This window comes from Melanotaenia boesemani, chromosome 15, assembly GCF_017639745.1.
Source record: "Melanotaenia boesemani isolate fMelBoe1 chromosome 15, fMelBoe1.pri, whole genome shotgun sequence".
Lineage (NCBI taxonomy): Eukaryota > Metazoa > Chordata > Actinopteri > Atheriniformes > Melanotaeniidae > Melanotaenia > Melanotaenia boesemani.
Genome location: NC_055696.1, coordinates 12,614,071 through 12,686,159, shown reverse-complemented (window position 1 = coordinate 12,686,159; position 72,089 = coordinate 12,614,071). Strand labels below are relative to the sequence as shown.

The window sequence follows — 72,089 nt, the reverse complement described above, 5'->3', positions numbered from 1 at the left end:
ACACTGGGAATCCTTCTGAGAGCCAGAACACTAACATCCAGTGCAGATCCCGCCGAAAGTCTCTCAGTTTTGGGTCGGTTGTGACTTCTGATCCATCAACATCACTGGTAAAAAAAAAAAAAAAAAAAAGAAAACCTGACCATTGAGACAATGAGTGGGTTTCACTTTGCAACTGTTCATGCTACTCCTATGGATGGTAATCGATTTGGAATCAGGTATGGACAATGCAGCCATGTTGTTTTCATTGTTAGGAAGTAGCTAACCGGAAGTGAAGGTGGGGCTTAATCACCTAAGACTGTGGCTGGCTCCTCACAGAGGAGCATGGGAAATGTAATGCTAATGGTTTTTCGAGGGCAAAATCTTTCTTTTTTCATCTTTTGTACATTTGATCACTTTATTGTAGACAGCTATTTTTTTTGACCAGTGCATATTTACTTATTTATAGTGAACACTTAACTTTTTTTTCCTTTTTAATGCATAGGTGTTATACTTCAATTAACAAAGTAAAATATTTCTTTTAGAGCTCCGACTTCTTTTAATAAAAGAATTATCATTTCAAGGGTATTCCATAACCTGGTTACATGAGTCTCACCTCATGCCCTTTGTCAAGTCACATTGGACAGACCTGATCCTGTCTCTGTCCTGTTTTCATGGCCTCTTTCTCCTGGTGACACATTTGACCACCCCATCAATGTTGTTGTCAGACCTGTGAGTGTCCAGAAATATGTTACAGTCAGTGGACTGCAAGCAGTCCATCAGATCTTCGCTGGTCTCTGTAGTCTACTTCTTGTGAAAGCTGATGGGGGAAGGTAGTGTCACTACACAAGGTCTGTAGGATGTCTTGAGGTGGGTTAAGTTGTGGTCTGACTTGCCAAGTGGGGACAGGGCCAGTACATTGTACCGATGGTGGATATCTTGTTTTCAATTCCCCAGTCATTTGCCACCTTGAGAAACTGTTCGGTGCTTTTATCAGCAAAGTGCCTGGTTTCTGTTTTCATGACGATAAGCGCAAATGAGTTGAGGTTCCACTCACCATCAATAAGTGTCCGGTTTCCCCCCTAAATAGCTGTGGTTGCCAGCTGACGTCTATGGAGGAGGTAAAGTGACACAATGAATTAATTAAATATATCATTCAATAATTACTTAAATGTGTCATTAATAATTAAAATGAAAATTAAATACATTCATGTGTTATTAAAAGTATCATTAATTCATTAAAATACAAATGAATATATGTAAAAACATATATAATTATTTCACTATTTAATTAATTATTTTACAATTTAATTTATTATTTTGCTATTTAATTAATTATTTCACTATTTAATGAATTATTTCATGGTCCTGTGTTGCATGGTCTTGTGTTGCAGTATTAAAAAAAAAAAAAAAAAAACTCACATACAGTAACAGCAAAAATAGAGACCAAAAATAGATTAACACGATTAAAAAACATAACGAGCTAAATACGACTGTAATTAATTAATTGCAATTAACACGATAATTTGACACCCCTATTTAAAAGTAGTAACAGTAACAGGCAGAAGTTTAAAGTGGCTGTTAAGTGGTGAGGTAAAGAAGGACAGAAAGAAAGAAAGAAAGAAAGAAAGAAAGAAAGAAAGAAAGAAAGAAAGAAAGAAAGAAAGAAAGCTATTAGTTATACATAATTCATATCATAAACATTATTAAATCATGAAATTTTATAGTACCGAATATAATAATTGAAATGGATGAATAAATTAATTGTAAACAAATAATTAAATTGGAAAATAGATAGAAAACTATAGATGAATCAGGACAAAGACCAGAAGTAGACGCTCTGCCACTGTTGAGGTGGCATTTCTGTGCACGTCATAGCAGAACAGATAAGAATCTATTTTCTTAATGATGTCAAGGAAATCTAGAAGGCCTTAGGCATTTCTTGGCTATTCGAACAGCAGTGGAAAACTTTATTGTGGAACAAAAAGTAAATGTGAAGACTCCAGCGTGACTCGAAGAAGTTTGACTTCTTCATCAGTGCAAACAAATGGTTCTCTTTTGCCTCGAAGTGAATCGTTACCCATTTTCTCTTCTCTTCTTCCAATGTGAACTTCCTGCAACACGCAGTTCGACTTGAACGAGAGGCACCCAACTGCAGTTAAGATGGGGGACAACAGCACCGCCATACCTCAACTCTATTCCGGAATGCAAGGAGACCTCAACACCGGAAAGGTTTCTTCTTTGTGGGGCAGCAACACGCGCTTGCGTCCAGAACCCGACAAAGTTCTTCTTCTACTGGCAGTAAGACGTGACGGAGAAAGAACGTACGTAAAAGAGTTTTTAATTATCATCTGTCTAACAAGTGATATCGTCTCTAGTATGTATTTTTTTGCTATCTATAAATACAATATAAAACATTTTTAGAGGTCATTAGCTGCTGTTTCTCCACCAAGTGCGCCTTTGAGATATATGCAACAATGCGGGCAAACATTAGCTTTGCTAAAGCGATTGTGCAATTTCCGATTCGGTGGACCGGGCTAACGTTAGCTTTGCTAAGAAGCTGTCCTTTTAATCAAAAGCTTGGCAACGTTGTATGGGAATTTAATTTGCCTTTTGGTGGGTTGTGGTATAAAACATATTTGTGCCCAGTCACTTCCAGTACCTGACCTTAATCGGTGTAAACAAATAGTCACTGCTAATGGCAGTTTTAATAATTTTGTGGATACACAGAGTTGTAATTCCTCCTCCATTTGCTTTCTATATTGGTAAAGGATTCTCAACCTGTCAGCTTGTATTACAAGCTGTTTACTAATATGTCTTCTGTTGACCTTCTCTTGTCTAGATGACCCCCTCTGGAGCGAAAACTTTTGCTGGGTTTGGGTGTCCTCTCTGCCCTATTTTCAAGACTTCAATTGATGGGGTGATCAAGAGGCACTTAAGGAACCACACTGCAACTGCAGTACATTACCAGGGTATGTTGATAAGAAATATCTGTTTCTGGTCTTTTACATTTTACATGTATCCGTTATGTTGAATTGGTATATTTGTTATTGCTTGTTGTTGCTGTCATATTTTAACTGTTGTTATATAGATGCCTTTTTCTATTTCTAAATATCTGTAATGCCTTTGCTTTATATAAAGCACTTTGAATTGTCCTGTACATGAAATGTGCTATACAAATAAACTGCCTTGCCTTGCCTTGCCTTGCTTTGAGTTCAGAGCTTGGCATGCTATTCTAATCACCCCAGATTAAAAACAAACCAGGTGTCCTCATTTAGTCCTACTCATACGACAGGCAAACTGTAATCAGTCCTGAAAGTTGTTGACTTGCTTGGAGGTGAGTTTATAAAAGCCCTAAGGAGTGATATGCTGTCAACTTGAATTTAACTGGATTACAGGAATAAAATGCTAATAATATGAAAATGCAATGGTTACCTGGATACCATGTCTCGTATATATGCATATATACATACTATTCACTACTAAGTTAGGAATATTCAACTTTCTGGTGAAATTGACACAAAATGTCTGTAGTTCACAAAACAATGATATATCATGAATGTAAGACATTTAAGTGCAACCCGAAATGGTAATTCCTTCAAAACAATTTATAGATAGAACAGTTAACAGTGGTGGGTATATGCAACATAAACAGTGTCATGGGTTGGGTGTCACCTGGTCTGATGGTGTCTAAATAGAACTGTTTACATATAACCTGTCCTTGACCCAGAATATTTTCTGGTCCATTCATGGTTCAGACACTTCTTTTGGTTTATTTGTGGTTAATAATCTTAATGAAGAGCTGTTGTGCAATAAATACATAAGTTTATTAATAAAGGTTATAGTGTAACACAGACACATTCTGACATCAAAAGCCAAATATCCTTAATTTGTAAGTTTATTTGTTCTATTAATGTTGTGTAAATATTGGAATGTTTTAATATTTGAATGAGCACATTGGTGATCAATAAAGATACACGTGCTCATTAAATGTCAGTTTTGAAGCATTTCAAGAGTATTAGAGTAATGGCAGTCAACTCTAACCGTTTCATGTTTGATTCCAGATGAATTACATTCTCTTATGGGTGCGATGGTGTATGAAAAGTGTTTTGCTGCTTAATTTAAGCAGGCCTTTTAAATCTGAGAAATATGATTATTATGTTAAAAATAGGCTGAATAGTAACTATCTTTAGTATTAAACGGACAACCACATCTACTTTTATATAGACATTGATACAAAGAATTTATAATCCTACATCTGGTTTCTAAATAACATCACGATTACTTTAGCTTCTTGTGGCAATTAACTCTTTAGGCGCCAGGATCGTCCAAGGAAGTTGTTGAGTTTTTATATCAAGAATTCAAAATGCTGTCGCTTGGAAGTGTTTAAGGATAAAGGTATATGGTAAATAAGAAAAATGTTGAAAATGAACCTGAGTTTATGGTGGGAGTAAATTTACACATCTCTTTTGCATATTAAACAAGAATTGGCAAATAGCTGAGAAAGTATGTCAACAGTGAAAAGTGAAAAAGCATGTGCTTTCTCTGTAATCTGCTCCATATCTGTGACAATAAGCATAACCTCATCATGCCAGGAGAGTGTATTTTAAATTTAATTTTCCTGATTAACTTTGAATAGTGCACTGTCCTTTCAAAATTTGCTTTATTTATTTATTTTAACAAATGCCCAGAAAAAAAATGTTTTCATACAGTCAATGTTAACATTAAGTGCTGTCGCATTTACAAATCAAAATGGCATAAAGTGAAGATGCAGTGTGACAACTCATTTTAACCTGCAGCATCAGGTGTTAAGCATGACACAAAAGCTGCTAAAACACATACGTTTTTTAACTGGAGTTTGAGACTAGTTAATAATCTGTTGGATGCTCATTTCTGCTCAAACTACTGTGATAAAATGGACTGCCACAACTTAAGAGCAGTTCAGATATTAAAAGCATCAACTCTGAAAATGTGGGATCTTCAGATAAAGCATAACAAATACCAACATGACAGATGATTACTCTAGAGAAAATATATGTAATTCCGCTGATCTCATTTTACCAGAATTTTGGATTGCCTCCTAAATTTTAATAGTCTCTTCATTGATTCTTTGATTTCATGTGTCTGCAGAACATAAATAATTGGATTTAACATAGGAGGTAAGACTGAGGTCAAAGACAAATTTATAATCCTGGCATTTGGATCTATTCCTGCAGCCATGGCAAATGTGGTTATTATTGGAATAAAATAGATTGCCACCAAGGAAAGATGGGCTGAACAAGTTTTAAGGGCCTTCACTCTTTCTTGAACTGTGGCTACTTTAGCTAAAGCTTTGCCAATGCAAATGTAACTACACATGATAATTATAAAGGGAAGATAAAGAATAAGAATGGGCAACAATCTGCCAATGACATCATTAGGAGTATAATCATTGCATGCAAGTCTGTATATCTGGCCATTATCACAGAAGTAGCTGTTAATAACCACAGATTTACAAAAGGAAAGTCTTGTGAGAAGACCAACTGCAGCAAGTGTAGCGATTATCCCAATAATCCAGAAAGTAGCAATCAAAGAGAACATAAATCTGTGGGTCATTTTCACATGATAGTGCAGAGGATAGATGATAGCTACCAGTCGATCGTAGGAGAGAGCAAGCAGATTAAGAGACTGCATTGAAAGGCAGGTGTAACAGAAAAACAGGAACGTCAAACAGTCATTGTACGAGATGTTGTAATGATTAAACAGAAAGATATCTATCACCTTTGGAACTAGAGCAGAGCTACCTAACAAGTCCACAAATGCAAGGTTAAAGACAGCAATATATTTAGGAGTTTTAAGGTTACGATCCAGACAAATTAAAGCCATTACAGTCGTGTTTCCAAGTACTGAAATTACATAAAGAAAAAAGAGAAAGACATAGTAATACTTCATGTTGGGTATACCAATAAATCCACTTATAATAAAATATTCAGGACGCACAAAGGTGATATTTCTTCCAGAAGCAGAGTTGAAAAAGTCCATTGTGCATTGATGGTCAAGCCGATGCTGTCCATGCACTGCTGGTACAAATAGCAATATTGCACATCAGATCTGAAATATATATGTTGTCAGCGTTTATCTCTGTCAGTCTCTCTCAAATAATGAAGCTCTGATAGGCTTCAGCATGATTTTATGCCTTAGTCATTGTAATGCGTCAGATCCCTTGAGTGTACTGTATTGGAAACAGATTATCTCTAACAGTTACACAAAGTTGTCCTTGCAATGGAAAAGTATTTTAAAACTCTGTTAATAAGCAGAACATTTCGATTTTCACATAAAAATTCTTTTAGAATTCAGATTACTGATTCAGATTACTGAGTTTGAATGTTTTCCCCATGGGTTCACCCATGAAACCAAAAACAACCTATGGCCTCTGTAAGAAAACATCAGACAATCATCAGGAACACCTGCAAGAAGACAAATTGTGAAAAATCATGAACAACATAAAACAAGTTTGTTTTTTTTCCTTACACACACAACCAGCTGCTACACCTGTATGTTTTTTTTTCTTGTTTGTTTGGTTTTTTTTTTTGTTTCTACTTCTAAGATTGAACAGCTGATGCTGTTTTTATATATCTGGTGTATCCTTGTCTCTTTTTTCTCTTCTCTTCACTCTTTTTTTTGTCTTTCGTTTACTTTCTTCTGATTACTTTCTCCTTTTCACGCAACCAACCATCCATGCCAAGTCAAGCCTCTGACCTCCTCTAGCCCCGGGTGGCACTACCCACAACCCAAATTCAGTTAATAGCCAATATACGCACCAGGTAGTCAATGGCAGATTCCTTAAGGCCTCTAAGTTGATTTTGGCTATTTCTGCTCATTTTTATTTGTGTTTTAGATATATATATATGAATGAATAAAAGCTAAACTAAAAAAATAAGTTGAGAGGTGGGTCATCCATGGATTTCACTTGTTTGTCCAGCACATCCCAAAGAAGCTTAATTAGAAGGAGATCTGGAGAATTTTGAGGTGAAGTGAACCCTGAAGTATGTTGTTATCCAAAAATCATTACCATGACTAATTTTTAAGTTGGTTGTATAACACTGAGTTTAAAGAATACTGGTTTCTTCAAGAAGTGGACTGATGATAGTCAAGTAGCTGACATGTGTTAATGTGCAAAGTGTTACACAAATCTTCACTGACTCAACCAACTTCTTCTCTTTTTTTTTTTTTTTTTTTTATGATGCGTCCTGTTGCTATGTCCTCCATGTGTAAGTAACGCACACGAAACGACTTGATTTAAAATAATTTTAAAAGAAAATACCATTTATCGAACTTGACCAGCTTGCATTCCTCTGTGACCCATTTCAGATGGTCACCTGTGCAATGTGAATAATTTTTGGCATTAAAAACATCAGCATGGACACTCTAATCAATCTGTAGTTTTGCAGCTTCAAAATTAGGCTGATATGTTCTCTGATCATGTCATTCTATTTGTACAAGTTTTGTTTTTTGCTTTTTGGTGTGTTCATCTGAAGGGTTACAAAGTTAGTGTGGATTTCAGACAAAATGTTCAACATTACATCTGACCAAATGTAAAAAAAAAAAAAAAAAACTCTTGCTTTAACGTTATTGCAACAGAAAGGACAGTTGCCTTTGTTGCCATTAAAATGAAGTACTTTCAAACTGACTCTTCTCAGTTTTTATTCAGTTATTGCTTTTGACAGTTTTGTCATTGTTTACATTGAGCTTGCTGTGCAAGCATAACAATTGTATTGTGTATGTGTGTTTAATTTCAAAATCATAAATTATTCTTTCTTTTTATGTGGTTAGACTGCTGTACCCAGATGTAGAGTCTCTGGAGTGACTGCAGTGCCAAACCTGCAAGGGCTGGCTGCACAAAGCAGGAAAATGCCACGAACTACAAAAAAAATTAGCCACTCAGCTGTGGATGCGCAGATTCCAGTGACAGGACAAGGCACAACACCATTTTCTTGTTAATGTCTTTGGTGTCACATAAGAATAACAGAAACAAAAAGCAGCAAAAGATCAACATTTTGCTGGCGTACTACACTTTAAGAAAATCTGAATAAATGTTGATTTAAACATAGTAAAATGCCAGCTTAGAAGCATTACTAATTCTAAATCCTTGTCATCTTTACAATAAAAAAGTATCTTTCAGTTGTCTAAAACCATGACTTTTCAAGACAGTCATTTAACATGAAATAATTTGGAGGTATTGTAAATCTGACATGAGCATTAGTTAATTTTCTAAACATATAAACCAATATTATCTGTTAGTACTATAAAATTACATTTCAAAAAATGATTGGCCATGTAGTTTATAAAGTCACTACAGTCATGTAATCTTTTATTTTTGCACGTGCTGCTTGAAATTCTTATATATATATATATATATATATATGTATATATATATATATATATATATATATACGGTATATATATTATCGTTGCCAGCAGGATTGTGGATACAGTTGAGAGAGGAGGGGTTCTGGCAGTGTTTTCCAAAGATCACATAAAGGTAATTATTAACATATTTTGCTGTTAATATTGTTATGTTATCAGTCAGGTGTATGTATGTGTGTTCCCATTTATAACGTATTTAAAGATGGATTTTTGTTTTGCACTTTTTTCCAACAGATCTTTGAGCTTCTGAGGGTGATTGAGGAGGTCACGGGTCTAGGAGCCAGAATAAGGAAAGGGGAGATCAAGCTTCTAGACTTTGTGTTTGATGTCATGCTCCCAGAGGTAATATGGTCAGTTTTGCTGGCTTGGGAAATGAGAGTAAATTATTGGTTGTGTATGGTCAATATTTGTGAATTCTTTAGAGCACCACAAGGTACGATTGGATCATTTAACTGTTTTTCAGATCCTGATAAGCATCCTGGACGATGAAGGACTGACCCAGCTACAAACTGGGTTCATAATGGCCAGTGGCAGACTTCTTTAGGTGTAAACCTCCATTTTGTTTATTCATTGTTCATTTTGACTCCTAATTTTGGAATATTCAGTTTTATTTGCTCATCATTTCTGTTCAAGATTTTGCCTTTTTTTCTTTGTTCTTAAAAGATTTACTGATGGAAAATAAAGTTAATTTCAAATATCAGAACTCCTAGGCAAAGACAAGGCAAGGCAAATTTATTTGTATAGCACATTCCATGTACAAGACAATTGAAAGTGCTTTACATAAAACATTTCAGCAGGGTGCAGAAAGCAATAATAAAGAAAAAAATTTAAAAAGATTAAAAGAAATGCAATTAATAAAAAAAAAACAGATAAAATGCAAGAAATAAAATTTCAGTGTGGGGAAAGACAATATTAAAACATGATTCCAACTTAAAAGAACTAGATGTAGATTTTGGCTTCTAAATAAAAACTAGTTCCATGCAGCAGAGAACAGGTGAGTCTTTAACCTGGATTTAAATAAACTTAGGGTTTCAGCTGATCTGAGGCTTTCTGGGAGTTTGTTCCAGACATGTGGAGCATAGAAGCTGAATGCCGCTTCTCCATGTCTGGTTCTGACTCTGGGAACTGATAAGAAACTGGAACCAGATGACCTGAGGGTTCTAGTAGATTCATACTGGGTCAAGAGGTCACTGATGTATGTTGGTCCTAGACCATTCAGAGCTTTATAGACCAGCAGCAGAACTTTAAAATCTATTCTCTGACGAACAGGCAGCCAGTGTAAAGACCTCAGAGCTGGACTGATGTGGTCCACTCTCTTGGTCTTAGTGAGGACTCGAGCAGCAGAGTTCTGAATAAGCTGCAGGTGTCTAATTGATTTTTTAGGTAGACCTGTAAAAACACTGTTACAATAATCAAGCCGACTTAAGATGAAAGCATGGACTAGTTTTTCCAGGTCCTGCTGAGACATCAGATCTTTTACTCTTGATATCTTCTTAAGGTGATAGTAGGCTGACTTTGTAATTCCCTCAATGTGTTTTTCAAAGTTAAGGTCTGAGTCCATCAGTACACCCAGATTTCTGGCCTGGTGTGTGGTTTTTAGGTGTATAGACTGAAGCTCTGTGGTGACCTTTAATCGTTTCTCTTTCGCACCAAAAATCATCACCTCAGTTTTGTTTTTGTTTAACTAAAGAAAGTTTAGACACATACAGTCATTAATCTCCTCAATGCATTTACCAAGACCCTTACCAAGAGCCTGTACGGGGCCTCCATCTCCTGGTAACATTGTAATATATATCTGTGTGTCATCTGCATAGCTATGGTAACTAATGTTGTCTTTCTTTATGACCTGTGCCAGTGGGAGCATGTAGATGTTAAACAGAAGAGGCCCCAGGATGGAACCTTGGGGCACTCCACATGTAATTCTTGTCTGCTCAGATGTAAAATTACCTATTGACACAAAGTACTTTCTGTTCTCTAAATAAGATTTAAACCAGTGTAGTGCAGTACCAGAGAGGCCCACCCAGTTCTCCAGTCATTTAAGTAATATATCGTGGTCAACTGTATCAAATGCAGCACTGAGGTCCAGTAAGACTAAGATTGACATTTTTCCATCGTCTGTGTTCAAACATATGTCATTAATGACTTTGGTCAGAGCAGTCTAAGTGCTGTGGTGCTGTCTAAAACCTGACTGGAAGACATCATAGCAGTTGTTTTGTGTTAAAAAGTCGTTTAGTTGATGAAAAACGGCTTTTTCGATTATCTTACTTAGAAAAGGAAGATTTGAGATCGGCCTGTAGTTGCTCATTTGTGTCTTGTCTAGATTGTCCCTTTTTAGGAGAGGTTTGATTACAGCTGTTTTTAGAAGTTCTGGGAAGACTTCTGGGAAGGATTAAAGACAAGTTCACAATCAGTAACAGATCTGGTTCAAGAGTCTTTGAGACCTTTTTGAAGAAACCTGTGGGCAGGATGTCCAAGCAGCAAGAGGAGGAGTTCAGCTGACATAAGATGTCGCCCAGATCTTTGCTGTTAATGGGATTAAACTGTGTCATGGTGCTTAAACTGGTTTTCAATGGACACAGTATGTCTGTTGAACCTGCTGTTGATGAACAAATGGCTTGTCTGATATTCTTGATTTTTTCAGTGAAAACTTTGGCAAACTCATTGCAGGCCTCGGTGGAATAAAGTTCAGGTGCTACTGACAGAGGAGGGTTTGTTAACCTGTCAACAATAGCAAATAAGACCCGAGCATTATAATAGTTTTTGCTAATAATGTCAGAGAAATATGACTTTCTTGCATTCCTTAGTTGTAAATTGTAAGAGTGAAGTTTCTCTTTAAACATGTCATAATGAACCTGTAGATTTGTTTTTCTCCATCTACGCTCGGCTTTCCGACACTCTCTTTTTCCATGCTTCACCAGTGTGGAATTTCTCCATGGAGACTTTTTCTTTACAGAGACAACCTTCACCTTAATAGGAGCAATAGCATCCATAATATTTAACATGGATTTTAGCTTAGTTTTAGCATTAAAACTAGTAACAAGATCATTGGCTGAACCGCCTGACAGCAGTTCAGTAAAATCCTGCTTCAGCACCTCAGATTGTTATTTCATAACATCATTCGATTCTACATGCAGGATGAGGTTTTCCACAGTTGGGCGCGCCGCCACAATTTGCATAATTTTGCCTCTCACATCTGATACCATATCCTTGGGAAAGCACAGTACTTTAGTACATTTTCCACACACATTTCTCATGTCTTTCACACCGAAGTCACCAACAATCAGGTTCTGAGGCCCAGCCGTTTGCTTTTCTTGTCGCCTTTTACTTTCTGATTTCTTTTTTGGTCTAACCTCGGTGTGTAGGGAGATTTCATTCCGATCATCAGATGTAGATCCAGAATCGTGCAGCAGTGGAGCAAACCTGTTCTGTAGTTGCATGTCTGGTTGTTGTGGAGAGGATTTGTTAGTTTTCCTTCTGATAACTGGCCATGACTGTGTCTTGCTAATGAGAGGGGTTGAGGATGTGCTTGGTCTGGATGGTAGAGCAGGCCAGCCGGTTGCATCGCTAATCTCAGCAGACTGGGCTCTGCCTGTTACTCGTCCTCCCATTTCCGGGGCGGCATGGCTCAGCAAGGTAGAGCGGTCGTCTCGTAACCCGAGGGTTGCCGGTTTGATCCTCGGCCAAGTCAGGTTCATGTCGAGGTGTCCTTGGGCAAGACACCGAACCCCTAATTGCTCCTAATGGGTCGTGGTCGAGCGCCTTGCATGGCAGCTTCCGCCATCAGTGTGTGAATGGGTGAATGTGATGTATAATGTAGAGCGCTTTGGGTATCATCCCAGGTACAGTAAAGCGCTATATAAATACGGACCATTTACCATTCCCTGTGAGATGATTTACTCTTTGGCTTTGCACCAAGAGCAGTCCAGGGTGGACTATCAGAGAAAGAGTTATTAGCTCGTACACTATCCTCCTTTTTCTTTCCAGCTAAGTTTGTGCTAATTAGCTGTGTGTTAGCACAATCTTGTCCGCTGTTTTTTTTATTAAAGGCAAGGTTGTTTCATTTCCACACAATCCATTTACTTCCACATTCACCTCGAGCTGTTGAATCTTTGTTTCCAGCATGTTGATCCTCTGTAGACGTTTGTGATAGTCATCTGTAGAGAAGGGAGGCATCTTGCAGCTAATTAGCTTTAGCTCCTGAGTAACTGTAAATAAGGCTTCTGCTATTTGTAGGCCATGCTGACGTGACAATGACAAGATTGTAAGAGTCTTAAAAAATAGTAGTATCCAACCAAATCTACCACAAAATACAGTCCCGGTGATTAATAAGTATCCAGAAGCCGTTGCTCATAAGTTTCTTGATTAGAAAAATAGGAATATTGACAGAAAAATGCAAGCAGAGGAGGAGAGCAAAGCAGCAAGCGTCAGCAGGAGACAGAAGCAGGAAGTAGCTTATTGACTATTGACCTAAGTCAATTTCTTAATGTTACCAGTGTGATGGTGTCAACAAAATACTTGATTAATTTCAAAAAGTCATTTCAATGTTGTGACAGGGTGTTTGTTTTGTTAAGGAAACAATTATGATGATGATTAATTACTTAATCCAGAGTACGATGGCTACTGACTGTAATGATCTTTTATACTTTTCTGCATTCAAGCAAACCCAAAGAAGATTGAACATACTGTTTCCTCAGTGTTGTGTAGAGGGTGTGCAGTTGTCCTTTATGTCCAGCAGCTTATGCAGTATTTTCCTCTGGACAGTCACATCTCCCTTAGCCCCAGAACTAATCGGGTTGATCACTTTCTTTAGGGCTCAGGTTCTGGTTCTGCTGCCCCAGCAGATGCTGAAAAGCAGATTGCACTTTCTACGACAGACTTACAGAAGACATAAAACAATCAGACATCGAATGATTTTAGCTTCCTTCAGACGTACGCTCAGTCCTTTCCTCTAGACTACTCTACTGTAGGCTACTTAATTTGGGCCCAGAAGTGACACAGCCTTGCAGGTTTTCAGTGTCTCCATAATTGAGTCAGCTGTTTTGGAGCAGGGAATCCAGGGCGGTGTCTTCCTGGAATATATGGAGCTTCTCACAACAGAGCAGCTGAATTTTATCAAAAGTGCTTTAGGAATTGAAGAACATGATCCTCAAAGTGCTGTCTGATTGGTCCAGGTGAGAGTGGGCTCTGAAGCAGGTAGATGGCGTCGTCAACACCAAGAACAGTACGACAGGCAAACTGTAATCAGTCCTGAACGTTGTTGACTTGCTTGGAGGTGAGTTTATAAAAGCCCTAAAGAGTGATATGCTGTCAAGTTGAATTTAACTGGATTACAGGAACGACATGCTAACAATATGAAAATGCAATGGTTACCTGGATACCATGTCTCGTATATACTGTATGCATATATACATACTATTCACTACTAAGTTAGGCATATTCAACTTTCTGGTGAAATTGACACAAAATGTCTGTAGTTCACAAAACAATGATATATCATGAATGTAAGACATTGAAATGCAACCCGAAATGGTAATTCCTTCAAAACAATTTATAGATAGAAAAGTTAACAGTGGTGGGTATATGCAACATAAACAGTGTCATGGGTTGGGTGTCACCTGGTCTGATGGTGTCTAAATAGAACTGTTTACATATAACCTGTCCTTGACCCAGAATATTTTCTAGTCCATTCATGGTTCAAACACTTCTTTTGGTTTATTTGTGGTTAATAATCTTAATGAAGAGCTGTTGTGCAATAAATACATAAGTTTATTAATAAAGGTTATAAGGCAACACAGACACATTCTGACATCAAAAGCCAAATATCCTTAATTTGTAAGTTTATTTGTTCTATTAATGTTGTGTAAATATTGGAATGTTTTAATATTTGAATGAGCACATCGGTGATCAATAAAGATACATGTGCTCATTAAATGTCAGTTTTGAAGCATTTCAAGAGTATTAGAGTAATGGCAGTCAACTCAGTCAACTGTTTGATTCCAGATGAATTACATTCTCTTATGGGTGCGATGGTGTATTTAAAGGCCTGCTTAAATTAAGCAGCAAAACACTTTTCAATCTGAGAAATATAATAGGCCGAATAATAATTATCTTTAGTATTAAACGGACAACCACATCTACTTTTGACGGAAACATTGATATTTTTTTCCGTTCATTATGTAATCAACTTACTCTAACCAAACACTGTTGAACATCTGTCTGTGATTATTTTTGAACAATTACATTGCAGTTGTTTAATTTTTTTCACCATAAATTTGAAAATGACAAAACAAACAAACCCAGTCAGCTGCAAAATTCATAAACATATAATCCCGTTTTAATGCAACAGCCGTCCACTGTTCTCTGGCCATGACCAATATGGTGGATGCGTTGATCATGTCCTAGCAACGGGCCAAAGCGGTGTCTGCTTTTGCCGAAGAAGAACAATTTCCGGTGGCGAGGTCATGTGACTTCCGGAATATTGTTGAGATATGGCGGCGCTGTTGTCAGCCATCTTAACTGCAGTTGGGTACTCTTGCTTTGATCTGCACAAGCACTGTCTTGTTCTAGCTTTGGAGTGTTACTCTTTAATGATTATAGCGCCACCCAAAGCCTTGTAGTGTGTACAACTGTGGTTTCGTGGGGATAGTAAAGCCTTTCGACTAGTTTTCGCCACCATTTTCACACGTGAACCAGCTTCGGCCCTGTGTGGACAACAACAATAACAACAAGAAATAGCTGCAATATACATATTTTACAGAAACAATATTTTAAGAAATTAAAATAAAAATAATAATTAGCTATTTACATACAGTTCAGTGGTGGGAAGCAATGGGGTGTGATGAGGTGGCTGATAGATAGGATAATTTGGGAGATATTCTGAAATGTAATGTTATTTGCTTACATCAGGGCAAGGTTATGACCAAAAAATAAAAATCAGCCAATCACGTACAGTGTAGGGATGTGAATCCCCATCACTGAGGCTGATTCAAAACACAAACACACAAGGTATACGGTAAATAAGAAAAATGTTGAAAATAAACCTGAGTTTATGATGGGAGTAAATTTACACATCTCTTTTGCATATTAAACAAGAATTGGCAAATAGCTGAGAAAGTATGTCAACAGTGAAAAGTGAAAAAGCATGTGCTTTCTCTGTAATCTGCTCCATATCTGTGACAATAAGCACAACCTCATCATGCCAGGAGAGTGTCTTTCAAACTTAATTTTCCTGATTAACTTTGAATAGTGAACCATCCTTTGCCGCTTTGGGCATTAAACACATGAAATTGTATATATTATCCAAGAAAACTGCAATTATAAATAACTATAAATTTAGGCTACAGGTTGAAGCTCCTCAAGCTTTAAAATAGAAGCATTTGTAATTTTGATAAGTAATCAAAATTTGCTTTATTTATTTATTTTAACAAATGCCCAGAAAAAAAATGTTTTCATACAGTCAATGTTAACATTAAGTGCTGTCGCATTTACAAATCAAAATGGCATAAAGTGAAGATGCAGTGTGACAACTCATTTTATCCTGCAGCATCAGGTGTTGAGCATGACACAAAAGCTGCTAAAACACATACGTTTTTTAACTGGAGTTTGAGACTAGTTAATAATCTGCTTGGATGCTCATTTCTGCTCAAACTACTGTGATAAAATGGACTGCCACAACTTAAGAGCTGTTCAGGTATTAAAAGCATCAACTCTGAAAATGTGGGATCTTCAGATAAACCATAACAAATACCAACATGACAGATGATTACTCTAGAGAAAATAGATGTAATTCCGCTGATCTCACTTTACCAGAATTTTGGATTGCCTCCTCACTTTTAATATTCTCTTCATTGATACTTTGATTTCATGTGTCTGCAGAACATAAATAATTGGATTTAACATAGGAGGTAAGACTGAGGTCAAAGACAAATTTATAATCCTGAAATTTGGATCTATTTGTGCACCCATGCCAAATGTGATCATTATTGGAATAAAATAGATTGCCACCAAGGAAAGATGGGCTGAACAAGTTTTAAGGGCCTTCACTCTTTCTTGAACTGTGGCTACTTTAGCTAAAGCTTTGCCAATGCAAATGTAACTACACACGATGATTATAAGGGGAAGATAAAGAATAACGTAGTGCAACAATTTGCCAATGACATCATTAGGAGTATAATCATTGCATGCAAGTCTGTATATCTGGCCATGATCACAGAAGTAGCTGTTAATAACCACAGATTTACAAAAGGAAAGTCTGGTAAGAAGACCTACTGCAGTTAGTAGAGCAATAATAGCAATAATCCAGAAAGAGACAATCAAAGAGAACATAAATCTGTGGGTCATTTTCACTTGATAGTGCAGAGGATAGATGATGGCTACCAGTCGATCGTAGGAGAGAGCAACCAGATTAAGAGCTTGCATTGAAAGGCAAGTGTAACAGAAAAACAGGAACGTCAAACAGTCATTGTACGAGATGTTGTAGTGATTAAACAAAAAGATGTCTATCACCTTTGGAACTAGAGCAGAGCTACCTAACAAGTCCACAAATGCAAGGTTAAAGACAGCAACATATTTAGGAGTTTGTAGGTTATGATCCAGGTAAATTACAACCATTACAGCTGTGTTTCCAAGTACTGAAATTACATAAAGAAAAAAGAGAAAGACATAGTAATACTTCATGTTAGGTATACCAATAAATCCACTTATAATAAAATATGCAGGACGCACAAAGGTGATATTTCTTCCAGAAGCAGAGTTGAAAAAGTCCATTGTGTATTGATGGTCAAGCCGATGCTGTCCATGCACTGCTGGTACAAATAGCAATATTGCACATCAGATCTGAAATATATATGTTGTCAGCTCTTATCTCTGTCAGTCTCTCTCAAATAATGAAGCTCTGATAGGCTTCAGCATGATTTTATGCCTTAGTCATTGTAATGCGTCAGACCCCTTGAGTGTACTGTATTGGAAACAGATTATCTCTAACAGTTACACAAAGTTGTCCTTGCAATGGAAAAGTATTTTAAAACTCTGTTAATAAGCAGAACATTTCGATTTTCACATAAAAATTCTTTTAGAATTAAGATTACTGATTCAGATTACTGAGTTTGAATGTTTTCCCCACGTATGTGTGGGTTCCCTCCGGGAACTCCAACTTCCTCCCACCATCCAAAGATATGCATGCTAGGTTAATTGGTCACTCTAAACTATTCCTGTGAGTGAATGTGAGCGCCTAATTGCTGGGATAGGCTCCAGTTTCCCCTTGACCCTGAACTGGATTAAGCGGTATAGAAAATGTATGGATGGATCCTGGGGCGGCCATCTTCCTAATTTTTGTTTGGAGAGCAGTTGGAGCAGTTGAGCTGTGGGTAGGGCAAAATGATTAATTGTTTTTTTTTTTTGTTTTTTTTTTTAAATCAAAATCACAATTTAAAATGTTGCAATTACCTAATTGCAAAAAAGCGTTACACGACACCTGATCCAGGGTTCACCCATGAAACCAAAAACAACCTACGGCCTCTGTATGAAAACAACAGATAATCATCAGGAACACCTGCAACAAGACAAATTGTGTAAAAACATGAACAACATAAAAAGCAACCACAACAAGTTTTTGTTTTTGTTTTTTTTTTTTGTTTTTTTTTTTTTTTTTTGTTTTTGTTTGTTTGTTTCTTCTGCTAAGATTGAACACCTGATGCTGCTTCTATATATCTGGTGTATCCTTGTCTCTTTTTTCTCTTCTCTTCATCTTTTTTTTTTTTTTTTTTTTTTTTTTTTGTCTTTCGTTTACTTTCTTCTGATTACTTTCTCCTTTTCACCCAACCAACCACCCATGCCAAGTCAAGCCTCTGTCCTCCTCTAGCCCCGGGTGGCACACAGGAAACAGGGGTGTAGGAAGATCACCTCCTCTAATTAAACAGCATCATGGGCCAGTTTCAGAGACAGGGCTTAAAGTAAACCAGGACCAGGCCTTAATCTGAACTAGCTAAACCAGTACATTGGACTGTGGAGTCTAATATTCCCTCCTGCAGCTGGCTTAGTTTAATCCCGAATTAACTAAAACTGTGAATTATTTAAGCCAAGTCTTTTCAAGTGACTTTGAGTTATTTCAGCTAAAGCAGGCATTTTAGTCTCGGAGTAGTCTTATGCCCTGTCTCTAAAACCAGCCCCATATGTTCAAGCCAGAAGTCGTCCCCAAATTATTTGTCCTACCCACAACCCAACTTCAGTTAATAGTCAATATACGCACCAGGTAGTCAATGGCAGATTCCTTAAGGCCTCTAAGTTGATTTTGGTTATTTCTGCTCCTTTTTATTTGTGTTTTAGATATATATATATATATATATATAAATATATATATATATATATATGAATGAATAAAAGCTAAACTAAAAAACTAAGTTGTGAGGTGGGTCCTCCATGGATTTCACTTGTTTGTCCAGCACATCCCAAAGACGCTCAATTAGAAGGAGATCTGGAGAATTTTGAGGTGAAGTGAACCCTGAAGTATGTTGTTATCCAAAAATCATTACCATGACTAATTTTTAAGTTGGTTGAAAGAGACTGAGTTTAAAGAATACTGTTTTCATGAAGAAGTGGACTAACGATGGTTAAGTAGCTGACATGTGTTAATGTGCAAAATGTTGCACAAATCATCACTGACTCAACCAACTTCTCTTTTTTTTATTTTTATTTTATGCTGCATCCTGTTGCTATGTCCTCCATGTGTAAGTAACGCACACAAAACCGACCATCCAAATGATTTATAAGAAAATACCATTTGTCTAACTTGACCAGCTTGCATTACTCTGTGACCCATTTGAGATGGTCACATGTGCAATGTGAATAATTTTTGGCAGTAAACACATCAGCATGGACACTCTAATCAATCTGTAGCTTTGCAGCTTCAGAATTAGGCCGATATGTTCTCTGATCATGTCATTCTATTTGTACAAGTTTTGTTTTTTGCTTTTTGGTGTGTTCATCTGAAGGGTTACAAAGTTAGTCTGGATTTCAGGCAAAATGTTCAACAGCTTACTTCAATACAAAACTCTTTGCAGTCAAATTTACTGTATTTTCAAAATGATAACATGGCCACACTATGGCATGTGTTAAAACAAACAAATTTAATAAATCCAACCACAGTAATTGTCTACCTTGTTTCCTTTTTTTTTTCTTTATTTAAACATAAAACATAGTGTATTTCCATAAAAAAAAGTTAACAAATTAACAAAATCAACAAGTGACGTTAGGATGAAAAAACACTTTACTTCCCAACTCAACTATTTTCCACTCCAAGGCTGACAACCGGGAAAAACAACTCTGACTAATGAGACTGTTAATGAGTTGTTTGTTGTTGCTCTTGCAGCGTGATGACACATCCTTAGTATGTGATGTGGGACACCTGCTCTCAAACTGCTGGCAACACTCCAGGGAGAAAGGAAGCTATCTTAGGTGTTTTAAAACAGTAAGAAATACATTTCCTTTTTAAGTTAAAAACTGGCCTGGATAATTTCTTTCACTGTCTTTAAAATAAAGGAGTATTTCTTTTGACACCTTTGGTATAAGGACAGAGGGATCAAATTCGTAAAGCTCATAGGATACATTTATTTGACATTACAGATAAAGAGCAACAACAATTAAACTGACCTGACAAGTATTTTAAAATAGTAAAACAAGTTATATATATATATATATAAAATTATATAAAGCTATATTATAATTGAACTTTGTGTAAGTCTAACCCAAGCCAAGAGGGAAACTGATTAAACCAAACCTCCTCAGGAAACACAGTCTAAATAGCTGGAAAACATACTTTCATGATTATTTTTAATTCCATGGTGCTCAGTGTTTTGTGCCCAAAACAATATCAGAATGTGTCTCAAGAGGTTATTAAAGCTCCGGGGCCTCTACAGTAAAACTGCTGCATTAGGTATTATCCCAGGGATTCGGTATTAAGGTTGTTGCCAAATAAATGGAATTAGTGTCCTGGGTACATTACAGGTGTTTAGATTGTGCCTCAGAGACAGATTGCTTCTGAGAAATTAATAATAAAGAGGATGCTTATTCAGTAGTTTATTTTTCAGGTCAATGTGCCAATTGGGTGTTTCTTCCAATCGATTATCCTAAAACAAAAAAGTAATGATAAAATTACTGTTTTTTGTTTGTTTTTTTTAATCTAAATTGCTATTTATTTTTTGGGTTTAATTTTGACCAGCTACAGTTTACTATGCTTTTGTACTGTAAATATCAACATTAGTTATTATTACAGTCATGATATCAGGACAGTGATATAATCGAAGATGTAGTGTTTTTATCCTGCAGCATCAAAGTGTTAAACATCAGACAAAAGCTGTTGGCACATGATTTTTAAAAAATCTGACTTGTGTTCTTTTTCACTCAATTATTTTGTTTTTGGTTTACCATATCAATTTAATTATTTTTATTTAATAAAGTTTGACCTTGTATTTGTCCTTGTATCTTGTTTTTGTATAGTCCTTTTTCTTTAAAAGTATGTAACCTTCTGACCTTAAAACTTTGCATTTGAATGCACAGCGACATTTACCATGTACATTACTTCAGTCCTGAAGCTGAGAAACCACACTTCACAACTTTTGCTTTTGGGAAGCTGCTTCACGGAACAGCTGAGTTTTGCTTTACACACCAGGTCACACGGCGGCAACTAGATATCAACACAATGGTCACTTTTAACACACAACATGGCTGATTTAGAAACACAATAGGACATCATCAGAGGATTAGAAGAAAAGAGAGAGACAGGGTGTAAGATAAGACAAGAGTCAACATCAGACTGACTTTTACTCACTGAAAATAGGGTAGGGATAGATAGGATACAATATGGAAGCTGAATTAGCGTTCACTACCGTTAGTGGGTGCCTCTCTAAAAAAAACTATCTTTTTATCTTTTTGTTTTATTCATTTATTTATATTCAAACTTCAAAGAAGTTCTCACTGTTTGTATTGTTCTTTTGTGTCTGTTTTTGTCCTGGTTCATGTCTTGCACAATGTCAGTGCCCTTTCAAATCTTCCTGTTGGTACAAATAAAGTCACCTTAATGTTGACCTTTATTTGATTTAAGCTTTAAAGGAAAATACATGCATGAAGTGTTTCCCAAATAGCTACTAAGCTAAGGCCACTAGAAGAACAAATTATTCACTATCTGAAAGAACTCAAACCTCAAAAAATTCAATTTTAACAACCATAATAATACGGATTTTAAAACTTCTTCAGTTCTTCATCAGCCACATGGACTTGGTCTTTACAACTTTCAGGATGTAAACAGTTTGTGTGGTTTAGTAGCAGAAATCTGTCTTGGAGGAAATGGTATTGGAGGAGTCTTTGTCTTTATAAAACTATAAGTAGTGGTTGTATTTTGTTTAAATCTGTGTAAAAATGTGTTTTGTTTTTAAATCTTTAAATGGTCTGGCGCCTCCTTACCTCTCGGAGCTACTCCACCCCTATGCACCTGCTCGGTGCCTCAGGTCAGCTGACCTGCTGCTCCTGGACGTACCGAGGTCCAAACGGAAGCTCAGGGGGGATCGAGCTTTTTCAGTCGCTGGTCCAAAACTGTGGAATGAGCTCCCTCTCCACATTAGACAAGCTTCTTCATTGTCTATTTTTAAAACTCATCTTAAAACCCATTTTTATTCTTTGGCTTTCAGCCCAGTATGAGACTGTTCCTGTTTAGTGTGCTGTGGTTTGTTTTATTTATTGGTTTTTTTTTTGTTAATAATTTGTTTATTTTTTTTAAATTGCTTATTGTTTTAAAACTGTTTTAAAAACAATGAACAATTATTTTATTTTATGATATTATTTATTTCCTGGTTGATTTTTATACTTTATGTGTTGCTTTGTCCGTTTATGTACAGCACTTTGTTTCAGCTATGGGTGTTTTAAAGGGCTATATAAATAAAGATGAGTTGATGTGAGTTTAAACATTTCTTACCTGTTGATCTAAATTGTACAAATTTTTTCACATGCAAAGATAATCGCCCTGTACTTCAAAGTAAACTTCCCTTATTACAAGCAGGTCTGTGTAAGCCTCTGCAAGCTCACCCTGGAGATTCCCCCCCTCCTCCTTACTCACAAGCAGTAAACACACACACACACACACACACACTTTGCCACTGTAGCTTCTCGCTTGCCCTCGGGCAAACCCTGATGTTTTTCTTCTTCTTTTCCTCCCAGACGGAAAGACTTTTTCTCAGTGGACAACAGTCTTACTCAAACCTGTTATGATTAACTGGTTAATTGAGCCTAAGAGGTTTTGTGTAAACAAACTTTAGTCCTCTAGCTTTCCTTAAAGGACAGACACAAATACACACACACACAATATTTATCATACAGATGATGTAGATTGTTATTGTTAAAGTAACTGTCCATGAAAGTTTACCTTAAAGAAAGCAAACATTTGTAAGGGGATGTCCTTACAGTCATGACTAATATGTTCTTTGATATATATTATTTTGGGTAATTTTGTTGAGGGTTAAAGTAACATACAGGACATTTCATTTTATTTTATATCTAAATATTGTGAAGCAGCTGCTGCCCAGCAAGATTTTTTTTTCTTTTTGCCTTTTTATTTTCTGAATTATTTTAATCTCCCTATCTGTTGTTGCAGAAATGTACTTAATCTGTACAGAGTGATCAGCTGTTGATAGTGTGGGTCCACTGAGGTGACTCTGAAAATGCTCACAAGGTTACGGCTTGAGCATTTTGACAAATGATTACTCCTAAAAGGGCAAGACCAAATGTTCCATAATAAGTTGAAGTGTAGCAGATCATGATTCATTTGTGCCCAGGGTGTGAGGAATCTTTGATGATGGCCATGGCCTTCTGGGCACAGTAGGCCCCGTAAATGTCCTCCAGCCTGGGGAGCTGGTTATACTTTCTCCTTTTTGTGTAATTACCATTTCCTGCAGTGCAGCCTGAGTACCACACTAAAAGTGTTGGTGATGACGGACTTCATAGCTGACCCGCAGGAGTTTGTCAGTAGCAGGTGTCACCGACTATGAGTACTTGGCCATCGGCTCCATATAATGGCTTGTAAATGTGTTTTTGTTATAAACTTTGAGCAGACCCCCCACCGCCCTCCCTTTGCATACCAGTTGTGTTACATTGGAGATTTATATGTCTGTCGTCTAGTGGTGAAAAGTGGTAACAGTTTTAAACTCTCTAGATATATGTACGGTGGCTGGGAAGTGCAAAAACAGTATTACATTGAGAGAAACATTTACATTGTTGCAATGCACATAAGCATCATAGAAACCATGTTTACATGTACAAAACAAAATACAATGCTGATTCTCTTACCAATGCCAATACAACAAAACAAAACTACTGTACAAACAACATTTTTACAATCTTTAGTGCAAACTTGCATGTGCAACTTTTAAAATTTTCAGGACAGTTTTACATCATACAAAACACTTTTACAAGTTCTGGAAATAAATTACAAAGACATGACCTGGAAGTGATATGGTGGGGTTGGGGGTGGGGACAAAACAGTGTAAACAAGAAACTACTTAGTAGCAGAACCAATCCAGCCAGCAGCTTAATCAGCAGAAATGTTACTAGTGTTTAAAATGATAAGCACTTCATAGGTCTATGATTAAGTGGACATTTAGAAAATGACTGCATTTAACTTCAGCCACATGCAAACCCAGTGTCATGGTAAATATGGTACTTATGTGGTTTAGCACATGTCCCCTGATTGCTCGGTCCCGATCCATGTCAACATCATTCAGGACATGGAAGGACCGTCTACAAAACTCACAAAAAGGAGATTTCCCCTTTAGAGAACTGCCACAAAACTGACAATATGTCTGCTCGATCCTAATCGTTCCTAGCAATTGATTGGTTTCCTGTTAGAAATGTCGTAATTTTGTTTCCGGAACTTGTAAAAGTGTTTTGCGTCAATGTAAATTTGCTTTGTCGCTGGTAGAATTGGTTTAGCAATGTATTCAGAACTTTGTAAAGCGTTTTGCTGTGGCAAATACAAGTTTACATCAAGGATTGTAAAAGTGTTTCATTGTTATGTCATTGTTTTTTTTTTTTTTTGTTTGTTTGTTTTTTATGTGAAGTTGTTTTGCCCTTGGTAAAAGTGTTCTTGCAATGTATTTTTGTTTTGTATATGTAAACATGGTTTCTGTGACGTAAAAGTGCATCACAACAATGTAAAAGTGTTTCACTCAATGTAATATTGTTTTGCACTTCCCAGCCAACGTAGTATATTCTCGATTCCAGCAAGTAACAAAGTAACTAACTAACCATATTTGTTTACACTGTACAACAATTTAGCTTTTTGCCTTTAAACTTTTTCATTTAAATGTTTCCCCTCATTCAGCTGCACTTTGCCTAAGGAAAGTTAATAAGAAATTATTTGCTTAACTAAAAAGTTACTTTGCAGTCATGTTCTTTTGGAGACCTGGCAAATATTTAAAAGCCTTTGTTTACCAGACTGAACATAGATTAAAAAAAAAAAAGAAGAAAAAAAGAAAGACTTTATATCTGTCTTTGAATGCAATTTTTATTTTAAGACTGCATGACAATTATAAAATCCCAGAGCGAACTGGCTCTATAGAAAACAGAAACAACCAACTTAAAGTTACAGTGTGTAAGAATCAGTGACATCTAGCGGTTAAAAATGGTCATAACAATGACTTCAAACATCCTCCATCACACAGTTAAAGGAAGGTGGCCATCAGTGGCCAAACCTAACTGTCCTGATACATTATTTTTGGTTTGTGGCAGTAATGTGCCACTACAATGCTGTTTGCATAAAACACCAGAAGAGGAAAAAATTCTTTCAGAAAATTTAAAACATGTTTTCACGTGTGAGTGGACCCAGTAGCCTCAGGTGAAGTGATGACTGCACTACAGGTTAATACTTCAGCTTTGTGTGCTGTATATATCTATTTTAAGTATGATCACAATTATTATATTTCATTTAGAAAATGTAAGAAAAAGGAACATTACTGTTGTAACAACTAATTTGTTTAGGTCAACTACCTGCCTTGCATGCTAATATTAAATAACGTTGAACTAGATTTAAATAAAGTTAAGTTAGCACCGGTAAGTTGCATGTTTTTTTCTCTGAATTGCAGACTCCTGAAAAAGAATTCAGAGTGAATGAGAGAGACTAGGGCAGAAAACATGGGCGGAGAGGCCAAGGCAATGAAGGAGGGCATCTCTGATTGTGACTCCTACTCCTTTGCTAAGAAGGTAAGATTGTGACTCCTCCTTGCTGTACATTTACCATTATATTTACTGTACAATACAATACACTGATTGTACAATGCAATCCAAAAAGCCTTTTCTGTGTTTTATTTCTTCAGAGCCTTATTCAAGTCGTCTGTAGGAGCACAGACAGGTGACCACACAGCTGCTGGAGGGGCAGCTACTTGTTGATGCCCTGATGATGCATCAACATAGGCATGATGCTCCATTCCTTGCCCAGGAGTACCGTGGTGTACTTATGGCTTTTCAAAAGAAAGTGTGGCAGTGGTCTGTTTAAATGAAAGAGCAGAGCCAGTCATATCAGTGGAAATGTAATAAAAGACAGAACCTATTACAGTTCAAGTCCAGAGTACAGTGATGTCTTGGTAGTTTGTAGTACTTTATACGAACTTTATAAGATACTTCATCATCAGGGTTCAAATTAAGGCAGAGCTAAGGGGAGCTCGGCTCCCCTGAAAGGCAGAGGAGCACAGTTGATATTTTAAGGGGGAGCCCTAAAAATAGTCCACTCTAAGGTTACATTTAATTTTTAATAAGGTTCCTGGTGTTTCTTGGAAAGAATAGCATTAATTGTGGGCTTTGTGTGTTTATTCATTCATTTAACTAATTAAATCTTCTTAATGATGCAGGTGATCCGTTCTTATTCCTTCAGCACTATGAACAGCAGCATTGTTTGTTTGTGGTGTGTCACGAGTCTCCACACAACAACCAGCTGTAGCAGAGCTTTTTTTTTTTTTAGCCAGTTGCTATATTTGTGACCGCACTACGCACACTGATATATATATATATATATATATATATATATAAAATTTGAGATTAATTCATTATGATCTGTAATTAATTAATCGAATTAATCTATTTTTTAATCTCACCTAAAAATTGCTGAGTAAAGCCCTCACCTTGAGATATTTTCATTAAATTCATTATTTTGGCAGATCGAACGATTGATATAACAAAAAAAGTGGCTTTATAAAGTCATTTATTGTTTTTATTAGACTTGAATAGATGTAGTCCTAGCAATTTACATTTTGCTGTACTTAACACTAGTCCCAAGTGCTGCCTGCAACCTTTAGTTTCAACCATATTACTGTTTTGTCAATCTCCAAATAACTAGAAAATTAAAATAAAACAAAACATCAGGTCCATATGAAGTGCTGTAGTTAACTCTGGAGAATGTGAGCATTGCAGGCGATGTGTTTATATTGAAGGTCTCTCACAGCAGCCAGCATGTTTGCTGCACTGTCTGTATCGATGGTGGATATCTTGTTTTCAATTCCACAGTCATTTGCCACCTTGACAAACTGTTCAGTGGATTTATCACCAAAGTGCCTGGTTTCTGTTTTCATGAAGGTAAGCGCAAATGAGTTCACTGTAGACCTGCAAGGTGGCTTGTATGATGGGTCATTGGACGCAGTTTGCAACACCTCTGTTAATCCCTCGTCTTCCACTATGTTTATCGGCCTGCAGTTCATCGCTATCCACTTGGCAATCACATTCATCAGCTTGTCGGTCGCAGACTTGCTCATACGCGGGGTGTTCTCCTCGAGTTTATTTTGGCGAAAAGCTTTGCTATGGCTCACTAACTTGCTAAGATCTTTGCTGCTAACGTTAGCTGTGGCTGCACTCGTGACAGGGTTCTTTGCATTGATGTTGTAGGCTAAACTTGAGCTGCGTCGGTGGTAAGCAAACTCCTTCTTACAAAGAAGGCATATCACTCTACCTTATTCAATGGTGCAGTCAGAACGTTTTTGAAAAGTAAATTTCCCATTCATAGGACCAACAACTCTTACATGCTCCTCCATTTTCACGTCTCCCACTAACGACTCCTGACCTTTGCTTCTGACCTTGCCCTCCCAACTACGATGAGAGCCTATCAACATTTTGCTTGACAAGACTAAACACAATAACAGCCAATCAATGTCCACTTTAGGGTGTGACTGACCTTTGTTTTTTATCCCCCTTATTATTAAAAAAAAAACAAAAAAAAACTCACATACTGTAACAGTAAAATTAGAGATCAAAAAATAGATTAACGCGAATAAAAAACATAATGCGCTAAATACGACTGTAATTATTTAATCGCAATTAACGCAATAATTTGACACCCCTACATATATATATCCCATCTCAAAAAGGGGGACTGGAGGGTGTGCTCCAACTACAGTGGGGTTCACACTTCTCAGCTTTCCTGGTAAGGTCTCTTCAGGGGTGCTGGAGAGAAGGGTCCGTCGGATAGTTGAACCTCAGATTGAGGAGAAGCGGTGTGGTTTTCGTCCCAGTCGTGGAACAGTGGACCAGCTCTACACTCTCTTAAGGGTCTTGAAGGGGGCATGGGCGTTCACTGAACCAGTCTACATGTGCTTTGTGGACTTTGAGAAGGTGTTCGACTGTATCCCCCGGGGACTCCTGTAGGGGATATTCCGGGAGTATGGAGTACCGGACCCCCTTGTATGAGCTGTCCGGTCCCTGTACGACCGGTGTCAGCACTTGGTGCGCATTGCCGGCAGTAAATGCGGCAAAGTAAAGAGTCTCTGCTCTTTGCGGATGATATGGTTCTGTTGGCTTCATCAGGCCGTGATCTTCAGCTCTCACTGGAGCGATTCACAGCCGGGTGTGAAGCGGCTGGGATGGGAATCAGCACCTCCAAATCCAAGACCATGGTCCTCAAAGGGAAAAGGGTGGAGTGCCCTCTCAGGGTCGGCAATGAGGTACACACACCAGTGAACATCAATGGCGAGGAGGTGGAGAGGGTGACGAGCTACAGATGTCTCCCAGGAGTCGTGCGTAGACAAAAGATGTTCTCAGGTGTTCATTTGCTATTTATTGGTTCTGGAAGGGGGGGACTCAAGTTTCAAAATAAGTTAAGGGGGAGTTTGTGGGGAATAATTTTCTATAGTTTTGGTTAATCATTGGTTGGGTTATTTAGTATGATTTTGAGTAGTTTGGGCTTTTGAAAATAAGATATGTATAGTCTCTGGAAGACTTTTAAGGTAGATATTTAAATTATTTCTTTGTATATAACTGTCTTTGGAAACCTATGTAAATAATATGATTCAATTAACTTTCCTATTTAAGCAGTCATTTGTAGTCATTCTGGTAGGTTGGTTGGTGTAAGGTAGTGGTTTCCAAACTTTTTCTCTAGCCCCCCTTTTCAAAGACAAAAATAATCTAATGTAAACATTTTTCAGGCTGAGATAGAACAAAAATCCCGGACAACTTTGAAATTCAATCCAGACACGTCTGAGTAAAAGAAGACGTTTGGTCACCTTAGTACAAACCACACACTGATGCACCAAAAGATAGTCTCAAAATCTTTTTGGTCATGGCCCACTTTTTTTTTTATTTCTTTACCACTCAACATATCTGGATTTTATTTCCTTCTAAGCTGTCACAAAAGTAGAAAAACAACTTCACCAGTATTTTAAATCATTTTGAGCATGGAAGCCTTTATCGCTTTAAAAATCTGCACAAATTTAAAAGAGTCAAAGGTTTAATGAATTTCATTCATATCTTTGGGGCCAGATTATTAAAACCAACAATAATAGTTTCTAAAATTAACTTGTTGCTGAAAGGTTTCTTACATCATCTGAACAAACAAATTACTTCTCTGTTTCTAAGATAAAGTTACATCAACAAATTCGGAACTCCCTCTCGTCACAGATTCTTCATACAAGTGAGAGCCTATAATTATCACACTGTCAAAACATTTGGGGAAGGTAAGGACTCGAACATCTCACAGTTCCTGTATGTGGCTTTAATATGCTGCTGCTTTGCTGGTGATTCCTTTTACTTCACTCTGCATTCAGTATGGCTCAAGTGGACAAAAACTACACACGAGTGTCAGAGTTGTTTATTGTTGGCTTTCCAAGTCTTCAGCCAGAGTATTTTCATATAGTGGCCTGGTTCTTTTTTGTACTCTATGTGACCACATTGGTCGGCAACCTGGTGCTGGTGGTTGTGTTTGCTTTGGAGAACAGTCTCCACAAACCCATGTACATCATCATGGTCAGCCTGGCTCTCTCAGACATAGGTAAAAAAAAAAAAAAAAAACAGAAAAAAGTATTTTTTATGTATTAATTATGCAAAGATGTCCTGTAATTTTATTCATTTATTGTTGTTGTTCAACTTTAAAAGTACTTTTTACTTTTAGAAGAAATATGAACAATATGTTATCAGCAGTGCAGTGTCTCATCTTTTTCCTTCATCTTTCTCTGTTGTGTCTCCAGGCTTTACCACTGTGGCTTTACCTAAAATTATTGCTCGTTATTGGTGGAATGATGGGAGCATTGGCCTTCACACATGCTTCTTTCAGAGACACATGATCCATTATTTTGGCAGCTTGAACTCCCTGATTTTATTGACCATGGCTGTGGATCGATATCTGGCCATCTGTTTTCCTCTCAGGTGGTCAAAAGAAAATGTTTTAAATTTTATGTCTAGCCACTTTCATGCACCGAAAACGCCTATTGTTTCTCCTGTTCTCTTCCCAGATACCCCATGTTGATGACAATCCAAACCATGACAGGCCTGACTATCTCCTGCTGGGCTGTGGCACACATCTTTCCTGGAATCAGCACCATCAGCTTTATTTTTGTGCCATTCTGTGGCCCCAACCAAATCATAAATATCTTTTGTGATACCACTTCTGTTAAATCACTGGCTTGTGCAGACATTAGCCGTCTAAGCAATGCCGCCTATGGTACAGCAATGTTTATCCTATATGTTCCTTTAGGGATAATCATCTTCACTTACTTTTGCATCATCATCTCTGTCTTGCAAATGGCCAGCATACAGGTAAGGTTTGCTTCTTTTCATGTTATATGTTATTATTGTAATTTCACATTTTTTTTCTATGTGTGCCAAATTAAACCTGAGAGCCTCATAACAGATTGTGAAATTCATGTCCACGTAATTTTGTGTTTTGATGATTTATTAAAAATGTTTTATCCTGAATCCACTACTCTCCTCAGGGCAAAAAGAAGACCTTTTCCACCTGTGCTACTCAGGGTGTCATCATTTCTATCTACTACCTACCACGCTTTTTTGTCTACTCTGCGCCATACTTTCCTAACCTAACGATGACCGCTGACAAGCAAATGGCCACAATCCTTTTCTACAGTTTCTTCCCCCCTCTCATCAATCCATTTGTCTACTGTCTGAGAAATAAAGAGATCAAGGAAATGTTCAGACGCTGGTACCAAAGACAAAAGGGCATTACACCCACAATGCCTGGCCACATTGTTGCTGTTACAGAAAACACACTGAAAAGTGTTCAGTGATCATATATTGGGGTTAGTAAGTATTTGCGTAACAATTTTTTTAAACATAATTTACAGAAAAGAAAAGTTAAATAGATTTATCTGAAATGCAGGACCATCTTTTGGGTGCTTATTCTACATGTACTATATCTTGCTTTTAAAATATGAAGGAATATGTCTAAACGAAATATGCTAATATGGCCAGGGAAAATAATCAAATTTGTTCAAACACAGTAAAAGTTCAGTTTAATGTTCACAGAAATCATTTTTCCCCAATTAATTCCAATTAGAGTAAAAAAAAAATAAAAAAAAGAAATATCAGAAGAATGGTGGTTTGATCACTTTCATTCTCAGCCTTAAAGTGTCCTTTTTCTGAGCCCCACAGTTTCCTCCATTACTTATTAAATTGTTTGGATAAATCATCCATTGAATGGGTTTTTTGTAACTTAGCGCTCATATTGGAAACAAGAAATACAACTGATGCTTATCTTTCTGCTGACCTTATTCTCAACCAGAAAATAGAAATTTACTTTATTTGCACTGTATTCAATTTCATCACCTTCATGCCTATAAAACTGATTTAAAATTGGCATTAACATGAATGAGTTGTATCAAAACAACAATAATGAAAAAAATACTATTGAGGGGAAATAATAAACCTTTGACTGTAGCCATTATATGTCATATTGTTAATTTTGTAATTTTATATAGTAGAATTATACTATGACATGCTTGTCTTAACGAACATTAAACATTAATGTCTGACAATATTGTTTGCTGTAAAGTTATATAAACACATGAACTGAACTAATGAGACCATTAGAAATGTGTCATGACTCTTTCCATGCCCTCTAGCACAGAGATAAAATCTAGAGAATTATATGGACCAAGTGTTATTATACTGTCAAAATTTTTAAACTTTAATAAATAAGAAACACATCATTAAACAGAGCCTTGTAGGTCATTACATAATTGACAAAAAAAAAAATCACTTGTCAGAGGTAAATTATTGCTTCTTCCTTAAGTGTTGGTGTTTAGTTTTTCAGATTATCCAATTTATTTCCAAATAAGAGACAAAGGATTCCATATTCAGGCTGCATGTGTTGCCTGTTGCCTGATTTAAATCTTGAATTTCAAGTTACAAAAATTTGTCAAACAATACTGTAAAAAAGCAAAATGCTGGAATAAAAGAAGTAAGCCATAAAGTAGAGGCTGCACTTTGTTCAAGCAGGCAGCAGCACATAAACTTCAGGCCGACTAAAGCAAGCCTGCATCTGGTGGTTGTGTGATCTCAGGGAATAGAATGAGTGAGAAATGTTGTAGTATAACAGTTCTGATTGTGTTAGAAATTAAAACTTTCCCAGCTTGTATAAATGAGTGTAGCAGTATTTTGCCAGAAGATGGCACCATCCTCAATCTTTATGGTTTGCAATGACGTCACTGACTGAGCAGCAGAAATCACGTCTTATGTGATATTTGAATCTAACCCTTAAATACATTTTGCCCATATTTTTTAAACATGTCACCGTCATAGCAGATATCTCCATGACAGTCAAACGGGTGTCATCAGTGAGTGGCTGACATTAGATTCACATCTAATTTTTGTTTTGTTTTGTTTTTTTCATGTTTATGGCCTCTTGCTGTGTATATGTTATATATATATATATATATTCAAAAGATAATGCAAAATTGTCACTCCTGCATACCTATACCACAACTACCATAGAATCCAGCAATGATACCAGAGACCAGTTTAATATAAACAGAAAGGTACTTTTGACTGGTGCTTCTGCATTCATAGCCCTCTCTGGCTCCACCAAACCTCTTTTCATGAAAAGAGAATAGTTGTATTCATGTCTGGCCCTTGTTACTGTGCAGTGGATGCAGGGTGGAGAGATGGGAGGGATGAAAACAGGGAGGAGGAAAGAAAAATCACACTGGACTTCAGTGACAGCAACAGAGGTACAGTCATCGAGTGCAAATGAAGCTTTTCAGAGCTCCTTTCTCAAAGTGCTGCCATGTCTAAGTCCCTTACTTCTTATATTTTAAACTTAAAACACCCCCCACAGTAATGTAACGCTCTTTGCTCAGTGTGCCATTAACCGAGTCCATGAGGCATAACCCATTTGCAAAAACAATCACAGGAAAGCAGGATGATCTGTACTCTATGTTCCACACAGTTCTTCCAGCTGCACTTTGGCCCAGTCAGTGTTGTGCAAACTGGACAAGTGACTGAACAGCATCACGTGTTTGTCATAGAACAATGATGCAATTTAATTTTAGTCTCTCGTGTATTAGGATTTATTCTGTTTGAAGGTTAAATGAGTGGAATGAGTCCTTTTTTTTTTAAGGAGCTCTGACAAGCTTCTGCTCATTGTCTTTCATAAGCTGGATGTCAGTAAAATTAGATCTAAATGACAAGTTTAGATCTAAGTGTCAGAAGTGCTACGACATATGAACAAGTCAAAATCTGCTGCCTTCTCACAACAAAAGTACTCCAACACAAGCACAGGGATATAAGTATAATAAAAAAAAATGTATTATTATCATTTTTTTTTACAGTTTCTCAGGAAATCCCTTTGCCCCCATTCCATCTCTGAAATACATTTTATGATTTTTGGCTTCTTTGTAAGTTTTCATTTCTGCCACGGCAGGAGAAGAAATGCCCGACAATTAAAACATGAATTACTAGTAAGATGGGCTGCACAGTACCTCTGGTAGCATTTTTATAGAAATTATGCTTTTAAAGTATGTTGGTAACAAACCCAATAATAAAATCAACTTCATAGCCTCTTTGGTTGAGGTTCAAAAATGACCCATTTTGGATCCTTTCATGGTAAGTAGGTTAAAAAAAGCCATGGTAAGAAGACATACTCTGATGGTCTATCCAGACAAAAATCATCTGGTCCTTATCAGATTTTAAAATTAAGTCATTTTCAGAAGAGTTGTAGGCAATAACTAAGCCATTATAACAGTTTGATTATTTATTCTTTTAGCTTTATGATCAGGTGACCTTGTGTTTGACTCCAAAATACTTTAGTATACAGAGGAATGTAAGACGTACACAACTTAATTACTGCAAGGTCCATTTCCAGGTCATGTGGTTGCCAAAACAAATCACCACCCTTCTGCCACTGTGTTGGTTTGAGTCATTTGTGCTGATATGCGGTTTGGTTTTTCTCCTAGCACACCTTCTAAACTAGTCAAACTTGTTTAGTCTATTTCTGACTGATCATGCTGACTAATTTTTTGATCATGAGATGAAGCTGTTTGTTTGCTGCACAGTCTGACCTGAAGTTGATGGAGCAACTTTTCCCAGGAAGATTGGAAACTGTCTTCAACACCTTTTTATTTATAAGCTAAAATTTCTCAGTGTGAAATGATGAACTCCAAACAGTTTTGAAATGGTCTTATAACTTTTCCCAGATTGATAGGCAGTAACTATTCTTCTCTAATTATTGCTCATGTATTTTGCCTTTGTCATTGTGTAACCACACCTCTGAACCTGCCTTGCCAGAAGGCCACAAAACCCTTTTTATAGAGGAGCTCACACATGCCGATGATTAATTAATCAAGTGCATTTGATTAGTAGCAGCTGGCCTCTATTTACCCTCTTAATTCATATGGAAGCAGTGAGGTTGTATTTAGTTTTTCCTCTGGATTTTGGCTGAGTAATTGTTAGATAAATAATGACAGTGTGCTATATCAAGTACCTTTGTCTATTCAAAGTTAAATTTTACTTAGTTGGTAAAAGCCAGATACATTTTTATTATGTTCTGTTATGTGGAATCTTAGAAATAAAAGTGGGTGGACTATCTTCTTCACATGACTATCACGTCTTGAAAATATGCTTGGAGATTTTCAGTTCCAGTTTATGAGTTTTAGCCCATTTTCCTGTAAAATCTCTATGAACTCAGATTCTTGAACCATCTTGTTTGAACTGCTTTTATTTTTATGGTTTACAGTCTGTGATGTTTAAGACACCTGACTTTGCAGTCCATTCAAAAATCTTCCACTTGGTCCTTGTGAGGGAGTCCGTTGAGGATTTTAATATGCTCACGACCATAATCTTTTTATAGACTGCGTGTTCACCTATTTCTTTTTTCCTTTTTTTTTTTTTTTAACAAATGGTGTGATGTTTGTTATTCAAACATTTTTCGTATTTAATTTTTTTTCCTGCCAGTGAAACACTCCTTATCCCACTGCAACAAAAGCCAAAAGTATCATTGTTATACCAACGTGCTTAATAGTTGAAGAGGCTTAATGGAGCTTACTGCATTGTTGTACAGTAACCTGATACAAGTAGTAAATAAAGTACTCCCCAAAACTATCCACATTAAATGCCAAAAGTCTGACCGAAATGTTGCATCTGTTTTACTCCAGTATTCTGCAGCAGTACATACAGTGCACAATATTTTATACCCAACACTTTATAATCTGAGTCTTAATATCATTTACTCAAGTAAAATATTAAATAATACAATTTTAAAAGATGATCTTTTACATAAAAGTACATGAGTATAATCAGATTTTTGGGGGTTGTTTTGTGGGTGCATAATAGCTTTAATCCTTAAATCCAAAAACTTTTGATAATTTTCAAAAACAATGTCATCAGAAATATCTGCCAAGCTTGTTGAGCTTTACTTTTAAGTCAGCTTAAAATGCCTTACGTCTGGTTTTAGCATTCTGTTTGGATTCTTGTTGATGGTTCAGTAGCAACAGTCTTTAACACAATTTATGGACAATAAGTCATGACAGAAAGAAGTGCACTTCAATAACCTTTATTTAGTTTACAGCTGTATTTCATTTTGGAGACTGGAGGGAGAAGAAGGAGCATTAGTGCTATTTACAATTGGTTTGAAAACGTTTATCTCTGTACAGATTTAAACCCTGATCAATATAAACAATATTTTTTAAGACCTAGTGCTGTTAAAAAGCAATTCTTTAAAGCAAAAAACCACAAAGGATTACATTAAATTATGAACAAATGGAAAGATAACTAAAAAGCACAAAAAAGAAGAATAAAATCCATCAGTCCATCAATGATTAGGGAGGATTTGCTGCTGTTAAGCACAAGACATTGTCAGCGAGTGACTGTGAACTGGCTAGAAGCTAACCGTATACACAATCAGACTAAACACCAATAGAATGTATATCACCAAGATCTAAAGTCATCATGTTCTATATAAGATTCATATTAAATATATTCTACATGTTATCTAAGTTTGGAGCATAACTTCCATTGGAAACATATAAAATAAAACAATAAAACTTTTTATACATTTGTATTAATCTGATGAAGGAGGACATGCTTCAGTTGTGCAAAATGGACTTAATGCAGAACATGAATGAAGGAGAGAAAGAAAAAGGTAAATTAAGACAAAAAAAGGGGGGGGGGGGAGCCTTTTCATTCAGAGTTGATTTATCTGCTTATGAAAAGACTGTTGAAGAAATCCTACACAAAACTGATAGGAAAAGGGTGATGATGAGGCTAGGATGGTGCATCATAGAAGGAGGAAAAGTGACATACCATTTGTAAATCACAACACTAGTCGGTCAGTAATATGCATGGACTGTCAAAACACAGTCACAGAAGTCATGGACAAACAAATATCCAAAACAAGACCATCAACCCTGCTTGTTTGTCTATTTGTTTGCTTGCTAGGCTTTGTTTGGCTAAAAGAAGATGGACTGAAAGAGCAGGATGTGTTCAGTCTGTACAGTGCTCTGCAAACAAAATAGTAATTTCTCTCTTGCGACCTTTGAGGGCACATGTAAAGGAGGGCAGTAAAAAGAACACAGATGTATGTGTGTGTGTGTGTGTGTGTGTGTGTGTTTACTGCTTGTGAGTGAGTGTGATCTGGTTTGAGTTCTCTGATCAGGCACATCAACGCTTCGTCTGCTGCACTGAGGGATTTCACACAAACACATATGGTTGGATGTGGAGACTGGGTGTCACAGTGTGTGTGTTGGTGAGCTGTTAGTGGTTCAAATTCTCAGCATTCTGAATGAGATAACAAGGCCACACACACAAACTTGGGCACTGCACTACAATGACAACCAGCCAGAAAAAGAAGCCAGTTAGAAAATGACATAACAGACTAGCTGAGGCTCGCTAGATAAGGTGTGTATGTGTGCTGCTCATGCGTGCTTGTGCACAAGTGAATAGCAGAAGGCCTAAAAAAAAAAAAAAAACAAACAAAAAAAAAAAACATGCAAATCCAGTTCCTTCCTCTACTTTTCAGTTATGACAACAAATCAAGTACAACAAAGGAATCAACTCTATTCTTAATCAATTCTGGCTCCCCAGCTCTGTGTCTTGGATCAGCCTGATCCCACTGGATTCCTATGTTTGTGAGAATGTGTGCATGAGGGGATAAAAAGGAAAGGTGTGCATTTGTCTTTGTGCATATCCGCATTGTGGGCAGGCTCCAGGACAGGGGACAAGCTCACTAGATCCAGGACATTGGTGGCATGAACAGATGAGAAGGGTGGAGGGCTGGCAGCGTAGGTGTGTATTTACAGAATGACACAGCAGTTACTCTCCCCAGTCTTCTCTCTATTCCTTTGACCTGAACAAACACACACAAACGAGTGTTATTATAAAGACAAATAATGATCCTACACAGTCAGAACCTCATCTAGCTTACCGTCATCAGAGATAATGTCATTTCATAACACTGAACTTGTAAACATGATTAAATTTGGTCACATGAAGCCTTTTTAACTTTTGCTGAATCACTGCGTTCGGTTATCCTGCAAAGTGCTGCAATCACGTACTTGCAAGAGCACAATGGTGGAAAATTAATTTGTAACATAAATGCTGTATCACTACTTTGTATGTCCAGTTTCTAGTCTCTTGAGAATTTCCAGTATTTCACCGTAAATAACTTACAGGAACAAAGGTTTCTACACACACCCTACACACACCCTACAAATGTATTCAGAAAGACAGGGTGTGTCTAAACCGTTGAATGATATTGAATATTTTATACACACACACACATATACATATATATATATATATATATACATATACATATATATATATACATATATATATATATATATATATATATATATATATATATATATATATATATATATATATATATATATATATATAAAGCTATGGTGCTGGAGGGTCCCTGTCCTGCAGTTTTTAGATGTCTCCCTGCTTCAACACACCTGACTCCAATTCACAGCTTGAAGACTCCTTGAGGTCTTGAACTTGAGGTCATTTTGACAAGTCAATAAATCCATTTCATGTGAATCAGGTGAGTTGGAGCAGGGAAGCATCTAAAACCTGCAAGCCGAGGACTGGACTGCTCCAGGATGAGCAATCAATTTAAAAGTGAGATTACAGGTATGTTTAATAAAGAGGAAGACATCAAGCTACGACATAAGGAGGAAGCTGGAAACAGTCTTCACAAGTGAGACCATCAAGGTTACTATCACTGATCCAGCAATAAATTAGGGATTACATCAGTAAATTATAAAAGAAAATGTCCTTCAGACTGACTTCAAGTACCACCAAATAATGTCTAAAGAGAAATCGTGTTAACTTTTTGGTAAGGGCAATCCCAATTTTCAATAAAAACATAAAGGATCTGAAGGAGTCATGAAACCTGCCTAACCTATCTCAGAGAGAAAAGTACAGGACTGGTCAACAGTAACCAGAAATGGTTCAGTGTTTCCCACAGAATCAGATTAAACTTGCTGCTTGAAGGGAAGGTCAATGAGAGGAACTACATTGTGAAGGAACCAATTAAGGTCTCATTAAAACATGGCCCTCCTTTGATAAAAAGAAGGAGGGGTGGTTGCCAAAAGGGGAAAGAAAAAGAATAGAAATCATTCAATCTCAGAGTAACCCAAAGAACACGTGTCTAGTGCATGATTGTGTATTGATACAGTGTGTGTGTGCATTAGGATTGGATGCACATATCTGCGTGTTAGAAAGTAGCTGAATCAAAGTACATTTGATTCAGCTAAAGTAGATTTCTCTTTTCCATACTTTCGCACTTATTTTTTATTCATTCTCTGGATGTATAAAACTCAAAAATTTGATTTGTAAAGTGAGATTAAAAGACATAAAAAAAAAGAAGACTGCCATGTATTATGATTTATACCAGCTGTATATTCTTCACAACGTGCTGTATCTTTGGGATACTCTTAAAAGAGCCAATTATTTGCACTAGTGGCTGTTCCTGACACAGAAGCCATGTGTAGAAATAAATAATGGCCGGGAGCAGAACATTTAAAGTTTTTCAGTGTGTGAAAAGTCCTCTGAAAGGAACGAGGGGAGTCGCGGAGCTGGTTACCTTGGGAATTTGGCTCAGGCAAAGTCTCTCTGGCAACTAAATGCATCACTGTGGTCTTCCCCAGGGGTAGCTTGAGAGCTAGCATTGGAGAAAGGAGAGGAACAGAGAGAAAGAGAGAAGATGTAAAGGTCATTTTCAGTGGGCTACATTAAATCTGTCTGCACAATGTCATTCACCATCAGTATCATTTGACTCTTCGGCAGCTTTTCAAAAGTGAGCAAAAATCATCATTGACTAGACAGGATTGAGCTTCACACTGAAGAAAAGTAAGATTTGACTGTAGGTAACAAAATACATGACTGAGACGTCATTATGTTGTAGAATAATAACCTTTTATAGTCTAAAAAGGACTTGAAATGAATACCACAATGTAAACACACATGTAACCCAAGTACTTAAACACTGTCAGTTACTGACTGATAGTAATTTGCTCATTTTTTGCTCTTGAACTGTTAAATTCAATTATTAAACAATGGATTCAAATAGGAAAACTTGAACTGGAGGAAAACACTGACATAATTCAGTTTCATAAGTATGAGTTAGGGGATAAATCTGAGGTTTCTAAATCAAATGTTAACAGTGCTACACTGATTATTATTATATTATTATATATAATATTTTTATTCTAGGTGAATAATCTTAATATTGGACAAATTCTTCATCTGAAATGTTAAAAAAATTTACAAACATATGTTTCTCAAAAATGCAATGTTGTGTTTTTTTACCTCTCAGGGGTGGAAACATGTGTGAGCAATATATTAAAGCAATATATTTTTAGTGTTCAGAGGTACTAGGGAATGATACTGCAGGAAACTGTTAACATGGGAATGAAAGCTGATTAAACACGTTCCCATTTGAACTTGAAAGCCCAAAGTTAGCAGATATTAGTGGCTTTTTTGTCCTGCATTGAGAATGTGGCGTTCCCGAATACTGTGGACTTCTTTCAGTTCCAGTGTCTGAGGAAAGAACACTCTGGCAGCAGGTTTAGGAGGTGACCTTCAGTCGATGCACAACCCAAAAAGATCCTGCCAGCTCATCCTTAATGACAGCAGCTCAGACAATACCCCTCCTCCTCTCTTCATGTGCCTTATTTGAAGCTGTGCCCTGAATCCTTTACTGATTCAGCACTGGTTCTTCCATCTGCTGCATCACGAGTAACTTATTTTATCTTCCCATAAAGTCTTTGAAACACATGTCATCAAGTATTTCCTGGCCAATTTTGATTTATCCGGTTGTGAATTTTAATTCAATGATAGCCAAGTTTCCGCCCTCTTAATCCATTAGATAGCTGGTACTTCATCAGTCCAGGAATGTGGTGGTGAAAAGGTTCATGCCACACAAGAATGTTATAACTTTGACAAAAACATTTCTTACTATAATGTCCACAAATGGCATTTATACAAAGCATTAGGTTTTTGATGACAAAAACCTAAATAAAAATTAATTTTATATCTTAACTTTACTCTTAAGTAGTGACTCATGTGTAAGCTGAAACACTTCTTGTTGGTCTGATGATGCTTTAACCGTATCCGTGTTTGTATTTCAGCACCACTGCGCCACAAAAGAAGGCAGCCTCTTCACTCTTCACTGGCAGCATTCATTTTCAACTCACCCCCCATCCCTCCTTCCCACCCGCTCCGTCTCTTGATCCCTTCTTAAGTCGACTCTAAAGCTAGTCTCCCCCCCTTTTTTCCTGACCAGCTTCTTTCCCCTCTTTTTCTGTATTTCCTCTCTCCATCAAAGCAGGCTTGTCCGGAGCACTGAGGTACCTCTGTTCTGCGGCTCAAGAAAAAGATGAGAACAGCTAAGAACTTTCCAGCAGCACACGGCTGTGATTTTTGTGCAAATGCCTATGAGCACATAGGCGTTTTCTTTGGGCGGTGCAGCTCCTGTGTTTTCTCACCTCCTAGTGTTACGTTGCCGTGTAGAAAACGTCCCTGGTAGATCAGCCTCAGGATGTTAGGACTGCTGACCTGCTCCTCCTCCCAGTCTGACAGAAAAAGAAAGAAACAGAATTCAAATAAGAGTTAAAAAAGGGGGAAAAATATGGATATAGACGATAATAGTTTGGCATTATCATTTTATTATCAAAGATTGCACAACCTTTTCAATTGAAGCTGAATTTACTTTCACAAATTAAAAAATCTAATTTACTATCAAATGTTTCCAGACTCTAAATTGGCATTTCTGTAGAAGACACAGCAGAGCAGATATGATCAGAGGCTTTGAATTTTAAAATGTTGTTTCAGTCCTGAACAGTGTCACCACAAGATTCAGTACTTTATACGATGTAACGGAACAAAGTTTGCTACTGCATGGAGAGAAATAGGCCCACAGACAATTACACTGAAGATAATTTCAGACATACTATACCATTATTTCCGTAATGTATAATATTTGGGCTTTGTGGGATGCACAGCAGGACTTGAGAAAGAGCTATGGCAAAAGAAGAACATTAGGTGTGGCTTGGGAAGAGCTAGAGACAAAAGTGAAGGCATTAAATGAAAGAGAAAATAGTGGAGGGAGTTGCATGGCAGCAGAGTCTGGCCACCAGATGTTTGTCTCTAGCTAAGTCGAGGGTGTTGCTGCTGACTGAGTGCCTGCGTTGGGTCTCAAACGGTTCCACTCTGTTGTCTGGGAGGAACATTGGATGCTTCCAAAACTGACAGGCCTGAACAGAAAACTCCTGTTGTCAGGAGAACCTAAGTTCATCTGTGTAATCTGTAGTTTTTCTTGCATTGTGGACTTCTCTGGAGCTGGACTACATTCACAGCACCGTGAGAAAATGCTGCACTTGGTTGAGTTTAGAAGGTGGTGAAGGGTTGGCAGTATCAAATGAATCCCGGTGTTGTAGCACTTTGGGAGTGGGTGTATTACAGAGATCCAACATTCCTGTATGCAAAGATAATCAGGCTGAAAAGATTTCACTCCAGTTACCCAACACTAAACATCTAAGCATTCCCACACTGCTATACAGTCCTAATGGGAAAGTGATCACAAGTGCTGATAAAATAATGTGTTTGACTGAAAATTTATACCAGCAGTGAAAACAGCAAATATTCCAGGAACTAAAATAAAGCTCACACTGAAATGTGGTCATATAAAGCATTTCTATTTTTCTGTGACTATAAAACTGAACAAACCTGTTTTTAACTAATGAACATGGAGTTTCGCTCACTTCACTTTCATCAAACAAAACATAGCATTCTTTTCTAGAGTTTTTTGTTTTTTTTGCAGCACTTTGCAGGTGTTTTTTCAGAAAACCACGGCAGTGTGCTCCAGCAGAAACACTGCGTTACGTTACTTTCAGCTCAGATGTAACTATCGAAACATCCATAGCATCAGAGCACATGTAACAAGATCATTAATACCTTCACTAAAACATTAAATTATATTGATATAGACTATAAGGCATTGAGCAGATTACTTTACCTTTGCTAATCCATGTTCAACAAAACCACTGCAAAAGCATGTAAAGTCATCTCTGAGCCAAGCTTTCTATGTCACGGTGTCATGTACCTAATGATGTTCATTTATCTTAAAAATACTAATATAACACAAAACAAAGAAACCAAGAATTAATTCATATATAGGTCACAATTATGAAAAAAGTTTTAAAGTGGACTAATGGTTAGGAATTTTAGGAATGCTGAATCATGGTGATTATAGACAAAATTGTGTGGCAATATTTGCACAACAGAGAGCAAGAGAGAAATAACAAAATGAAGTGGCATGCTGAAACAAAAGAGGAAAGAAAATTTTGAAAAAAAAGAACACAGCAAATGTCTGCAAGCTGAATCTAAATGATTTAATTACAGTTTTAACAAATATAAAGCTCAGTAAAATTTACCTATAGGGTAAGTTTTGTTTTGGCTTCAGCATCTCATTTACACTTCTACTAAGAAAGATTCTATCTGTTGTGTATCAATAACACCAGATTATGTCCATATATATATATATATATATTTATATATATATATATATATATATATATATATATATATATATATATATATATATATATATATATATATATATATATATAAAGTCTTCTTCAGTGATGCTGGATTCCTTCACTTCTTACTGAAGTGATCTGAGCCTGTGTTACTGTGGCGTTCATTGTAAAGTGAAGCATTTGTTTCTGGGCCTCTGCAGGATGATGTGCTTTAATTGCTGTGTGAAAACGCTGAGTGGTGAGTTGGTAGAATTAGCGTCAAGAGGAAGGCAGGCAGCAGACTGAATAGTAAAGCTTAATGTCTGAATGCTTTGTGATGGGAGAACCCATTCAGAACATCTTTCACTTAACTTTTTACTTCCCACCACCAGGGTACAGTTTTAAAAAATATTTTATTTGATGTATGGTAAATGAAAGCCAATTTGAGCTCCTCAATTTAATAATTTGGAGCCATTAATGTTTTACTTAACATTGCAGAAACAGATATAACTTATAAGAATGGGATGATGATTCTAACTCCTGAGGGGGATGATTTAGGATTTAAACCTGCAAATATTACTGTTGCTGTTTATATCCATTAAGTTGTATTTCTCTTCTCTCTCAGCAGGCTGGCTGAGTTGAGGTGCCGGTTGATCCCACTCTCCAATCCTCTCCATCCGAGAGTAATCAAAGCAGGTATCTTGATACTTTTTGATATTAAAATTAATAAAAGGCAATCAGCTCGTATTCAGTACTCTGTACCACGTAAGAACAAGAATTCAGAGTTCATTAAAAAAAAATTGTGAGAAATGAACATAGACAAGTTAATTTTGGGAACCTGAAGCTGAATCTAGTAAAGAAACACACTATAGTGTTGGGAAATAAATGCTTATGGATTTGTGACTACTTGAATGATCATTATAATAAAAAGATGTACAGAGCTTCCACCTCATTTATCAACTGTAATTCCCTACAAACACTGAAGCAACTATACTTGTTTGACACCCAACTTTACTGCTCAACTTGCTGAACAAGAAAGGATTCATCCTTTTTTTTGGCAACTATGGGGAAGTCTAACAGGCTGCAGCAGCTCTGAAGTCCCTCGCATTGTCGACTAGCTCATACCAGATGTGGTTGTCTCACATTTATCTCCCATAGGGTACAGCAGGTCATGAACTTTTTTGTTCAGCATTATGAAGTCACTGCTGCAGCTGAAGTAATGCTATGAGAAAGGTGAGCGAGAACATAAACAGAAAAATTGGGATCTGAAATGAAGCTGTGAAGCCAAGCTTCAGTTTCAAAATCATTTTAGGTTTATCAGATAGGTGTGGGTCATGTCAGTGATGTGATAGTGGTTTCCTGTATTACTAAGCCAATTTAGATGAAGAGGTCAAAGTCAGAGGGACCTATTTCTACTTCTTGATAAGAATTTAATTGTTCCCTTATTTCAGGTTAATATTATTTACCTCTGAAGGAGTTTAGGATTACCTTCATCCTTTTACTAAACAAACATCTATAGCAGTGGCAGTAGCTACTCACCCATTGGCCAGTTGTCATAAACATGTTTGGCAATGTCTGCTGCAGAGTCGTTCGGAGAAAAAAGGAACTCTTTCGTCTTCCCACTGACTAAAATAAGCCGCAGGTTTATCTGCAACACATAAAAAGCACAATCGGTGCATTAGTATTTGAGAAAGGGAAAATAAAGGAAGCATAACAAATCAGCATTACACATAAAACGCTGCCCTATATTTCTAATTCAACACTTGAAAGCACACACGTTCAAGAGAAGTAATTTAATAGGAAACAAGTGAAAGATGTGAGGACCCATGTGGCGCATCCTTCTACTGGATTAACTCTCATCTGTCTCTCCGACATCCTTCTCAGTTTCCCCCCAGGACTGTTACTGTACTTCAATGTCTTTGTTTCCGGATTTTGTCCCCTAGTGATAATTTATTAACTTCTCACATAAACCATTAACAAGACTAATGGATTTGGATTTGCATGTTTCTTGTCTCAACATATGATGTTCCATGAAACCAGCACTCTCATAGGCTCTCTGAGTCAAACACTTAGCTGCAAATTGGAAGAATGATGCCTTTTTGTGGTCTTCCTTGATTTTTGCAATTATTTTCAAATAATTAGGGCAACTAGGTTTTTGCATTACGATTGGAGAGGAATGTTAAAACCTTGTGTATGCAGGCATTCAGCTATTTTACAGAGAGAAACAGAACCCATTTATAAAATCACCACAACTGTATTTGGACCCCACTGTTCCTTAAAACACAAACATTTAGATGGTGAGTCCTGCTCCAAATGAATTATTCCAGTAGTTTTATAAAAATCATTAGTCATGTTCCCACAGGGCAGGTAAATTACAGAAGTTAGGTCAGATACTCTCTGCAGCAAGTAGGGACACTTCAGTATTTACACTAAAAAAAAGTATATTGACAGAAAAAAATATAACTGGTAGCTTTTGTCTGTTGTGGAAAGATTTGATCACTCTGGATGTGTTCCTATGTGCCATAAGTGCTTGTACCTCTCACTTTAGATACATTTAGAAAATGCACAAGTGCAAATATTCAGTTGAAATATTAATCTGCACAGCAATTAAACTGACTTGCATTAGGATGCAGATCAGAGTTTCTTCTATATCCGGCATGGTTGGTATATTAATGGCACAGTACGCCTTTAAGACCCAGAGCAGCAGTGTGTGGTGTGTGTTTGCCTCTGCTTACTGTATTTGTGTGACTGGCCTGTAGGCGCACGCATGGCACAAGCACGTGTGTCATTGTTGCCAGTGTGTTTCCATGTGCTTAGTGTCTGCTAGCCCCACCAAACCTACTCAGCCGAATGGTGCACACACACACACGTGCATATGCAGAAATCATATACAAACAGTCACTGAGCCTGCAGCAGTGATGTAACAGGGCTAACACTAACGGATTGAAAAGAGATCTCTGTAAACACGTCGCCAAATCAGCTTATAGGTTCAAACATGGACAAGCCATACAGAGACGTAAACACGCAAGTACACACACACACAAACACACACTCAAACATGCAGTGAAAAATCTGAAATTACTTTGGGTTTTTTTTTTTTGTTTGTTTTCTACTTCAACAGTGACAAACTGTCACAAATATATGAAGCATAAGCCTCAGCAAATCTGTCAAAGCAGAGCAATTTAACCAAGTCAGTTACCATGGTGACTCTGTGACCCTAAAAAGCTCACTGGCAGGGTTTTTTAACAACAAAGTGAGTTTCTCTCGGACTCCTTCCTCTTGCAAATCATGAAGCAGCTGTCTAACACTTTTAATTCCTCTCTTAAACATCTGATATCAAAGCACATAAGTCATCCATTTGCAAGCATTGTGTTTAAAGACAAACCAAAATCCTGTTTAGAAATGAACAGAGTAGATAATAAACTGCTGCCTTCTGGACCATTAATTACAAAAGGGCTTCAACAGGACTGCATATACGATCAGTTTTCCATCATTGTATGGAGGATTTATCTACAGTTCCCACACAGTGAAGTTAATGCACTCCAAACCGCATGAAGGAAGTCCTTCACAACCAGACTACAACTTTCACTGTCACATTCACTGCACTTTACCATAGAAATGACATTTTAAATAAACAAATAAGAATAAAGCTTAACAAAAAAATTAACCATTTATCATAACGCAATCAGTCCCACTGAAACCATTACTTTAAGAGTCCAAAACTAGACTAAATTAAGCTTAAAAGTAAGTTTTGAAGTTAAAAACTTAATTTGATCTTAATCTGTTTATGTTTTTCCTGCAATTTATAGAGTTCAGACCAATCTGATTCAACACTGATATCAGGCGGTTAATAAAACATGCCTATGTTGTAATGGAGGTTTAAGCTTACATCCAAAATTTTGTTGGGGAAAAAAAACTGTTCATTATTGGTTATCACTCAGTTTAATTCATTTTTACCCAGCTGTACATATGTTATATATTTGTCTCTAAACATATATTTGGTATTTCATAATCATAACACACTGTACAGGTGGAGGCGGCGTTTATCACTGTGAAACTTTTACAAGCTCATCAAGCTCCTGATTACGGATCCTTTCAAATGTAAAAAGAGGAAACTTGTGTCTGAAGCAAAGAATCCTATGAGTGGAAGTTGTGTTGAGCTCAAGGATAAAACTCAAGACACTCGCTGACACCTTCCTGAGGAGTGATGAACTTTAGCAGACTCCACAAAGGCTAAATGCTTTACAAAATCCAGCCTGCTGGTGTTTAACATTCTGGCTGTTGACAAAATCATGCAGTCAGCACCACAAGATTGGAGCGGAGACTGTTCCCCTTATCCATCTTTTGGCATAATGATGTAGAAAAGCTCTGATTATGTCTTTAACTAAGCATAAAAGCATGAACTTACAGAATACCAGTGTTTATCATATTTAGACTATAACATGTCCTGGGTGAAAAAAATAAAAAATAAAATAACACACAGAAGAAGTTGTTTTACATAAAACATGGTTTGCACCTTCCTCTTTTAATACCTGGTCGTAACCATGGTGTCACCATAGTGACAGGCAGCCGTGGGTGGCTTAACCTGATAACAGCAACAAGATAGCTGCACTCGCTCTCAGCCCACTTTTCCACCATGTCACTTCGTACTGGCTTCCTCTCCTTAAGAGAAATCGCTGTGCAGCAAACAGTAGACTAATGCAAAAGACCCAAAGACCCAAAAGGCACTGAGCGTCTCCAGTTAAAAAAAAGGCAAACCCAAGCTTTCTCCTCTTATCAGCATTTATTTCTAGCTCTGTTCAAGAGAAGGATAGCAAATGAAATCCTTATACGAAGGCTATTTAACTGGTACATATGTTTTTATGCTTGGTACGTGGGTTATTGGATAGGTTCATGATGGCATGAGTATCAAAAATGATAGAAATCAAAGAACCGGATCTTCAAATAAATGAAATCCAATAGGACTTTAAAACCAGTGCTTTGATCAAGTCATGTTTTTGAAAATGATGTTCAAACTTAAAGATTTCAAGAGCATCTCAAAGCAATGCAAAATAATCTGATTTGGAGGCTTACTGTGATGGCAGTTTTGCCCTCATCACTAGTCGTATATCTATGAGTGAATTTATTTCTTTTATTCCCTTTCCTCACTTCATCCTTTCAGCTCTGATTCCGCTTTTATCTAAATATCTTCTGTCATTTAATCTTTCTTTCCCTCCTCTCCCTAAGGGTCACTGTGCCTTCTTCCTGGGTCCTCCTCTGTAGAGGGGCAAGTAATGAGGTTTCGCAGCAGCTCGGAGAGGTAGATTCAATTAGAATCTATTCTCTCTTATGAATTTGAAAGCTCCAGGTATTAGCGAGGGAACCACTTCATGCATTTACACAGCATATTATACATATATGCAGGCCAAATTCCAGCTTCATAATAGGAATATGTCAGCTCAGTTAATTTTTAATTAAATTGTAGAGCTTACAGAGTTCTGAATAAAGAGGCCACGTTGTGAGCTATATTGATAGTTGGATATGTGAAGGCATATGTAAGCACTGTAGTCAGAATGCTAAAACATGCTGCTCCCTCAATTACAAAAAGCAGGTTATTTATGTCTTCACAGCAAACATTCAAACACACAACAATGTGACTCTGCTGCTGCCAACTAGTGCCATGAAGCAAGTAAATTCTCTTGGTTAAATACTGTTTCCACACAGAGGAGAGCAGGAAATTTAGTGCCATCTATAATTATTCCACCCAGAGTAGAGCTCTCAACTTTTTCTTGAGGCGACTGAGTGTGTCTGTGTGTGTATGTTTATGTGTGCTTGTGTTTACAAGTGCATTAAGGAGTATTTCTGCTCTTTAGACCCTCTGCAGCATTCAACAAATTACAGAGTGGGAAGCCTTCCTGTGGGACTATATTAGAGCAGCTTTATATGTAGTATATGCAATAAGGTTATGCACTGCTGTCAGTGTGAATTCCTAACTGCATGAATGAACTTTAAAAAGGAGGTGAGAGATTGATTGCCTTACTGTAGTCTGTTTAGAGCGAGGCAACTGAATCCAGCAGCCTGCATGCTTTGACTTGTCCATAAAATTTCTTCTATAAACTCAACAATGTAGGTGCACAGTTCTTTAAAAACAAATCCCACCATAATTGTATGTTGATTTCCCGGTAATTATGGACAGGAACTTACCTTTCTGGCATTGATATCGAGCCTTCAACACATAAATAAAATTGACTTTTATACAATAGGAGATTATATAGGCTGTGTTATGACTTGTTACGAGTGTGAACAAACTGCCAAAAAAAGTGCAGCCTGAAAGGTATTTACGTTTTTTTTTAATTACTTAAAACACCAAATTTAAGAGCTTTAAATTCAAGAGTTACTGCAATTGCTTTTAACTCAGAAACCCAGGATCAAATTCAGGCTCAACGGCACAGAAAAGGAGTCAGATCTGATTATAAGTGCAGACACATTTCCATTCTTAGGAATGACTAGATAAAAGCACAGCATAGCCACCAAGGAGACTTTTTGAGGTCATCCAAACACAGCATCTGCCTTACTTTTGTCTGTGGAAGGTTACAAGTTAGATTTCCACAGTTGGAAAGATACAGCAGAAGAACCTTGACCCAGCTGAAGTTTGTTCATCATTAACTTCAGCATATTTATAGGGTTTGTGTTTAGAATGCCTAGTGTGTCATAGTTTGTTTTGAATTGCTTCACCATAAGCTTGTAATTCCCAACACACACACACACACACATCAGCTGTTTCCGCAAAATTAAGAGGGCAGGGGAAGCATAAAAGGACAAAGGTTGTAGAAAAATGACATAGCAATTGCAGCAAGACAAGAAATGAGAACTCATCATCGTTATATGCGTGCATCTAAAGTTAATTCACAGTTAGTGAAACTGGCAGGATCAGTCAGAGTGACAATTATTCCATCAAGTGCCACATTTTGAAGCAAGAAAACTCCAATTCTAAAAATATTATCTTGGAACAATTTTGCCATTTTTGCCATTACATATGCAAAAATAAAGCTCCAGCCAATCAGTCTGGGCTTAGTCCTACACTGCTGAAAATGCTCAGCTGGTTGCCATGGCAATACTTGTGTTGACCATGGAGGTAGTTAGTCATTAGGGCTATTTTGTTGTTGGTCTTTTTTAAAGCACATTGTGTTTATGTCCTCTTGGTGGTTGCTTAATTAGTGGGAAAAAAAAGAGTTTTAATATTACAAATCAAGGGTTTTGACCTGTATTCTCTTAACTAGCATGTTTTCCTTTTTGAAAGCCTTTGGCAAAGTCTGATATATTTATCACACATTCATTATCATATCCCTTCAAGCATCCATCTGTTGTAACTCATCTCTTCCTTTTGTAACACTGTTAAGGAAAGTGATATGCAATTAACTGTTGTTTATTTGCCAATACTTCAGTGTTGCTAAACATTCAAACCCAGACTGTTGGTTGGGACACTTAAAATGTACTTTAATTTTAGTGTTAATATAAAGTGGGACATAGAAAAAAAAAAATAATATTTTCTTATTTGTATCACTACATCTTTGCAACACAACGATATATTTAGTTGTAATAATCTTATCGCCTTATCGTCATATGTAATGCTCTTCATTGCAATAAGGGCACACATGTGACCTTATTAGCCTGGGATCCACAGCAGGGTTTTCCTTCCTGTATCTTCTTGTCTCTGACTTAAGTGAGAGCCTCCTCAATGACCATAAAACACAAAGGTCTTCCTGTTGGGTCATTAATCATTAAAAAGATCATCTACTGTAAGAAAAATAACAACACTACAGGCCTTTTACCTGATGCATTTGGTGGTCCTGCTCACTCATTAGCTTTCTGTAGCACAGGCAGCTAATGGTTACATTGTAATAACGTTGAATTAGACTCAAATTAGTTCATCTTCCATCATAGATGCCTCAAATACTGTAGAATTTTAATTGCACAAAGTGAAGAAACTCTCAACTTAGAACTCTTCTTTTAAGATTAAATACTGATTGTTAATACTGTTATTATTAAAGCATCTATTTATTTAAAATATGTTCAGATTTTAGCTCTGGTCCTGTAGTTTTCTGCAAGTTTTGGGCATGCAACTTTGAAGATAACAGTTTTCTGTAACTACAAAACTTGGCTTAAAAAAAATTGCAACAAATCTTCCTTTCTTTTTAACTGCTCTCATCTATTAGTCACACATCTCATTATTTGATTGCCCCATCATGCCTCATCTCTCTCCGTATAGGCCCTTGTCTTTTTGTACAGTCATTCAAAAAGATGTATCCTTTGATACGACATCACAGCCAGAATCGACCCTGCTCATCTTCCTTTCCTCCCTCTCCTTACTGTCATAAACTCGATCAGCTGTCTCCTGCTTTCGGCTTGTGCTGTACCTGGCAGTACTCAGTCCTGTCACTACACCTTTCCCTTCTAGCTGTACACATACTAATAACCCTTTAATCCGTCAGCTGCTCCTTCTCTCTTAAAACACCGGTAGTGCTGTCTTTCATGCCATCATTTCCCTCCTCCCAGCTATCTTCTGGGAGAAAACAGAATGCCTTGCTTAGCTTCCACACACACCCAAGACTGCATTCCTCCCTCTTGACAGACACCAGGTACTGTAGGCGCCTTTGATCACACCCTCCTCGTATCACTTCCTGTGTGTGATCAGAGATGCCACAAGGAGTTGAGATAGATGAACCCTGTAGAACTGCCCCCACTTCTCCCTCAGCGCTCTGTTAAGGAAAAGGTTTCACACTTAAAAATGGCTGCTCAGCAAATCCCTGCTAAATTAATTAACATAGCAAATTCAAAGCATGCCATAACAAGTAAACCACTGTGCATCTTCTTTTAAACTCATCCAGACTCAAAGAACACTCTGTGATACAGAAAGATCAAACAGATCTTTATCCAGTGCTTATGTGTGTGACTACAGAGCCAAAAGATGTGAGGACAATGGTGCAGGAGCCGATGGGCAGTACCATGCACTGCTGTGTCTGCTAACCTGCTGTAGGGAAGTGAAGGCAGCCAGAGCGTTCATGGTTCATTTGCTCTGTCTGAATCTGCATGATCATCCTTCTGCTCAGATTGCCACGTGCCCTTTAATACACATGCACCAGCATTTACACAATTTTATAAGTTATGCCAGTTATGCACACATCTCATTGCTCTATTTAGTAGCGTTGAAAAGCATTTCACAACAAACATTCTACATCAACTATTAATGCTAAAATTACCATCTGATTCTTGACTCAAACAATATAAATATGATTTAAATCTTGTATCTGTTGAGCAGGTGTAATGTGGTCGGTTTATAAATAAACATTAGAAGAAATTACGAATGTATTTTTCCACTTTGGGCAGACTCAAGCGAGCTGTCAGTCTGCTGTCTCAAAGATGAAACCGACATGACTTTCATGTTAAAATGCATCTAGAAAACTCAAATGTTGAATCTTTGATGTTTGTATTATCTGTAACGGATACTGATCTAGATTGTCTTCAGTTTTCATTAATTTTTACTCATATCTTGTTTTAATGTTCACATGACAATACAGTTGGAAAAAGAGAAGTAACATAAACCTGCAGACTCAGAAGAAGACCTTGGAATACTTGAGTCTTTTCCTTCCCAAACATCTGCAGGCCACACATTTAAAATATATTCTTGGACATTACTCAGATACACACACAGTCTGCAATTAAGTTGCAATACAAGTATGAACCCCAGGTTGGTAAATTTATGCTAAACCCATGCAGAGACTAAACTGATTTCTTAAAAAAAATAAATAAATAAAATAAGCTTTCCGTACAGATGGAATCATTTCAAGAAATGGCTCGTCCACACAAAATCACTAAAAAGTGCTATAGTATATACGCCAGGCATGTAAGTGGTGCTGTTACATTGCCACAGCAATACACAAAGAACAGAGAATAAGACAAGGAGCTTGCACACAAACTTATGGTATGTGCCATACACTGTTCTCCATGTTCACCTGCTGCTGATGTTGGTACTAGAGGTGCAGAAGATTTTGCTGTAAAAGCCACATCATGCTCAGCAGCTTCTACACTTAAACTCGTCTCCATATGGACATGGATCAAAAGCTTCACAAACGTTGGCCAAAAGTAAAGACCATCTGTCCACTGCCCAACTTTGCAGTAACATGTGGTGTGTGAGGTTTACTGCATTACACTTGTTACTGCTTAGTGGTTTAAGGTGTAGTATGTCGGGGTTAGACAAAAAAATATATATATATATATATCGCACCACAACATGACCAACATGCTTTGTCCTACAAATCTTTGAACAGAGTATAAACCACATCTTTAAAGTAGGCACAAGAACAAAGATTTCTTACAAATTATCTTTCAGGAAAGTATAGTGTATTTTTGCAGCAATACTTCACACTGCATAATAGTATCTATTACAGTTCAGGCTTTAAGGCGAACACCTTAGTTTGGGAAGTCTCAGCTATCCCATCTCAACAGAGAAAACAAAACTCCCATCGACTTTTAAAAATTAAACAAAGAACAAAGATGTGATATATAACAGAGATAAAGATGATAAATGTAAGAGAAAATAAACCATAGAGGAAAAAGACAAGATATTCGTGGCATCCCACAACTCCACCAAAGCGCTGACGATATACAGACAGCATGAAAGCAATGACGAGGTCTGATGGTATAGGAGGACAGAGGAAACGCTGACACTTCAAGAGGCGAGCCTGGAGGGGCCGGGGAAGGAAATGAGAGAGCGAGAGTAAATGAAGAGAGCCCCAAAGAGGGAACAACAAAGGTCAGACAGAGGTAGTGAGAAGAGGAAGCATGACATTGAACAAGGCAATAAATTAAGTTCTTTCACTTATCTGCTTACTAGAGAGTGTTTTACATTTTTATATGAACACAGACATCAGTGTCAACTCCCAAAATGGTTGCTGAGGATTGTTACCGAGGTTCAGTTTCAGAGGGTAGGAGCTGAGATATGAAATTGCTCTTGTAAGTTTCAATCGATTCTCCTCTTATCCCTTTGTCAGTGTCTGCAGCTCTGCCCTGGGAAAGGTGAAGGAAAATAATAAAGTAAAGAAGCAAATACCCATGTCCTTACCAGTGAAATGAAGCTACAGCTTTAATAAACACTACTGGTTATGCGTAAAAAAAGAGATATGAACTCAAACAGGTCATGAAACTGCAACTTCCCTGTTTGACCATAATGCCAAAACCTTAGCACGAGAAAGCACATCTGGAGCTGATAGAGATTTCCACAGGACTGAGGTTTCCCTGCACAGAAATTAAAACCCATATGCCTCGACTACTCAACTAATAACATCACTCTGCTGCACCAGATACAAACTGTGAAACCACTAGCCATTTATCACTTTTATCCAGGCAGATGTGCCTCTGAAAAAGGGTCCCAATGGTAGTGCACAGTAATGAACAGCTGATTTAAAGCAGTATTTTAATGGATTTAAAAAAAAATTGTAACCAATGACAAAAAGATAATAATTTAAAATTATGTAAAACCTAAAGCACTGTCGTATATTTTAATCCAATATAGAGTGATAGACACAAATAATTAACAATATGCTTTGGATACCAACAGTATAACATGCCGTCTCTGCTGCCAACAATATACTGTTATTTATTTATTTATTTTCTTTGTTTGCTTCATCAGCTCTGATGATAAGATGGTTGAATGGCCTCAGAAACTCTTCCTGCCACAATTTTCCCAAAGCAAAGTCTTCTTTGACCTTCAGAAACGGACAATCTTGCTCTTTTTTTTGTTGTTGTTTTGTTTTGTTTGTTTTCCCCCCCAGAGTCATTTCGCTTACTTTCATTAGAACAATGTTGTCTATTAGAGACTCCTATGGACTTGAAAATGCATGTTTTTTTTCCTCACAATTTTCCCCTCTCTGTAACCACTGCCTTTGAATGCCACTGGGGAGTGTGACTGTCTTGATCAATTATAAACACTTCTGCTTTCTAACAGGGTCAAGCAACACATTCTATTAGCTAATTTTTCTCTAGTCTCTCTTAACCAAAGGCATACATGCACGATGCAATCTGCATACAGGTTGAAACCCCATAAAGATACAATATTAAAACAGTTCTAAATAATATTTAGTATTAATAAATAATATTAAGTATTTTTCTAGACAAAGCCAATCATAATACTGATTAAAACCAACACACACATTGAAAATAAAGCTATGAGTCATTAAAAACAACTTTTTTTTCCATCTGAATTAGCAGTGAATTTTGATTTTTTTTTTTTTCACAGTGGACTTTCAAAATATTGACATTGTCAAGTTTTAACTGATCGTCCATTATCTGTTTGCTTAGACATTATAGGAACACCAGCTACCAACAAACGCATGAATTCAAAGGCCAACATGCCACATGTCCGCATGCTGCTGGTGCAAAGGGACCACACAGAGGGTTGTTGATCCCACATGATCACACCATAGAAAACATCATGTCCTCTACCTCCCTCATCCTACCATTTGCTCTGCAATAGTTCTGTCTGTTCACACCCCCTCCTGTTGCTCTCCTTCACTTCCATCAAAGGGTGTCTCACCAATGTGACTTCCTCCCCCGTGTTTTCCTGCCCCCTGCTGCGTGAATACCCTGGAGTCATGTAAAGCATCCCAATGCAGAGTATGGGGTGACCTCTGCTTTCCCCCCCGTCCATATCCTTCCGCCCTTCAATGTCTACACAAACCCACGTCCTCTTTCCTAGGTGGTCTCCCCGGCAGAGTGTAGTCGATGCCCTGCTGTTAGGATTAGCTTGATTTGTAACCTTTCAGGTTGTCCTTTCAAAGCACAAGCTTTTCCCTTTACTAGATATGTACATATTTAAAAAAAAAAGGCTCAAGTAACTTAAGTCAGTTTTTACATGTTATTAATCCAAATAGTCATCTCCTAGTTTTTTTTCCCACAATGTGAAAATGTGGTGAATAAAATTAAAACCATCACCAACAGAGATTTATTTTTGCAAGTGCAGTTTCTTTTAGGTAAAGTTTTTACCGCTGACAGCCCAATGAAAATCAACTTTTTAATCTTGAAAATGAAGTGCAGGACGAGCTGCAGTTGAACAAACTGATGTAACATGTGAGAACAAGGAGACATCAGTGCAGACAGTAGAAACGGCTGCGAGACAGCAGTTATATCCACAACGCTGCATTTTCTCCTCTCCTTCAGAGCACTGCCCTGCAGTCACAACTCACGTGATGCTGAGTGTGTGTAGATGAGACAAAGTGGGAGTGTACATGTGAGCGTCCAACTCTATGTCTGTGAGAGAGGGAGAGAAAAAAAGAGGCATACACATAGAAATAACTGGCAAGTCAAAATGCCCTTAGTGCTGGAATTTACCAGATGGTACTGGACAGAAACCAGGGCTATTACTCACTCTTGCACACACAAACCCACACACAGGTTCATGGCCAAATAGCCTACTAAACATGTAAGCCAAATAGGCGTCTTTACTATACGTGTGTATATTTGATGACTACTTGCCTCTAGTTTAAACAATGTCAGCATGATGATAAAGAAACATCCCTTTCTGTCTGTATCAGGCTCTGTGTGGATGCATTTAGCACTTGCTTAGAGGTTGTGTCGCACCAAGTAGAAAGCAGAGTCATCTCAATCCTTTCACTTGTTATAGTTTTGGGATTGATGTATGCAGTGTTGTGCAGCAGTGTTTGATCTTATAAACAGTAAATAACATCCATAATGAAGAGTATTTTAGCAGTACTGGAAATAAGTCTTGATTTTAACTGAAAACAGGGCTCCTTCACAATGAAAAAAAAAAGAATGTTTAACTATTGCTAATTATTGCTAGGCTCTAGTCCAAAGTGTGTGGTGAATACAAGGCTAATGGAGTAAAAATCTAAAAACACGCAGAACCAAAGAAGAAGAACAACAAAAAAGCTGTGAGAAATCCTTTCTATGCAAACTCTGCCAGATAAAGCTAGACTGTCATAAGTCAACCATACACAATGATTTAAGAATGAAACATCCAGCAGAAGTTCCATCCATAAATCTAGTCAGTTTATCACCAAACAAGTTTGATGTTAGAAATATGGAGCAAACAGGAGACCTCCGGTAGCTAAATACATGCTTCCTATCAGATTTGTTGAAGGGGAAGACCTTTAAAGTTTAATGGAATTTGTTGAGCCTGAGTTTACAGTCCCATTAAGAAAAACAATTAACACAAGACTGAAGAAACTGCATGATGATACTGCAGGTGAGCTGCGACTCTGTTAGCAAATGTTGAAAATCTGTCTCTTAAAACAGATTCATTATGGGCTTTTTTCTTTTTTGCTGCTGGCTACTAGTTACGCTTATATAGTGCACAACGGGAAAAAGGAAGTCTCAGTGGGGAGACAGTGGAGTCAACCAGTTACACAATCAACAACAGGAAGGAACGGGGCAGAGACAAGAGGAGGAGGAGGAGGAGGACAAGGAGGACAAAGAGGAGGAGGAGGCAGACGAGGAGGACAGCTGAAAGCTTTAACAAACAGTGTTCCATCACAAGGCAACAAAAACTAAGGAAACATACAGGATGACATAATCTACTAGGGCGTGCTGTTTATTGGAAGTTGTGCTGCTTGTTATTTGACCATCATCAAGATGTTTACGAACAAGAAATGTAATCTAAGCATTTTCTTCACACATAACTATATGAGGTGACAGTTTCACAAGCAAGCAGAGATGTCAGCACACTATAGCCACACAGTAAGAGGCCTGTTTATTCAAAGCTGTGGCCTTTAGATTAAAAATTAAACAGGTTATTGTACCTTTGACCTGTTATGGGTTGAGTGAACTTTAAGCTGCAATGTAGCCGTGCTAACTGAAAAGTCACTGCCAGGTGAAATGGAAGTCAGTAACTTACCCACAAACATCAGAGCTCTTCAGCACAATAGCTAAAAAAAGTGATGCTGCTATCACTTCTTATTTAGCCAGATCACATGTTACACAGGAAACACGCTTTGTAGAAATATGCAGTAAAAATTAAAGGTTGATTTTTTAATTTTTTTTTTTTTTGTCTAGGTCGTTTCGTAGCTTCCCTTTAGAGAAGCAACCGTTCCTCATTACAAGAAAACAAAAGAAAAAAAGAGTTTCAGAGACAGAAATCACTCTGGTCCAAGGTCCAAGTTTCATTACATGTAGCTAGCTCTGATAGAAACACACAGAAATAAAACACACACATACACACACAACCCCTGCCGGGATCATTAGTGATTTTCATAGTCAGAGTGCTCCATAGCACCCAACATGCAATGACAAATTTGTGCAAGACAGCATGAAGGCCAAATATACCCTCCCTCCATGTTCTCTGCTCTGCAGCATATACACACATCCCTCCTTTTATTTAACCATATCTTTAGCTCCCTCTGTGACCTCAGCTTCTCTATTTTTTACTATCTTATTACTCTGTAAGCAACCTAAAATTAGAAGATGCAAAGAGGCAGATATTACCTTTTCATCTAAGCACATGGCAACCAAAACAGGGCAAAACAGAGTTACCAATACACCTCATAACTATGGCACTGCATCCTGCTCAGCATCAACTTAACATTGTCTCAGCATTCAGTGAACAAGAAACAGACAAACTTGATGTGTTTCTTTAGAAATTCAGTGGGAAAATACTTTGAATTGCTTCAGTTAATTTTAGTTTTGTTATAGAACTCCATAAGATATGCCTACATCAAGATTAGGGCTCCCCCGTCTCACTTAGCAACCCTCTGTCATCAAGGGAAAAAATATGCAGATTGCATGAAGATGATTGCAACAAACAATCTAAAAAGTTTGAATGCTTTGTAAGACTTCACAATCCATTAACAACAAACATTACAAGAATAACTGATTGAAACAATCATTAGTAGTTTCCTGTTTTAGCTATGACATTAGATTTGGCTTCTGAGTCAGGCTGAGTTGGTGGTGTGTACAAAATCGTGTCAGTCTATTTACATTTTTTAAGCACAAAGAGGAAATGCTGTGACTGAGAACCACAACAAAGTAAAGGCATGCAATGATGACTGGAGGCCAGTGGGTCCTTTAGGAACATCCAGTCAGTGAGGCTCAACCTTGAGATGACTGCTCCACAGCTCTCGTCTGCCCTGTCTCGGCCCTGAAAAGTCTAAACACTGACCCTCTAAATCTCTCAATAGCTGACTATCTAAATATTCATTCAAAGGACATTAAAATAACAGATTTAAGCACTTATTAAGGAAGGGCATCCTTTCCAACATCTATCAGAAAAAGACACAGTCAATTCATGCTGGCTGCTCTGATGCAAACAGTCACACACATACAGTAAATGCAGGAAAAGCTGAGCTTTAATATAAATATCCCCTCAGCTGGAAATTGTTTCCAGTGCAGCTGAAAGGTTCCTTTTATTGAGGTAGCTAAACACCCTCCTCCCCATCCTCTACTTCTCCTACACACAGGCATGTGGACACACAGTCTATTTCTACTCAACATTACACCTACAAGGAAACTTTTTTTCATTCTCCTTTTAGTGCTTTATTTTTACATTTATTAATATCATATACAGTGTAGGAAAGTAGCTTCAAAGCTTTATTTTAAAACTCTCCTTCAATCATTTCAGTTAAACAAAACAAAGAGACGATGTCAAGATCTCCAGGTTTGTAAATACACTGAATCCTTGGTGTAAAACTGAAATCAGTACGCACACTGAGCACTTTGGCTTAGCATATTGAAAACGAATATAAAATATTAAGTAAAAAAAAGTCTAAAAAATATGTAAAATAGGTTGCAATGCTACAATAAAAACTATGCAAGCTCTTAGGGAAATTAACAAATAGTTAACTACATTAAGTACAACCAGACCTGCAAGAAGTAGAATAATGAGCTGCGTGTGCAGCTGCTGGTTTTCTTCTTGACTGCTACTCTGTGAACTTTTAACACCCCAGTTTCATACAAGTTTTCTGTTCCTCCTTTTAGTTTAAAATTAACTAGCTAAGTTGTTTCTAAGAATTAAATTTGTTCTATAAAATTGCCATTTCACTTTTGTCAAAATCTAAAAGAAAATACATATAGCTGTAGGGTTAAAGAGTTTTATATAAAATAGTTTTTCTTAAAAAAAAAAAAAAAACAACAGAGAGATATCAGGGATCAGATGGTACAGTGCAACGAGCAAACACACAATCATTTCATACAAACAATGGCCCTCAGAAGCAGCCCAGTTTGTGCTGGGATCTGGTGCAACAGTGAACTAGTGTGGGTGTTGCGCCACTAGCAATGCCAACAGCAAACACGTCACACTCAACAGGAAGGACAGGTTGTGCTTCAGCTGGTCTTTCATGCAAATGTGCAAACACATAATTCTGACATTATTTCAAAACAGGCACCAGGAACATGAGGTCTAGTTAGTATTAGTGTTAGTGGCTACTTGCAGATTACTCAGACCCACACCCACACATTTATGTCATCCTTGGACTGAAAAATCTGGCATTAAAACTGAGGAGTGTCCTCACTTTATTCTTCTCCTGAGATTTTCAGTATCCAGAATGTGCTTCACAGACACTTTAGCCATTTCTATCACCAGCATTGCTTATACTATATAGGTGTTAGAAGAATCTAAAAGTTTTCCCTTTAACTAGGACCCCCCCAAAGCGACTGAAGAAGTTCACCACATTCCTTTGCCAATGCAAAGCCTACCTGTCAACATCGACAGATGAAAAAAGAGGGATTTTTTTTAGCAGAATAAGACCTTATCCCAACACTCACATTGACTTTCCTTAGAAATGATCTGAGCAACGCACAGATCTATTCAGTCCTCTCCCTGAGCTGATCAGAAATGCAAACAGACAACAAAAGAGAAAGGGTGGAGCTTTCAAGCCTGGGGACGTAGGGATCCGAGAGCCAGCTTCACACTGAAGATTTAATCTTATCCGGCCTAAATTATCACGAGGTCTACGGTAAAATAAAAAGAACTTCAAGTTTAAATGAATTATCTGATCTAAAACGTCAAAGATAAGGTAATATTTAAATGAGACAGAAACAGTGTATAGTACATTCAATAACCCAGTGTGAAAGATTCCCATGACATGGAAAGGAAAAAATTTAATTAAATTACTAACAATCCAAAAGAAAAAAAAAAAAAAAAAAAAAAAAGCAAGGCAATACTGAAGGGCACAAGGGAAAATGGGCAGAACTAGTTGATTTGCCAACATGAAAATGATGTGACTTGACTGGTGTGATGAGTGACCAGCAACGCGTTGATAGATATGAAACGTCACATCTGCACATCAGCATACCATTTTTCTCTAAGGACAACACACAGGATGCACATGCCCAGACACATGCCACAGTAATGACCACAAAGACAAACATAAGCAACTACAACAAAAACAACTGTTGCATAAGCAATCAATGGATGACTGGCTCTCAATGGAACTTCCTGTTGGTGTCACAGACATGCATCAATACAAAACTGAATTAACTCTACAGAATCACAGACCACTGGTGGACATATATATTGACAAAGGCTTTGCTAGTACCAGCACCTGTCGATACAAATACAAAAAGCAATGCCATCATCTCGTAGAGACAAAGCGTGGTCTTACAGCTAAACAATAAAAAAACACACACAATCTACAAACAGATCAATGAACTCAGTTATTTGTTTAATTTTTCATTCACATCAATCGAAATATGTCCTTTATGTTAAAGTAGTTCATTCTCAGTAGAACAAGTATTTTTGCTGCTTCTGCGCGACACAATCTGTCCACGCTTTGTCTTTGAGTCACAGATTTCCTGACACATTTGAAATGAATATGAATCGTGGTCAGTCCTTGCACCTTCAGAGCTGCCATCAGAACTTTCCATGGCTCTACAAGGCCTGCATGTGACAATGTCAGAGTCAATACATCAACTGCTGCACCAGGGCGGAATGACGTAATCCTGGTGTGTGACTCAGGCCGGCAACACATGGCATCAGTGATACACGCATATCCACCAACATGCTTCGCTCAACTGGCGCTGTCAGGATTCAGCAGGGTTTTTGCCTCCTTTTAAGCGTGACACCCCACCCCCTCCCGCCCTCCCTCCATTAGCAGCACCAGCCAGAGGCTGAAGAACGCCTGCGGACCCCTTTCTGTGTCTAGCTACTCTGTCAGACATGCTGAGCTCAGCTCGAGTTGAATCGGGGACGGGGAGAGCTGTTTTCAGCAGCAAGGATTCCCCATCCATTGTTCTTTCATCAGAGACCAACACACCGCTCACCTCTGACCCTGACCTTTGACTCTTTTGTGTGTTTCTGTGCAGCCTATGGGGTCCATGTGGGAATAAACTATGAGCTACACTCAAAGCCACACACAGAGAAGCTGTAAGCCACACTGACACAATAAACAATAATCCATTATCCTTAACAGATGCTTAGTTTATAAAAATAGTCACAGTGACACAAGTAAAACAATCAGACATCTTTAAAATAACATTACAGTTTAACATACTTGTGGAGCAACAGAAAACAGGCTCAATGATTGGTCAAACTTAAAACCTTTTGTCTGTTTTGGGCAAATTTGCTTTTGGCTTCATATGCTAATTAATTCTTTTCAAATTCCTAAAATCTTTTCACTACAAACCTGCTGATATCTAATACATGAACGATAGGATCTGACGTTTTAGGAGTTAAAATGTTCTATCATCCCTCCCTGTCCGCTTGACTCAGGGCTGTGATTGCCACCTCCAACACAAATTAACATGTTCTCACCACTGCACAAATGACAGGGTGTCTGACTTCTGCCCATTGAGTTTGCATGACTGAGTATGTGTGCCAGCAGTTTTGACTTTTTTGCATCGTGATCATGTGTGTGTTCCTCTAGCTATAACCTCTTCACACCACAAGAAGTAACAAAGTTGCTTTGACAAAAACTTTAACACTGATCACAGACATATGCTCACTGAAAGTGGGTTTTTTTTCTGTAAAAACTCAGATGCTCTGATTTAATCCTCACCTCTGTTCCTTTTTCTAATCCTGCCAACAAGGGCTCTGATTGGTTTCCCAGACGGAGTTTTAAATATTACTTTACTTATCTGCCAATCATTTTCTTGATTAATTACAAATGAGAGGTCAGGACTACTTAGTTTCCTGAATTTTTATTTAAAATTTCTGCCAAAAGTGTTGTGTTGATCAACTAATACAGTGGTTCCCAACCTATTTTCTTTGAGGACCCCCTTCATGTAAACACTAAAAGGCCATGGACCCCCTGCCCCACCCCGGGCTGAAACCATGCCTGGTTTTATGCTTTTATTAGCAAGATTCTCACCATAAATACTGTATTCTGTCTGAGTCCTGTCCTTCGATGAAGCATTAGTTAAATTAACCACAGATAGCCTTACTTTTTTTTTTTTAATAGGGACAAATCATCTGCTCTGTGGTGCTTCTCAGGCATGTTTTATTAATTAAATGTTAAATGTTCCAGGAAAAAAAAATCAAGGTTACCAGGATAAAGTGTTTCACTACTGTAGCTCCACCCGCTCACTGACCTTTTATTTTTGACTAAGAATACATGGGTTAAAATATTGCAAAGCAGATTTTGATCCCCATTTATTCACTCACTTTGGGATCTGGCTTAAAAGGTTAGGGTTGTCTGGCTCCCAAAACGGCAGTTCCATGTAAACGAAATGTCCATTTCATTAAAAAAAAAAAAAACTGAGCGTACACACTTCAACTCATCGCTCTGTGTGGACATGGTCTTAATTTTTAATTAATGGCTCTGAATGGTCAAAGGCTCGTGGACCCCCTAGGGGCAGGGAGGGTTGGACCCCAGGTTGGGAACAACTGAACTAATACATCAACTGAAGATTAATAATCTGAATCAATAAAGAAAAGTGAGATGTGAATAGTTATCACTGCAGAAGTATTTATGAATAATAATGAAAAGTAGACTTTCAGGATATAGTGTTGCTATCATGCATTTCTCTCTGCTGTCTGCAGCTGAATGCCCCTGTCCTATCTGCTGTGCTGGGGCTTACTGAGAGCGGTGATGTTTGAAATTCACTCTTTTCCCTGAGGCTCTCAGTCGTGTCTGCTGTGTATTCATTCAGCAGGTCTTATCAGAACTGAGGTGCTTTATTCTTCCTCTCCAGCATCTGTACTGCTCTTGTTGTTACAGCATGCATACCTGCAGTGTACCCCCTCTATGTATACTCAAATGGGCCCCCAGATCTCAGATTCAAGCGTTCCACTGTTGCCATGGGGACCATTTCGACCCTGTCAGCACTTCTGAGGTTCGCCTGGAGCGAGGTAATTTGCCCCCTCCTCATCCTTCACAGTTTTTGTATCCTTTCACCCTTCCTCTTTTTCTCCTTTCGAAGAAGGAAAAAAATCCCATCCTCCATTCTCGAGGGACATGACTGTTCCTTCTCCTATTATTTCTCTCAGATTCATTCACCCACAGTGTTTGGCACCAGCAATCTCCTCTCCTCCTACACTCACTCCCACTCTATAGTCTCACTAAGAATGTGTGTATACACTTGCTCCTTCCAGAGGCTGAGAGAGTTGAAAAGGGGGAGATGAGCGGAGAATGTGTATCTGCTGCTGATTTTGGAAACACAAGATCATGGAGATACCGATAGCTGATATTTCCCCAAATTTCCTTGGGGAACACAATAAGCTCATTTGATGAATAGACTGAGCTGAACCACAAAGGGGGGTAGCTGTTGTGGAGATTGGGAAACCTGAAATGTCTCACTTATGCTCAGAGTCTGACCTTTGTGAATCGGCAGCAGGCATGCTAACAGCATGAGCCTGGAGCCAGCAGCTCTGGAATGAATGAAACCAATTAAAACAATGTTTGAAACCAGGCAATAGAACAGAAAATGACTTTAACACAGTATAAATGAACTTCATGCCAGACATTGGCAGTAAATTATACAATAACAGAGTACAAGTCAGGACTGAGTTATAAACCAGCTGGCAAAGACTGAAAAATCTCAGTTCTCAATAGTGAACATTATAATACAGAGGACTAACACTAATTGGAAGGACATTACAGTCACCACAAGCATAAACTGACCCATGAATTTTAAGTAAAGTTTGTACACTATAAAGCAGTAAAACCAAACCTTACATAAATGTTTTTTTGGATTCACATGGATTAAGTTTCCAGTCATAAACACTCCTGAAAATGACGTAATTACGTCCAAAATCCATGGGAATTCCACAAGCAGTGTTATGTGATGTGTTTGCGCTGTCCAAGACATATACATAGAGGATGGATCACATTCAACTGACAACAAATGGACCTGCTATTCAGAGGATCAGCTGAGGTTGGACAGGCAGGAGCGCACAAGGAGCTGGGATAGCTGATATCTACGTGGAGGGACACATTATGAGGTTTATCCTTTCTATACATAGACCTGCTGGGAGTATTCTTAGTGCCACCATGCACTAGCGGCACAGATGACAGACATAAAATTGTCAGAGGGGGGGATTATTATATCTAACACGGGGTAAAACCCAGCTAAATGCACTTTATATGACTTTAATTTGTGGAGTTGCTTACCCGTATGAGGTAAACATAAATCTTTATGGCGAGAGCTTGTAACGCTTAGTCAGCGAGCTGGTGCAAAACAAGTTAATTTGTCACATGAGGAGGGTGAATGGATGGGTATGGATAAGTCACCTGATGATAACCAGGAGGCTAGCCTCTGTTTAAAGTGCCACTACATCATTAGGTATGATAAACTGGGGCTGTGACAGACAGAATGGAGAAAAGGAGCATCAAGCAATCCTGTTTTCAGTCTAGTTCTCTAGGGCATGAAGGACGACCACAAAATGTCAAACATAATAGACAGAGTAGACATCAGTGAAGGGATAGAGCCTAGATTTGGCAAAATGATATAAAAGGTATGCTGTTGTAGAATGAGTGGCCAGTATGATCAGAACCTAGAAAGTCCTGTGAATTTTCATGCATAGGCCCAGGGTAGTAGTTTTTATGTGCTCTAATGACTTTAAGACCCAATACCAATGTTAATCATTTGCAAACTATCTTGCTGTGTTGTTGAAATTCTCAGCTATTGAAGCTACTTTTCCAGGATGCATTGTAACACTGTTCTCCACAGCCAAGATCCTGTTAACATTAATTCATTTAATAGCACAAAAATCAGTTGGTAGACTCATGAAATTTGCTCAAAAATCAAGATGGCAGCCTATTTTAATTGAAGTTACAAAACTTCAAATTCTACCTGTTTGTTTTAGCAGAGGGTGGCAACAAATCAAACGATGGTCTGAGCATAGATCTGTCCCATTTTCCCTAGTATTATAGTTGTTTTTTTTTTACATCTGAATAAATATTCTCCTTCTAATCCATGTTACACTGCTACAATAATCAATATTATGTTTCTGATTGGCTTATTTACCCTATAAAATACTGGAAAAGCATGATGCCTATCACAGCAGACAATATTCAGATGTATGAAACCTTTTTGGGGGGCTCGATCAAGTAATCAACGAATCACTGATTCGCTGATTAGCATGTCAGACCACAATCACTGCTGTCAGATCTTTCTTCACTTTAACAGGGCACTACTGGAAAGTTAATTAAATCTTTAAACACAAACCGTTTAAACATAATGTACCGGAATGAATGCCAACTTGATGTTCAGTGTGGAGATCAGAAGATAAAGCTTCAATTGTTTCCTGTCACTCTCATATTAAAGGGAATCAATGCCACCGCTGTACGTTTTTTGTTTGTTTTTTTCAGCAAAAAATGTGAGGTTATAATAAAAGATTCAACCACTCCATTTGAGATACAGCTGTTTCTTTATCAAGAAGCCCTAAAATCTATAAGTACAAGTTTAAGCCTGACCAGGAAGTATCATTTTAATAGTCGTATTGCATAACTAAAGGAAATTAGACTAATAAAAGCTGTCTAACTTTCTTCAGGTATTCTCATTTGATCCGTTTTTTTCTTCTTCTTTCTTTTTTCAGAGCCCTGAAGACATGTTGTCGAAGGTAAAGTGTTGTTAAAGAACTGACAGTAATTTTTCTCACCATGTCCGCTGGGGTGCTGCTCATTTTGAAGGGTTTCCTGGTCCTCACGGAGGTTCACGCGCACCGAAACGCACTCACACAAACAAAACGGACGCAAATGTTCCCTTTTTTCTTTTTTCTTTTTTTTTACTTGTCCTCGTAAAAGCTCCCACGGGCTTAGATTAAACACGTCCTTGTCTGGATCGGAGCAGAAGACAATTTATTCCTGGTGACTTGATCTCTCCAGTCACAACACTGAGGTAGTCAAGACGGGTTGCAATGCCTCTTCCTCTCTATTGCACAATCATTTCGTCGATTATTCCTCACACGAACGGATAATAATGGAAGTACAGCAAATGTTGACGGGGTAAGCTGTCGACCCGAGGGCCTCCTTCGACCCTCCAATCATCAACAATACCCTGCGAGAGAAAAGGTGCCTACGCCATGCGAAAAAACCCAATACTGCTGGCACATCCGGAGACAGATCTTTTCTCTCTCTTGGTAAAGAAAAGGAAATATCCGCCAGATTATGGGTTAGCGTCCTTTGTTACACTCAACTACGTCCGACGTTTGGTAAAAAAAAAAAAATGCGACACACGAGAAAAAAAAATGTGTCGGCCTCTCAGTTTAAAGCGCGTGTATGATTGTTGTTGGTGTTACGGACCGCACTGCTGCACCTTTACAACCCGTTCAGCTGTCATCCTGATCACAACCGACGTCAAGTTGTAAATGGAATGAGGTGCACAACTTCCGGTCCATTTAAAAAAAAAAGAGGACAGTTTTTTTTTTATTTTTGAAACTCCATTTATTACTATTATTTCTATAATTTGAATACAGTGTTTACAGTTGCACAGGTTACTTTTTTATTGTATAATATTGTATTGCATATACTGCAGATAATTACTATATACCACGTTGGCATTACTATACCGCTATAATATGTTATAATATTAATAATATATTATATTATAATCTACTGCTATGCAATATTTATTTCACAGTATATATTATATTTTACTATTACACAATATCATATTATTGTGTAATACAATCACATTACCTTCTTATATTTACTGTTTACGTTTACATTTTTTTAATTTTACTTTGCTTGTATTGCACTAATACCCTAATTAACAGCTGATTGTGTCTATTAATCTGTTTCTTGTCGTTTTTGTTTGGTTGTTGTTGTTGTTGCTGTTTTTATACTTCCCACGTACTGTGAAACCCGAAAGTACATTGTGTGCCATAAATTAAAATAGACAACAAAGGGACAAATAAAGATGTTTTTTTTTTCTATGAAATCAATATGTTATCAGTGGACTTATGCTATTTGTTAATTCAGGTAAAAACGTTGTTGCTTTTCAGATTAAAAATAATATAATTTAAATTACAGTTTTGTTTATCATAGACTGTAAGATCAATATGAAATGATGGATTAAAGATTTTTTTATCAGTGGTATCGTAAGATGTACAGTATGTATCATGTGTTTGGTTGATATCTAACATAACTAAATTTGCCCTTACCAATAAAACTAAAAGCTAAAATGCAGATTATCTGAGAATGTAAAAAACTGATATAAAAACGTGTGGTTTGCGTTGATATCTTATTTTGAAGTGAAAATAACATATCCGGTTTAGAGTTTCTCTATGCAGCTTTATTCAGTTCCATTTGATAACATGGCGGCAGTCCCTAAGTTAGGGAAGAAACAAAAAACTGAGTGGTGGGAGTATGAATGGAGGTTGATGTAGTTGAATGGGAGAAACAGAGTTTTTGGGTAACAAAAAAGTAAGTGTATCCATAAAAAGAAGCAAGAGGAAAGGGTTTGAGTTTAACAGCAAGATCTATATGTTTTACCTCATCGAACACAAGAATAAAATTTAATCTTAGCTTTTGTAGAAATAGTTAGTTAACAAAGCCACTGCTAAGCTTTTTGAATAACAGCAAAAAGTAAGAATATGACACCTTATTGATTGGTAGGGCAGAAACATTTCTTTACTGTCTCATCTGGAGTTGGTAAAAAGGTTAGTGTTAGCAGCAAAATGCACAGAATGTGCTAAAATGTCTTTCAGTCAGTTTCTTCTCTGGTTCATGAATTAAAAATTTCAAATTGTATTTGCAGTCATGGAAGTTATCTAACACAACAGTGCATAAATGAACAATGAAAAAAGAGACAAGTCTGTGCACCAAGCACACCCATCCTACTATAATGACTTAATCAATAAATTAGTAAATCAGTACTGAGAATTGCACATGTTGTCATGGAAGTAAAGAATTTCTTACAGAGCTATAATGATACAATAATGACCTTTGTTGAGCAGCAGAGGGGGGTTTTGGGACCAATATCCTCTTGCTCTATATTTGATGTAATTGGTAAGTTTATTATATATACTCTATACCAAGCAATGCAATGAAAAAGTAGAAAAAAACAGGTTATTATTGTTTTGAAATGTTAGCTCAATACTGTGGGATAAATTTAGCATGCATTTAATACATATGTAATATAATATGCTGTACTTTGTGAAGAACTTCTTATGTGTTCGCGCATCTGTGTGTGTGTGTGTGTGTGTGTGTGTGTGTGTGTGTGTGTGCGTGTGCATGCGTGCACGTGCATGGTGTGTGTCCGTATTTCTGTCAGAGGTCGAGATGCCTATCGACAGCAGGTCTGTCCTCTTTCTTGTGGACTGAGTGAAATCCATTGTGGCATCAGGAGAGGCTTTTTCTCTGAGATCTACTGGATTAACAACCTAATCTCCCCACCATAAAGGGAGAGTGGAGAGGGGGTAGTGAATCTCACACGTTCACACTCAGAGGCGCACACACAAAATCATGAGTATGTCTGCACAAACACAGCAAGGTGTGAAAGTGCTTTCGTTGGCTGTGTTATCTAAATTAAGGTCAGTGTTTGATTTTCACCAGGTGAGCAAAGTGGGGCAGCGATAAGTATTATTGCCATTTTTGCTTTGTCTCCTGATTGTTTTTCAATTAAGTGATCATTCTAATGTATAAAATGATAAAAATAACTGGAAAATTGAACATCTCTATTTTCAGTGGATTCACATTGCTTGAAGTTGGTTTTAGAACTAAATTGGTCAAAGAAATTAAGGAAATTCTTTACATTGTATATCCTGTATATCAAAGTTTAATTTTTATAGTGTTTCTATAGCGTTGTCCTATGAAAATATATAATGAAATATATGCGAGGGGTGTACTCATTTCTGTGAGCTACAGTATGTAAATACACTACCGTTCAAAAGTTTGGGGTCACTTCCCTATTGAATCCCAAACTAATAAATCCTCTCCACAACAACCGGACATGCAACTACAAAACAGGTATGCTCCACTGCTGCAGGATTCTGGATCTACATCCGATGACCAAAATGAAATCTCCCTACACACCAGGGTAAGACCAAAGAACAAGTCAGAAAGTAAAAGGCGACAAGAAAAGCAAATGGCTGGGCCTCAGACTCTGATTGTTGGTGACTTTGGTGTGAAAGACGTGAGAAATGTGTGTGGAAAATGTACAAAAGTACTGTGTTTTCCCAAGGATATGGTATCAGATGTGAGAGGCAAAATTATGCAAATTGTGGCAGCGCACCCAACTGTGGAAAACCTCATCCTGCATGTGGGGTCAAATGATGTTGTGAAACAACAAACTGAGGTGCTGAAGCAGGATTATACTGAACTGCTGGATACGATCAGCTGTCTGGATGCCCACATATTCATCAGTGGCCCTCTCCCTCCCATCAGAGGAGGAGTGGAGAGATTCAGCAGGCTGTTTAGTCTGAATGCATGGCTGTCGCCTGTATGTACCACACATCCAGTTCATTTCATAGACAACTTCAGCTTCTTCTGGGACTGCAGGCACTTTTTTAAGATGGATGGATTCTGCCTGAACAGGTCAGGAGTGAAGCTGTTTGTCTCCAACCTGTTTTATTTTCTGAACAGACACTCTGTTCCCTCGGACAAGGACAACAGACAAGAGAGACCAAAACAATGTGGTAAGACAGAGCCTAGACGAAACCTTAAGAAAAAACCACCTCAGCCCCCTCCCGAAGAAAGCCCCAAAGCTCTCAACGAGGACCCACCCCCTTCACCTCATCATACTCCATCCAAGTCACCCTCCCCCTCCCCATCCTCACCACCCCTCCTGGACTTCACCTCCCAGATGAAAGAGCTGGTCACTATTGCAACCAAACAAACCCCATGCCACAGTATGTTTCTGTCCCCCATAAACCCCCTCACTGGGGCGGCTAAAGGGGGAGCACCCAGCCCCTCCTGTACCACCATGCCAGCTTCATGTTTCAGATGTATGAGTGTGGAGGGTCCAGGCTGTGTAGATAACGGCAGTAGTGATTTTTCCCAGGTCCAGCTGGACCCCTGTTTATTAGAAGGTTAAAAATATCTGTACTGTTTGGCAACAGAAGGAGAAAAGTAGCTCGGTCAGAACACAGAGAGCTGCTTTCTAAAAGGTTTCTAAATAGAGTTAACATACCCTGTGAGCCACAGTGTGCTAAGTTAAGTTAGCTTTATTAAATGTTAGGTCATTAGCAGGGAAAACATTTTTTATTAATGATTTTATAACTGAGCCCAACCTTGATTTTATGTTTTTAACAGCAGCTTGGTTAAACCAAGATAACAACGCAGCCGCTCTGATAGAGTCAACCCCTCCCAACTTTAATTTTGTCAGTGAGGTCAGACTGAACAGGAGAGGAGGGGTGTTGCAGTTTTATTGAATGAATCATTTCAGTGTAAGCAGTTATCTCTTGGAAGTTTTACTTCTTTTGAATATGTGGCTATTCAGTTGAATTTCTATAGACCACCAGGGCACTGCGCAGAATTTTATGAACTGCTGGCTACAGTCTGTTTGGATTTTGACTGTCTTATTATTGTTGGTGATTTTAACATCCATGTAGACAATCCTCAGGACAAAGCGACC

General features: G+C 37.6%; 4 protein-coding genes across 4 annotated transcripts in view; 1 reads left to right on the top strand and 3 right to left on the bottom strand.

Moving 5' to 3' along the window:
- LOC121654603 (olfactory receptor 1-like) overlaps nt 1-5,997 on the bottom strand; it is a 7,317-nt gene extending 1,320 nt beyond the window's left edge. The window contains exon 1 of the mRNA XM_042008818.1: nt 5,054-5,997. Coding sequence (XP_041864752.1) covers nt 5,054-5,997 — 944 coding nt within the window. The remainder of the gene's footprint in view (nt 1-5,053) is intronic.
- Nucleotides 5,998-16,179: 10,182 nt separating this feature from the next.
- LOC121654545 (olfactory receptor 1-like) lies at nt 16,180-17,148 on the bottom strand. The gene has a single exon (XM_042008743.1). It carries the CDS (start codon nt 17,146-17,148, stop codon nt 16,180-16,182), a length of 969 nt encoding a protein of 322 aa, XP_041864677.1.
- Nucleotides 17,149-29,445: 12,297 nt separating this feature from the next.
- On the top strand, nt 29,446-31,067 carry or30bu1 (odorant receptor, family 30, subfamily BU, member 1). Its single transcript, XM_042008689.1, has 4 exons — nt 29,446-29,668; nt 29,865-30,042; nt 30,129-30,432; nt 30,609-31,067. Exons 1-4 carry the CDS (start codon nt 29,446-29,448, stop codon nt 30,915-30,917), a joined length of 1,014 nt encoding a protein of 337 aa, XP_041864623.1. The 3' UTR covers nt 30,918-31,067.
- A 4,594-nt stretch (nt 31,068-35,661) lies between these two features.
- Nucleotides 35,662-67,859, bottom strand: ubl3a (ubiquitin-like 3a). The gene is made up of 5 exons (XM_042007911.1): nt 67,174-67,859; nt 44,691-44,799; nt 41,121-41,207; nt 39,218-39,295; nt 35,662-37,468 (listed from the first exon to the last, which is right to left on the bottom strand). The coding sequence occupies exons 1-5, from the start codon at nt 67,195-67,197 to the stop codon at nt 37,416-37,418; spliced, it is 351 nt and encodes a 116-aa protein (XP_041863845.1). The 5' UTR covers nt 67,198-67,859; the 3' UTR covers nt 35,662-37,415.
- Nucleotides 67,860-72,089: the final 4,230 nt, after the last annotated feature.

Bases quoted from the DNA above. Each gene is read 5' to 3' on its own strand.
- ubl3a (XM_042007911.1), bottom strand. From the start codon at position 67,197: ATGAGCAGCACCCCAGCGGACATG. The intron at 39,296-41,120 runs GTGAGAAAACAC...CTCCAATGCTAG, and splicing joins CGGCAACGTAACACTAGGAG to CTCTCAAGCTACCCCTGGGG. The intron at 37,469-39,217 runs GTAACCAGCTCC...GTGTTTGTTCAG, and splicing joins GCCTGAGCCAAATTCCCAAG to GTCAAAGGAATAGAGAGAAG.
- or30bu1 (XM_042008689.1), top strand. From the start codon at position 29,446: ATGGCTCAAGTGGACAAAAACTACACACGAGTGTCAGAGTTGTTTATT. The intron at 29,669-29,864 runs GTAAAAAAAAAA...TTGTGTCTCCAG, and splicing joins CCTGGCTCTCTCAGACATAG to GCTTTACCACTGTGGCTTTA. The intron at 30,433-30,608 runs GTAAGGTTTGCT...TACTCTCCTCAG, and splicing joins TGCAAATGGCCAGCATACAG to GGCAAAAAGAAGACCTTTTC.
- LOC121654545 (XM_042008743.1), bottom strand. From the start codon at position 17,148: ATGGACTTTTTCAACTCTGCTTCTGGAAGAAATATCACCTTTGTGCGT.